At 44.9% G+C, this 72089-nt stretch overlaps 2 protein-coding genes across 2 annotated transcripts; both read left to right on the top strand.

Annotated features, from left to right (window-relative positions):
- The first annotated feature begins 30598 nt into the window (after positions 1–30598).
- LOC123451049 lies at positions 30599–31461 on the top strand. The gene is made up of 2 exons (XM_045128064.1): positions 30599–31025; positions 31139–31461. Exons 1-2 carry the CDS (start codon positions 30762–30764, stop codon positions 31226–31228), a joined length of 354 nt encoding a protein of 117 aa, XP_044983999.1. The 5' UTR covers positions 30599–30761; the 3' UTR covers positions 31229–31461.
- Positions 31277–38710, top strand: LOC123450194. Its single transcript, XM_045127568.1, has 5 exons — positions 31277–31292; positions 31364–31458; positions 33810–34139; positions 38050–38437; positions 38532–38710. Exons 1-5 carry the CDS (start codon positions 31277–31279, stop codon positions 38708–38710), a joined length of 1008 nt encoding a protein of 335 aa, XP_044983503.1.
- The last annotated feature ends 33379 nt before the right edge of the window (positions 38711–72089 follow it).

Raw genomic sequence — 72089 nt, forward strand, 5'->3', positions numbered from 1 at the left:
AGGGGTCCTAGCCCCAAAAACCAACGACCATTTTCTAGGTGATAATGACCAATATGAATGGTCGTTACTAAATAGTTTGAATGCACTAGGCTGGTTACGCAGCCACCTCAGCATCCCCGCTTACTTGTCACTAAGGTAGGACCCATTTGACAGGCAGGTGAGGGGCCGGCGACTGAGCGGGGACATTCGCGAGCCTCGCTTAATTCCCGAAAAAAACATGCGTGAGCCTCGCTTAATTCCCGTGGGACTCGAACCCACGACCGAGCGCTTCCGCTAAGTGTTTGCTACCGCTGGGCTAGAGAGGGACTGTTGCTCAGGTATCGGTATTTTGGGGTATATTATATTAAATCGCGGGTCTCTCGTATCATTGACAAGTGGGACAGACGGGGACGGCCAACAATTGGCCAATTTTCGATAGGGGCCAACACTTAGCCAATTTCCGACGAGCAAATCTAGATCTCGGAGGGGCGGCGACCGACGGGGACGGGGCGGCGGCGACCGATGGGGGCGGTGACCAGCGGTGGTGGTGCTGACGCCACGGTCACCTCACCCATCGGCAGTGGTGGTGGTGCCGACGCCACGGCCACCTCGGCCACGCCTCGGCCACGACGACATCGCCCGACCAGTGGTGGTGCCGCTCGCCTCAGCCACCTCGCCCACTGGTAGTTGTGGTGGTGCCGCTCGCCTCGGACAGCGACCTCGCCCACACACGGGGGACTCGCCGCCGCCGAGCATGAGGGACTCACCGCCGAGCATGGGGGACTCGCTGCTGCCGCCGGACAGAAGCTGGATTAGAAAAGGAGTTAGAAGGTTTTTGAAAGAACATATGAAAGGAGTTGATGAATTCATGCAATTTGTTCGGGCAAATTTTCCAAGGATGCTGTCATTGTTTGCCCATGCTGTAATTGCCTCAACCGTTCGAGAAAATCTCAAGGAGTAGTGGAAGATCATCTTCTTCTTAATGGGATGGCCAGCACATATGATAGATGGATATATCATGGAGAACCTTTAGCCGGACAACCTCAACATATTGAAGCTGATACACACGCCCCTCATATGATGGGTGGTGGTGATGCTGGCACTAATTTTATGGAAAATATTTTGCGAGAGAATGCTGGTTTGGATGAAGAGGATGGGCATGAAGATGATAGGATTCCTGACCTATTGAAGGATCTGTACGATGCTGAAGATCGTGCTGATGGGCAGAAGTCGATGTTTGCTGAGGTGTTGGAGGAGGCTGAGCGCGCAGCTCATGAAGGGGGTAAATTTTCAAGATTTACCTTCACCGTGAAGTTACTCCACATCAAGTCTTTCTACCGGATTAGCAATGCTGCATTCAACGCAATACTCCGCCTTTTGACCTTGCAATTCCCTGATAGCTGTGTTCCCAGGTTTTATGATGAAGCATTGAGCATAATCTGCAGGTTGGGGCTAGGTTATGTTTCAATACACGTGTGCCCAAATAACCGTGTCTTGTTTTGGAAGGATTTTGCAAAGCATGACAACTGTCCAAAATGCAATGCCTCAAGGTGGAAAGATGCTGATGGGAAGAAGTCAATACCAGAGAAGGTACTGAGGCACTTTCCGTTGATACCAAGGTTGCAGCAGATGTTTATCTCGAAGAAATCATCGTTGGAGGTACAATGGCACAAGCTTCAACAGCAACATGTGGACAATGAGCTGAGCCATCTAGCGGACGGAGAGGCATGGAAAGAATTTGACAGTGAACATGGAGATTTTTCTGCAGATCCAAGGAATATAAAACTCGGCATTGCCACAGATGGCTTTAATCCGTTTGGGAACATGAACACGTCTTATAGCATGTAGCCCGTTTTTGTGGTGCCGTACAACCTGCCACCATGGGCATGCATGGATCGGTCCAACTTCATGATGTCACTGCTTATCCCGGGTCCAGAGTCTCCAGGAAAGGATTTTGATGTCTTTATGGAGCCCCTCGTACAAGAACTGCTCTAGCTCTGGACTGTGTACGTACATACGATGCCTCTAGTCCGGAAGAAAAGTTCAATCTACGTGTTGCAGTCATATGGTCCATCCATGATTTCCCGGCACTGCACACTCTGTCTGGGAGGATCACAGCGGGTTATCACGCACGTGTCCATTGTGACAAAGACCCTTGCTCAAAGAGAATAAGGAGCAAGATCTGTTATATTGGGCATCGCCGCTTTCTTCCCCGAAACCATCGCTGGAGAAAAAGCAAAGATTTTAATGGTGAGAATGAAACCCGTGACAAGCTAGCTAAATTCACTAAGGAAGAGATGGAGCAGCAACTTGAGAAGGTGAAGGATGTGAGACCAGGAAAGCTTGCAAAGAAAAGAAAGCGCGCGGAAGGTCAATGTTGGGACTGGAGGTCTTGTTTGTGGGACCTGCCATACTGGGTTGGTCTGAAATTAAGGCATAATCTCGATGTAGTGCACATTGAGAAAAACATATGTGAGAATCTGCTAGGGACGTTTTTGAACATTGAAGGGAAGACAAAGCACACGGTTAGTTCTAGGCTTGATTTGGAGGACATGGGCATAAGAGAAGATTTGCATCTACAACATGATGAAGCTGAAGATACATTTGAAATGCCACGAGCATGGTATACAATGAGTAAAGAACAAAAGCTAGCATTCTGTGAATTCATAAGAGCGGTGAGATTTCCAGATGGTTATGCTTCTAACCTAGCAAAGTTTGTTACTTCTGATGGATTCAAGCTTTCAGTACTAAAAACCCATGATTGTCACATCCTCCTCCAAAGGATTTTACCGGCTGGCCTCCGTGGAATCATGGACAATGATATATATGAAGCGGTTGTTGAGCTGGGAAATTTCTTTAGAGAACTGTGCTGCAAAACAGTCAAGTTAACTGTTCTGGAAAGACTTGAAAAAGAAATCCCAATTATTCTTTGCAAGTTTGAGAAGATTTTCCCTCCAACTTTCTTCACCGTGATGGTCCATTTGGTGGTGCACTTACCAAAAGAGGCAATGCTTAGAGGCCATGTGCAATACGGTTGGATGTACTCAATCAAAAGAAGGCTGCTTACTTGTAAGCGTTATGTGCGAAACACGGCAAGACCTGAAGGTTCGATTGCTGAAGCATATGTCGTTGACGAGTGCTTGACTTTTTGCTCCACATACTTTGGCGATGTGGAAACAAGATGGAACCGGCCGGGCAGAAATAGAGAGCAGTTTGATTCGCATATTGGTGATGTCTCAGTTTTCAACCATAGTGTGAACTTTCTTGGAGCCTCGCGATACTTGGATGCTGGTGATGAGTATGACAAGATGGTTTGGTATGTGCTCAGCAATTGCACCGAGGTTATACCATATATCGAGTACATTATATCTTGTGCACTCATTATTTATTTACTTTTGCTTGGGTTGTTGGCACCAGCCTAATATTTTAATTCACATGTTTTGTTGGCATTGCAGGAAATGCAAGGAAGAGTTAAATCAGGAAGAAAGCCAGATCAATGTTGATACAAGGGTTGCCAAGGGATTTTCTAAATGGTTTAAGAATCATGTTGGAAAGTTGCATGAGGAGAAGAAAGTCAGTGATGATCTATTTGCTTTGGCATGCTTACCGGATAAGCGAGTGCGAGTGTATTCAGCATGCATTGCTGATGGTGTCCTGTCACATCCCTAACCCTTAAGCAAGTTAGTCTTGTGCTCATGTCTTCTTTGCATTTGCATCTAAGTTTTTCCAACAAGAACAAGAAAGTGGCAAAGAAAAAACTCAAAACCCTAGCCATTACTTTAAATGATGGAAATCTCAAACTAGTCAAAATCAATGAATCCAAAATGGCCTCAGGAAAAGTTCAAACTTTCTGATATATCATGAAAGTAAATGAGAAATGAAGAAAACATTTTTATTGACACTTTAAGCATTTTAAATAAGTGCTAAAAGCTACTGGTTTCAAATTTTAAAATTGAAATCAGAAACTTTAAACTTTCAAAAATGTTGAAAACTTTAGGAATGGTTGGAAATATTCCAACAAATATTCTAGGGTGCTTAACATAGTTTTTACAATTTGTTTGGGAACTGAAATAAATAGCAAATCAATGTCAGAAATTAAAACAGAAATAAAACAGAAGGAAATGGAAAAGAGGTTACCTGTCGCCTATAGCCTGGCCCAGCCCATCTAAGCCCTGTCGTCTTCCTCCCGCTAGTAGGCAGCAGGAGGTGGCCGCCGCGTTCTCCGGCGCGGCCACGCACCTGTGCCCCTGCCTGGTTGCCGCCTCGCGCTGGCAAGGCCGGGGATAAGCTCCCCGAGGCCGCCCCTATCCATTGCCAGCGTCAGTTCCTCCCCTCCTCTCGGATCTCTCCTCCCCCTTCTGTCGCCATTGGAACCGAGCAAAGCTCGAGCTGCTCGTGCCTCTAGCCATAGGATCCTCCTGCTGAGCACGCCGTTAGCTCCGCCTCGTCGGTCTGGTCCTCCCTGCAGAAGCCGAAGCCACCCCGAACCCTGCAACGCCCATGACACCGTCGTCTTCAACCTTCGGCCGCCGGCGAGATCTGCTCGATTCCCAGGCCTTCCTGAGCCGTCTAATCCCTGCTCTGCACTCCCACTGAGCATGCGGTCATTTCCCCTAAGTTTTCCCCGTCGATCCCCCCCTCTAGCCCTAGTTTCACCAGAGCCCGACGAGGACCGCCGCTACAGCTCGTCGCCGGTAACCCTCCGGTGAAGTGTTAGTCCGTTTGAGGCTACCAACAGCCTCAGGACGTTGTGTAGATGCGATAGGTGCCCAACCCCGAGCGTTTTGACCCCGTATCCGATGGCTTCGGCGATGGCCGAACTTGGTCGCCGCCAAGCTCGTCGCCGGCGTTGATTCCGGCCACCCCAGCCCCTCGGGCTTGTCCCATCGTGCGTGCCATCGAGTGGTCGTTCCTCCCATGGTCTCAGCCGTGCGTTTGGCCCTTTGTGCGCCATTTCCGAGCCCCCCCCCCCCCCCCACGAGGTTCTGGTGCTCGCCGGAGGCTCCCCGCCGGCGAGGACGACCTCGCCGCCGGTGGATCTCGACTGGCCTGAGCCACTGACTGGTGGGGCCAGCCTCTGGCAAGTTTAAAGGTAATAAAAATAAATCAAATAAGTTAATCAGTCACTGACATGTGGGTCCAGTAAGGTTAATCAGTTAATTAAGTTTAAACTTAATCTAAAATTGACCAGAGAGACTGACCAGTGGGTCCCACTGGTCAGGTTTGACTTTCAACGGCCACATGGACCTGCTGATGTCATGCTGATGCAATAAAAGTGTTTTCCAGTATAAAAATAAATCCAGGAAATGTTTAAAACTTCAAAAATTCATAGAAATTAATCTGTAACTCCAATGAAAATAATTTTATATGAAAAAGTATCAGAAAAATTCAAGGAATCTGAATATGCTATTTTCATTCATCTTTGAAAGAGTTACAGAACCCAAACATGTAGATTAATGAATAAGCCAATTCTTATAAATACTTTATAAAAGGAATTTGGAAACTATTAAAATTTCATCATGATGTCATGATCACACACTGACCTAACTACAAATCGGTACCCTAACATGACATATCATGCATATTAACATCAAGTTGATCTGAGCATCAGGTCGAATCAATTAAATCAGTATTCGAGAATACCTCGTTTGAATTGATATTTGAAGGTGATTCAAATCAATTTCAAACCTAACACATGCTGATTATAATAGTTTGTCACCTTGCATTCTCATGCCATGCTCATGCATCATCTTGTTTGCATATGATTGTTATTGATTGTTACCATTCATTTCGGTAGGCTCCGCACCCTCGGATTCCACCGAATATCCATCTGACGGATATTGTCCCTCCTCTGAGCAACAAGGAAAGCAACCCTTTTGATCATCCCGATAATTTCCATGTTCTTGCTCCTGCACTTATTTATTGCATTAGGATCAAATGATTCAACTGCTTTTGCCACGTTAGTTGAACCCACTTCCTTTGCATGACCTAACCTTGTCACAGTAAATAGCCGAACCTTGCAACCTAGCATACCTGATAGTTGCTTGAGCTATGTTGTGCCTTATCCTGCTATGCATGCTATGCTTAGAGTTGTGTATGGTCTGTCATCTGGGAGATGAACAGAATTGTGAGAATGTGTTCGGTAAGCAAAGGTTGTGTGTTGAACCTGATTTGGTAAAGGTACCAGTGAAAGGCTGTGTAGGAGTACATGGCGGGTTGTTTCATTGGAACCGTCCTTAGGAACTAAGTTCCGTGTATGTAATCCAAGACTAGATACTACCACACGTTGGGATACTTAATTGACCCTCTCGACTTATTAATCGCTTAGTACTCGGTCCAGGAGTTGCAAGTAGTTTCTGGTGTTTATAGTAATGCTGGAGGCCGTGCATGGTGCTGACCTAAGAGGTGGGCCGTGATGCGGTAGGCAGTGGCACCCGGATGGTGGGCTTGGGAACCCTGCGCACATCGTTTGAGGCCGTGGCGGAAACCTCGGCCGGACTTCCGTACGGGTTACTCTCAGATAGGCGATAAACCTGGACTAGGTACTAGTGTGGTTAACGGTCGTGGCCGACTCCCTCGCTGGGCTTCCGCTTGAAGGTTGCCGAGGTGCATGACGTGCACATGGCGATAAGTGGCGAGAGCGTGTGTGACGAAGTACACCCCTGCAGGGTTATGATCTATTCGAATAGCCGCGTCGGCGGATATGGACTACTTGGAGACATATGTTGTTCATAGATAACTTCAATGGCTACTCATAAAATTATGAAGATAAGCGTGAGTGTCGTGGACGGCATTTCCGTATGGAGACGGAATGATTCCACGATAGTGTATTGTTGTGGTGTTAGTGGACTCGTGTGTGAGAAATCAAGTTGTCAAAATTATTTAAAAATGCAAGTTGTCTAGCCACGAGTCAGACGCTGGCTTTCCGCATGAAACCCCACAATACCCTTTTGATACCTTGCATGAGTAGTTAGTTATCCTAAAGTCTTGTTGAGTACCTTCGTACTCATGTTTGCTTAATAAATGTTGCAGAGGTTGCTAATGACCCTAATGGAGGGTTCTTCGTAGACATCGACGACGACGAGTAACTGGTGTCCCAGCTACGATCTGGCCCTACGTTGGATCTGTAATATAGTCAGGCCATGTGCCGTCTAGTTGCCCTGTCTGTACTCAGACAGTTTTAAACTCTTCCGCTGGCTTGTAACTGAATGACTGCTATTATGGGTCGTGAGACCCTTAATGTGTAATATTATGTGTGTGGCTCTTCCGAGCCTCTTAAATAAAGGTTGTATGTTATGGTTATGTTGTGATGCCATCGATGTATCTATACATATCGGTATGCCATGCGTACGTGTGTCGTACTTGATATGTATGGGGTTCGATTACTTAGTCGTGAACTTTAGTAGCACTCCTTACAAGGAAATGCCCCTTTGTGATCCAATGAGCCTTGGTAGTTCGCTACTGCTCCGGACACATTGGTTGACCGGCATGTGTCCTTCTTAGCTGATGTGTCTGTCCCCTTTGGGGAAATGTCACGCGATGTAATGGAGTCCTTGTAGCTTGCTACGACTCGTCTACATTCGCTGATGACCGACACCTGCTTTGTTGGGTCATGTATGCCTGTCCTTGTGCGGTACTGCCACTTTGGTTTATGACTAGACATGTCGATCCGGGTTCTTTGACATTGGAATGCTAGCGACACTATTGCATACGTGAGTCAAAAGACGCAAACGGTCCCGGCTAAGGTAAGGCTGCAGCTGTGGAGTTAACCGTGCGTGAGACCGCAAAGGGATGCGATGTGTTACAGGCTGGATTCCTATGGCTTAGGATCGGGGTCCCGACAGCGTTGGTATCAGAGCCTGACTGACTGTAGGATTACTAAGCCAAATTGGTCGAAGTTGAGTCTAGAATTGCTTTAGTTATATATAAGGGAATTGTTTGTGGAAGGGAACGTAAGACTCTTGTTCTCTTCTCAAGTTATTCTATTCTGGTCATCCTCGTCTTTTCTGCGGGAATTAAGGACTAGGTTACTCATCTTCTTCTAGGCTCGTGTTTCTGATCGGTAGATTATAGGACTACGGGTCGAGAGATATTGGGTTTCTGTCATTCCTAGGAAAAGTAAGTAGGTTTGATGATCAGAGAGTTGAACTTGACAGTTGAGTGGTTACGCTATTCCATTTTGGGTTGTCTCAAAATTTGTTTTTGAGCATTTACAGCCGTTATGCTGCCCAATTTTTCATTCAGAGCTCTAATGCTTTTGCATTACTCTCTATTTACAGATGCCTGGCCGTCCTTCTCGTTAGGTGGTACGTCTGACCAGGTGCATTGATGTGCCGGGTCATACGGCCATGCTGGTCAGGGTGATGTCGGTGTGCGGTTACCGCTGGTACCCCGAGTACACAGTGGAGGAACAGTACCGAGACTTCAACCAGAGCCAGTACATCTGCACTGTTAGGGTATTTCCATACTACCCTAGAGCTGAGAAGCCAATCCATTGGTCCTATGGGTTGGGGGTCACCGTTGACATGGCAGTACAGGATGCTACCTATTCAATGCTGACCATAATGAGAGCGAGACATGCACTGCTGCAGAATTCAGAGTTCTGCTATGTTCCGGCCTCTCAGCCTGGTGAAGAGGGATACCTCAGTGGAGTCTATTTTGATTCTTCTATGGAGGATCCACTACTGCAGTCCACTGTTGAGATGCTAGAGAACAGAGACAGGGATGCTCGTGCTCTCCGCATGGAGCTTTATGCTACCCATGCCCGTCTGTGGACGGCTTTGACGCAGCTGGCACCGGTAGTCCAGACAGGGTATGGAGAGATGGAGATGTTGAACCCTGTTAGGACCCATCTTCCGGCTCACGTTGACTGGCCAGCTATAGGAGGAGTCACACCTCTTCGGGGACCCCTCTTACCACCAGTCCGGGGACCAAGGCCACATCCGTGTCCTTATGGATCCCAGGGATCTCAGGCTAGAGTGTTTCCTGATCCGCAGGTTGAGCTTCCAGGTCATGGAGGTAATCTCTATGAGATGTTCTATGCGGATGCCTGAGCTGTGAGCGGAAGGATAGTATGGTAGTAGTCGTACGTTCACAGTCCTGCGTGACTTGTGAAGTATGCCTATGATGTGAAATGAATTCCGGAGGCCTAGATAAATAATGTATAGGAAGCTTGTAAGCCTCTGATGAGTAGTTTCACAATTTCAGTACTTTGCTCTTTGAGTAAGTTTGTACTGAACTATGTAAGGGTGTGTATGAACCATGGTGTATATATAGCAGTTGCTTGTTACCATGTTGTTCGGATATTCATTTCCGCATTCCGTGTGTTCAGTACATTCTTAATCCATAGCTAGTATTGATATGATGTTGGTCTAAGCTGTGAGTTTGTTTGTCAGGATGGTGTTCACCAGGTTAAACCGTGCCCCTGCTCATGAGCAAGGCGAGGGTAGTCAAGCGTCGCAGGAAGACCTGCCTCACCCGCCTTCTCTGGTGGAAGTGATGCTTGAGGCAGAAAGAAACAAAAGGGAGACCAACCGACTGCTAGAGCGTATTGAGCAGAATACGGCTCGTCAGCCTAGGAATGCTGCAGTGTCCCTCAACGACTTTGTGAAGTTGAATCCTCCAAAGTTTCATCATTCCGTCGATCCCCTCGACGCTGATGACTGGCTGTGCAGCATCTCACGCAAGATTCGCTCTGCGAATGTGTCTGAGGCCGACAAGGTGACCTTTGTGGCGTATTTCCTGGAAGGACCCGCCAATCTGTGGTGGGAGAATTTTGAAGCTATGCGTCCCGCTGAACCAGTAGCCACATGGGCAGACTTCAGTGCAGCTTTTCGTCTGCACCATATTCTAGAGGGCCTGATGGACAGAAAGAGAGAGGAGTTTTGTGCCTTTACTCAGGGCAAGTTGTCTGTGGATGCCTATAGCCGCGAGTTCGGTAATCTCACCCGCTATGCAACAGAGGAGGTGTCTACCGACGCCAAGAAGCAAGCAAGATTCCGTAAGGGCCTGAGCCCTGAGCTCCGTCGTGATCTGCGCCTCCATGAGTGTGCAAGATTTCAAGCCCTAGTCAACAAGGCGATCAGTGCCGAGACTGGTCATACTGACTTCGAAGCCACAAGGAAGCACTCCCGTGACTTTGGCTCGTCTTCTGGTTCCGCGTTTCCCAAACGCAGGCTGTGGGTTCCGAACAGTTCTTTGCCGCCAAGATATACTCCGAGTCCATCCGACGTGGCACCTCAGACGAATCAGGCCAACCCTCCAGCAAAAGCTTATGGTGGTCCAGCTAGTAATGCTGCACCACGTGCCAACCAAGTGATGTGCTACAAGTGTGGAGAACCAGGGCACTATTCCCGTGAGTGTCCTCAGAATGTGGGTGCCAAGCAACCCGGAAAGTCCGTCGGGCAAGCCAAGTCGGGCAAAGCTTACTATGTGAAGCCAACTCCTGCACGTGGCCGTGTGAACTATGTGTCAGCAGAAGAAGCCGCAGAGGATCCCGACGTCATGCTGGGTACGCTTCTTGTTAATCATCACCCAGCGTCCGTTCTCTTTGACACTGGGTCTTCTCATTCCTTCATTTCAGAAAGTTATGCACAGTTGCATAACATGTCTTTTTGTGATATGCCAATCCCATTGGTTGTCCAAACCCCTGGTAGTAAATGGCAAACCTCTAGGATAACCTATGACAATGAAATTCTAGTAGATAGGCTAGTTTTTCTAGCCTCATTGATAGCATTGAAATCTTCGGATATTAATATCATCTTGGGCATGGACTGGATGTCAGCTCACTATGCCAAGATTGATACTCATTCTAGAAATGTCCAGCTTACCCATCCCTCAGGTGAGATAGTAAATGTCTCTACTCGAGTTTCCAAATGCCAACTCTATTCCTTGAATGCCAACCCTCTTCCGGAACTTGAAGACATTCCGGTAGTCCGTGACTTCCCGGATGTTTTTCCAGAGGAACTGCCAGGAATTCCACCTGATAGAGATGTAGAGTTCGTGATAGATCTTGTTCCGGGAACTGTCCCAATAGCTAGAAGACCATATAAGATGGCACCCTTGGAGCTAGCCGAAGTTAAGAAGCAACTAGATGAGGCCTTGAACAAAGGTTTCATTCGTCCTAGCTCTTCTCCTTGGGCTTGTCCCGTCCTCTTCGTCAAGAAGAAAGACGGAACGGACCGGATGGTTGTAGATTATCGACCAGTTAATCTGGTCACCATAAAGAACAAGTATCCGCTCCCGAGGATCAACGATCTGTACGATCAGCTCGCTGGATCCTCAGTCTTCTCCAAAATGGATTTGAGGTTGGGATACCATCAAATGAAGATCAAGAACGGGGACATTCCAAAAACGGCTTTTGTTACTCGTTATGGCCAATACGAGTACACCGTCATGTCCTTCGGTTTAACCAATGCCCCAGCCACCTTTTCTCGACTGATGAACTCAATCTTCATGGAGTATTTGGATAAATTCGTCATGGTATACCTCGATGATATCCTCATCTACTCGAAGAATGAACAAGAACATGCCGAGCATCTAAGGCTGGTATTGACGAAACTTCGAGAGCATCGCCTTTATGCCAGGTTTTCAAAATGTGAATTCTGGTTACCACAAGTGACCTATCTAGGACATGTAATCTCTGGTAAGGGTATTGATGTCAATCCCGAGAGAGTTCAAGCTGTCCTTGATTGGACTCAACCTGAATCGGTTAAGCAAGTTAGGAGTTTTCTTGGTCTAGCGAGCTATTGTCGCCGCTTTGTCGAGAATTTCTCCAAGGTTGCAAAGCCTCTGACTGAACTCCTCAAGAAGGATAAAAGGTTCGAGTGGACACCACAGTGTGAGCATAGTTTTCAGGAACTGAAAAGACGCCTGACTTCCGCACCTGTGTTGCTACCACCAGATTTTTCTAAGGACTTTGTTATCTATTGCGACGCCTCGCGACAAGGATTAGGTTGCATTCTCATGCAAGATCGTCATGTGATCGCATACGCATCTCGTCAGTTGCGTCCACATGAGGATAATTATCCCACACATGACCTTGAGCTTGCAGTTGTGGTCCATGCACTAAAAACCTGGCGACATTACCTTCTGGGTAATCGTTGCGAAATATTCACTGATCACCAAAGTCTGAAATATATCTTCACCCAACCGGATTTGAATCTCAGGCAAAGACGGTGGGTTGAGTTGATCTCGGATTACGACTTAGGGATAACTTACACCCCGGGGAAGGCCAATGTTATGGCCGATGCACTAAGTCGTAAATCTTATTGTAACAATTTGATGCTACAACAAGGTCAACCACATCTCTATGAGGACTTTCGGAAGCTGAATCTTCATATTGTTCCTCAAGGATTCCTTTCTACCCTGGTGGCGAAGCCTACTCTTAGGGATCAAATCATAGCCGTGCAGGCCTATGATAAGGGTATATCCCGGATCAAGGAGAATATTGCTAGCGGTAACGCTAGGGATTTCTCCATCAATGAGAAAGGTGTTGTGTTCTTTCAGAACCGTTTAGTGGTTCCCAAGAGCAAACGTCTGCGGCAATTGATCCTTAAGGAGGCTCATGATTCTCCTCTCACCATTCATCCCGGTAGTACTAAGATGTATCAGGACCTCCGCCAGAGGTTCTGGTGGACTAGGATGAAGAGAGAAATTGCTGAGTTCGTTGCTAACTGCGACGTTTGTCATCGAAGTAAGGCAGAACATCAAAGGCCTGCTGGCACCCTTCAACCTCTAGCTATTCCTGAATGGAAATGGGATAAAGTTAGCATGGATTTCATTACCGGATTTCCCAAGACCAAGAAAGGAAATAATGCTATCTTTGTGGTCATTGACCGTCTTTCCAAAGTGGCTCATTTTCTTCCCGTTCGTGAGAGTATAACAGCTAGCCAGCTAGCAGAGTTATATATCTCCCGAATAGTGACTCTTCATGGTGTTCCCCTGGAGATTAACTCGGACCGTGGAAGTATGTTTACTTCTCGCTTCTGGGAAAGCTTTCAAAATGCCATGGGGACTCACTTATCTTTTAACACTGCTTTCCATCCCCAATCAAGTGGTCAAGTAGAAAGAGTGAATCAAATCCTAGAAGATATGCTCCAAGCTTGTGTTATTTCGTTCGGTATGAATTGGGAGAAGTGCCTTCCATTCGCCGAATTCGCTTATAACAATAGTTACCAATCAAGCTTGGGCAAAGCCCCTTTTGAAGTTCTCTATGGACGAAGATGTCGAACACCTCTTAATTGGTCAGAAACCGGAGAGAGGCAACTCTTTGGCCCGGATATGATCCAGGATGCAGAAGAGCAGGTTCGCATCATTCGTGAAAAGTTGAAAACAGCCCAGTCTCGTCAATAGAGCCAATATGATCGTCATCATAAGGCTGTGGCCTTTGAAGTTGACGAGAAGGCTTACCTTCGGGTTACACCTTTGAAGGGTACCCATCGTTTCGGTATCAAGGGCAAATTGGCTCCTCGTTACATTGGTCCTTTTCGCATTCTTGCCAAAAGAGGAGAAGTTGCCTACCAGTTGGAACTTCCTCCGCATCTTTCCAAGGTTCATGATGTTTTCCACGTCTCGCAACTCAGGCGTTGCTTTTCGGATCCTATCCGTGAAGTGGACCACGAAACGCTTGATCTCCAAGATAACCTTTCATACCGAGAATACCTCGTGCGTATTCTTGATCAAGCTGAGCGTACCACTCGACGTCGAAACCTCAAGCTTCTTAAAGTTCAATGGTCAAATCATTCTGAAAAGGAGGCAACTTGGGAAAGAGAGGATCGTCTCCGACTTGAGTATCCTGCGTTATTCCCGACGACTTCTAAATCTCAGGACGAGATTCTTTTGAGTGGGGGTGAGTTGTCACATCCCTAACCCTTAAGCAAGTTAGTCTTGTGCTCATGTCTTCTTTGCATTTGCATCTAAGTTTTTCCAACAAGAACAAGAAAGTGGCAAAGGAAAAACTCAAAACCCTAGCCATTACTTTAAATGATGGAAATCTCAAACTAGTCAAAATCAATGAATCCAAAATGGCCTCAGGAAAAGTTCAAACTTTCTGATATATCATGAAAGTAAATGAGCAATGAAGAAAACATTTTTCTTGACATTTAAGCATTTTAAATAAGTGCTAAAAGCTACTGGTTTCAAATTTTAAAATTGAAATCAGAAACTTTAAACTTTCAAAAATGTTGAAAACTTTAGGAATGGTTGGAAATATTCCAACAAATATTCTAGGGTGCTTAACATAGTTTTTAAAAAAAAATTGGGAACTGAAATAAATAGCAAATCAATGTTAGAAATTAAAACAGAAATAAAACAGAAGGAAATGGAAAAGAGGTTACATGTCGCCTATAGCCTGGCCCAGCCCATCTAAGCCCTGTCGTCTTCCTCCCGCCAGTAGGCAGCAGGAGGTGGCCGCCGCGTTCTCCGGCGCGGCCACGCACCTGTGCGCCTGCCTGGTCGCCGCCTCGCACTGGCAAGGCCGGGGATAAGCTCCCCGAGGCCGCCCCTATCCATTGCCAGCGTCAGTTCCTCCCCTCCTCTCGGATCTCTCCTCCCCCTTCTGTCGCCATTGGAACCGAGCAAAGCTCGAGCTGCCCGTGCCCCTAGCCATAGGATCCTCCTGCTGAGCATGCCGTTAGCTCCGCCTCGTCGGTCTGGTCCTCCCTGCAGAAGCCGAAGCCACCCCGAGCCCTGCAACGCCCACGGCACCGTCGTCTTCAACCTTCGGCCGCCGGCGAGCTCTACTCGATTCGTCGCCCCCAGGCCTTCCCTGAGCCGTCTAAGCCCTGCTCTGCACTCCCCGTGAGCATGCGGTCATTTCCCCTAAGTTTTCCCCGTCGATCCCCCCCTCTAGCCCTAGTTTCACCGGAGCCCGACGAGGACCGCCGCTGCAGCTCGTCGCCGGTAACCCTCCGGTGAAGTGTTGGTCCGTCTGAGGCTACCAACAGCCTCAGGACGTTGTGTAGATGCGATAGGTGCCCAACCCCGAGCGTTTTGACCCCGTATCCGATGTCTTCGGCGATGGCCGAACTTGGTCGCCGCCAAGCTCGTCGCCGGCGTTGATTCCGGCCACCCCAGCCCCTCGGGCTTGTCCCATCGTGCGTGCCATCGAGTGGTCGTTCCTCCCATGGTCTCAGTCGTGCGTTTGGCCCTTTGTGCGCCATTTCCGAGCCCCCCCCCACGAGGTTCTGGTGCTCGCCGGAGGCTCCCCGCCGGCGAGGACGACCTCGCCGCCGGTGGATCTCGGCTGGCCTGAGCCACTGACTGGTGGGGCCAGCCTCTGGCAAGTTTAAAGTTAATAAAAATAAATCAAATAAGTTAATCAGTCACTGACATGTGGGTCCAGTAAGGTTAATCAGTTAATTAAGTTTAAACTTAATCTAAAATTGACCAGAGAGACTGACCAGTGGGTCCCACTGGTCAGGTTTGACTTTCAACGGCCACATGGACCTGCTGATGTCATGCTGATGCAATAAAAGTGTGTTCCAGTATAAAAATAAATCCAGGAAATGTTTAAAACTTCAAAAATTCATAGAAATTAATCTGTAACTCCAATGAAAATAATTTTATATGAAAAAGTATCAGAAAAATTCAAGGAATCTGAATATGCTATTTTCATTCATGTTTGAAAGAGTTACAGAACCCAAACATGTAGATTAATGAATAAGACAATTCTTATAAATACTTTATAAAAGGAATTTGGAAAATATTAAAATTTCATCATGATGTCATGATCACACACTGACCTAACTACAAATCGGTACCCTAACATGACATCTCATGCATATTAACATCAAGTTGATCTGAGCATCAGGTCGAATCAATTAAATCGGTATTCGAGAATACCTCGTTTGAATTGATATTTGAAGGTGATTCAAATCAATTTCAAACCTAACACATGCTGATTATAATAGTTTGTCACCTTGCATTCTCATGCCATGCTCATGCATCATCTTGTTTGCATATGATTGTTATTGATTGTTGCCATTCATTTCGGTAGGCTCCGCACCCTCGGATTCCACCGAATATCCATCTGACGGATATTGTCCCTCCTCTGAGCAACAAGGAAAGCAACCCTTTTGATCATCCCGATAATTTCCATGTTCTTGCTCCTGCACTTATTTATTGCATTAGGATCAAATGATTCAACTGCTTTTGCCACGTTAGTTGAACCCACTTCCTTTGCATGACCTAACCTTGTCACAGTAAATAGCCGAACCTTGCAACCTAGCATACCTGATAGTTGCTTGAGCTATGTTGTGCCTTATCCTGCTATGCATGCTATGCTTAGAGTTGTGTATGGTCTGTCATCTGGGAGATGAACAGAATTGTGAGAATGTGTTCGGTAAGCAAAGGTTGTGTGTTGAACCTGATTTGGTAAAGGTACCAGTGAAAGGCTGTGTAGGAGTACATGGCGGGTTGTTTCATTGGAACCGTCCTTAGGAACTAAGTTCCGTGTATGTAATCCAAGACTAGATACTACCACACGTTGGGATACTTAATTGACCCTCTCGACTTATTAATCGCTTAGTACTCGGTCCAGGAGTTGCAAGTAGTTTCTGGTGTTTATAGTAATGCTGGAGGCCGTGCATGGTGCTGACCTAAGAGGTGGGCCGTGATGCGGTAGGCAGTGGCACCCGGATGGTGGGCTTGGGAACCCTGCGCACATCGTTTGAGGCCGTGGCGGAAACCTCGGCCGGACTTCCGTACGGGTTACTCTCAGATAGGCGATAAACCTGGACTAGGTACTAGTGTGGTTAACGGTCGTGGCCGACTCCCTCGCTGGGCTTCCGCTTGAAGGTTGCCGAGGTGCATGACGTGCACATGGCGATAAGTGGCGAGAGCGTGTGTGACGAAGTACACCCCTGCAGGGTTATGATCTATTCGAATAGCCGCGTCGGCGGATATGGACTACTTGGAGACATATGTTGTTCATAGATAACTTCAATGGCTACTCATAAAATTATGAAGATAAGCGTGAGTGTCGTGGACGGCATTTCCGTATGGAGACGGAATGATTCCACGATAGTGTATTGTTGTGGTGTTAGTGGACTCGTGTGTGAGAAATCAAGTTGTCAAAATTATTTAAAAATGCAAGTTGTCTAGCCACGAGTCAGACGCTGGCTTTCCGCATGAAACCCCACAATACCCTTTTGATACCTTGCATGAGTAGTTAGTTATCCTAAAGTCTTGCTGAGTACCTTCGTACTCATGTTTGCTTAATAAATGTTGCAGAGGTTGCTAATGACCCTAATGGAGGGTTCTTCGTAGACATCGACGACGACGAGTAACTGGTGTCCCAGCTACGATCTGGCCCTACGTTGGATCTGTAATATAGTCAGGCCATGTGCCGTCTAGTTGCCCTGTCTGTACTCAGACAGTTTTAAACTCTTCCGCTGGCTTGTAACTGAATGACTGCTATTATGGGTCGTGAGACCCTTAATGTGTAATATTATGTGTGTGGCTCTTCCGAGCTTCTTAAATAAAGGTTGTATGTTATGGTTATGTTGTGATGCCATCGATGTATCTATACATATCGGTATGCCATGCGTACGTGTGTCGTACTTGATATGTATGGGGTTCGATTACTTAGTCGTGAACTTTAGTAGCACTCCTTACAAGGAAATGCCCCTTTTTGATCCAATGAGCCTTGGTAGTTCGCTACTGCTCCGGACACATTGGTTGACCGGCATGTGTCCTTCTTAGCTGCTGTGTCTGTCCCCTTTGGGGAAATGTCACGCGATGTAATGGAGTACTTGTAGCTTGCTACGACTCGTCTACATTCGCTGATGACCGACACCTGCTTTGTTGGGTCATGTATGCCTGTCCTTGTGCTGTACTGCCACTTTGGTTTATGACTAGACATGTCGATCCGGGTTCTTTGACATTGGAATGCTAGCGACACTATTGCATACGTGAGTCAAAAGACGCAAACGGTCCCGGCTAAGGTAAGGCTGCAGCCGTGGAGTTAACCGTGCGTGAGACCGCAAAGGGATGCGATGTGTTACAGGCTGGATTCCTATGGCTTAGGATCGGGGTCCCGACATGTCCGGTACCACACCGTTGATCGCGAGGAAAAAATGAAGACACAAAATAGTGGGATCGTCACTGAGGGGTCACATGATCGTGAGAACATTGACTTCTATGGTCAGCTGAGAAGCATCATAGAGTTGCAGTACAACTCTAGTGGAGGCATCCATCGCTCGGTTGTCTTATTTCGCTGTGACTGGTTTGATCTTGGTAACAAGAAGAAGAGACGCCCTTGTGTCAAGTATGATGGCCACTTCAAAAGCATCAACACTTCAAGGTGCTGGTATAAGAGTGATCCCTTTATTCTAACAGCACAAGCAACAATGGTGTTTTACCTGCCAGACACTCTTTTGCACGGAAAATGGCGAGTTGTGCAAAACTTTGAGCACAGACACTTGTGGAGTGTGACTGAAACTGAAACTTAAGTGGAAAAGGGCCTCGGTGGTAGTGGCCTAACATATCAGGATGATGACTGTACGGAAGTCCCGGTGCAAGCTGGTGATGACTCTATGGAAGTTCCGGTGCAAAGCAAAGTGCGTAGGGACCGGGAACGTGTGCTCATTGATGCTGCAACAGTTGAAGGCATCAAGAAAAGAAGAAAGGTGGTAGCGGATGGACATGAGAGCGAGGATGAGGAAAACATGACTGATCATACTATGCTGCAATATTGTAGTGACGATGAGGAAAACAGAAGTGGGCATAGAGTTCCTGGTTTTGGTATCGACGACGATGAGTAGCGAATAGACATGAAGGTAAACATTGTCTCCTTGGTGATCTGAAACTATTATTGCATGTTCCTTGTTTTGATTGGTGATGAACCTTCTCTATAGTTTTTGTTGTTGTGATCCTGATGTAGTTTTTGTCCTACAATTCTCTCCAGGTAGCAAAATGCATGAGACTGATGGTTGTAGTGATGGAGAGGCAGGTGGTGATGATCATGATGGCTAGAGAGGCAAAATGATGTAGTTTTGGTGATCATGATGGCTGGAGAGGCAAAATGTTGTATTCAGAAATGGCTGGAGAGGCAAAATGATGTAGTTTTGGTGCCATTTTCTTAGTTTTGGTGAGAACTGTTGGTTGTGATGTGATCCTGATTCAAACTGTTGTGTTGTAATGCAAAATATTGCAAACTGTTGGTTGTGATGTTCCTGAAGTTTTTTTGAACTGAATTGAGATGTTGTTTTCACAGCTATTTTCAGAACTACATCAGAGAGTTGTTGCTATCTACATCACAGAACTGAATTGAGATGTTGCATGTTGTTGTTGTTTTTAGAACTTTTGTTGTTCCTGAAGTTTTCAGAACTGAATTGAGATGTTGTTTACAGAGCTATTTTCAGAACTACATCACAGAGTTGTTGCTATCTACATCAGAGAACTGAATTGAGATGTTGCATGTTGCTGTTGTTTTCAGAACTGGGAAACCTTTGCATTATGTCATCATATGTGATAAAGTTACCATGTAAAATAATAAACTTGTAATACGACAATTGTTTTTAAAAAGTGTTCACACAAATGAGCTATCATGTGTGAAGATTCATGGCTTTCAAGCCACATGATCAATCTCATGGACATATTCATGGCATAGTTTGTTGAAATGGTCTCCTATTTTTCATAATGGTGCATGTTGGAATGACAAACAATGTTGATTAAGGAAGTTTTCATCTTCCTTGTATGAAAAAATCATTTTTCATTTTTCAAGTGCCCGAAATGAGTTTTTTTGTGAAGGACCTACCATATATTTGTTTCAAAATTGGTCCAAATCATTTTTCTAACATACTAGGACATATTTAATGTACAATTGACAAAATGGTTGGGTGTCAAAAGCTTTTATCCATCTCTCGTGAAAAAGACAAATCTATGTCGAATCAGCTCGAAGCGGGTCAAATTTGAACTGCGGCTGCCTTATAGTTTGCTCTTTATTTTTTCCCAAAATCATTTCTAGGTACACAAGTATCTATTTAATCATATAAACTCAAAAAATTTCCAAGATTCAACCACTAGGTAGGAACGGTCATGCCCGCCGTTTCAACCGCATTTTGAAACGGCCATGAAAAATTCAAAAAAAAAATCAAAAAATGGGAAACCTGCGCATGATGTCATCATATGTGATAAAGTTACCATGTAAAACAATAAACTTGTAATACGACAATTGTTTTTAAAAAGTGTTCACACAAATAATCTATCATGTGTGAAGATTCATGGCTTTCAAGCCACATGATCAATCTCATGGCCATATTCATGGCATAGTTTGTTGAAATGGTGTCATATTTGCATAATGGTGCATGTTGGAATGACAAACAATGTTGATTAAGGAAGTTTTCATCTTCCTTGTATGAAAAATTCATTTTTCATTTTTCAAGTGCCCGAAATGAGTTTTTTTGTGAAGGACCTACCATATATTTGTTTCAAAATTGGTCCAAATCATTTTTCTAACATACTAGGCCATATTTAATGTACAATTGACAAAATGGTTGGGTGTCAAAAGCTTTTATCCATCTCTCGTGAAAAAGACAAATCTATGTCGAATCAGGTGGAAGCGGGTCAAATTTGAACTGTGGTTGCCTTATAGTTTGCTCTTTATTTTTTCCAAAAATCATTTCTAGGTACACAAGTATCTATTTAATCATAGAAACACCAAAAGGTTTCCAAGATTCAACCACTAGGTAGGAACGGTCATGCCCGCCGTTTCAACCGCATTTTTAAATGGCCATCAAAAATTAAAAAAAAATCAAAAAAATGGGAAACCTTCGTGTCGCATCATCACATGTGACCTGCCAACTAGAAAAGATATATAAATTTGAGTACCGATGTCTTCTTGAACTATTCGGTATGATTTTAACCATTATTTCTACAATGTTTATAAAAAAGAAAAAGAAAAAGTCTGCCTCCAAACCCAAAAAAACTAGTGAAAATTTTCCCTCCCACCCCACCAAATTTTCCCTCTCACCCCACCAAAATTTCCCTCCACTCCCTCTCCCACTACCACGCGGGACCCACCAATCCCTCTCCCACTCCCCTCTCCATTCCACTCCCCACTACCCACTCCCCACTCCCCACTCCGCCGCCCCGCCGCCCCTCCCGTGCTCCGCGCCGCCCCTCCGCCCCTCTCCCCTCTCCCCGACGACGACTACATCGACGACGTCGACGGCTATATCTACATCGACGACGTCGACGGCTACATCTACATCGACGACGATGGCTACATCTACATCGACGTCGACGGCTATGACTACATCGACGACGACAGTACCTCTCCCCTCAACCCATCTCTTGTTCATAGATCCCCTCATGTGTTCTTCTAGTAGATCTTTTAGGGTTTGATAGATCCCCCTCATGTGTTCTTCTAGGTTTCATGGGGCTGGATCAATGGGGATGGTTCGGTACATTCATGGGGTTAGGGTTAGGGTTCATGGGGTAAATATGTCCGCTGACGTGGTTCATAGGGTTAGGGTTCATGTTGCTTGACTACTATGGCTTGCTTGCTTGCTAGCATACATGGTTAATTAGAGTTTCCATGCATTGCTACACTTGTATGTGCATGCTAGTCCAAGTGCTTCAATTTAGTTGCTTGCTTCAATTGTCAGTTTAGTACTGATGCATCAACTGTATGTGCATTGCTACACATGTATGTGCATGCTGGTCCAAGTGTTTTACATGTATTTGATGGGGAACATCGCATGGGAAACAAAAAATTTCCTACGCGCACGCAAACCTATCATGGTGATGTTCATCTACGAGGGGGATTTCAGATCTACGTACCCTTGTAGATCGCACAACAGAATCATTAATAAACGCGGTTGATGTAGTGGAACGTCCTCACGTCCCTCGATCCGCCCCGCGAACCGTCCCACGAACCGTCCCGCGATCCGTCCCACGATCCGCTCCGATCTAGTGCCGAACGGACGGCAGCTCCGTGTTCAGCACACGTACAGCTCGACGATGATCTCGGCCTTCTTGATCCAGCAAGAGAGACGGAGAGGTAGATGAGTTCTCCGGCAGCGTGACGGCGCTCCGGAGGTCGGTGGTGATCTAATCTCAGCAGGGCTCCGCCCGAGCTCCAAAAAAACGCGATCTAGAGGAAAAACCGTGGAGGTATGTGGTCGGGCTGCCGTGAAAAAGTTGTCTCAAATCAGCCCTAAAACCTCCGTATATATAGGTGTTAGGGGAGGGGCCTTGCCTTGGGGCACAAGAGGCCCCAAGGGGTTCGGGCGAAGGGGGGAGGAGGATTCCTCCTCCAATCCTAGTCCAACTAGGATTGGAAGGTGGAGTCCTTCCCTTCCTTCCCACTTCCCCTTTTTATCTCTTTGATTTTCTTATCTCCTGTGCAAGGGCCTCTCTGGGCTTGCCCACCAGCCCACTAAGGGCTGGTGCGGCACCCCTAAGGCCTATGGGCTTCCCCGGGGTGGGCTGCCCCCCCGGTGAACATCTGAAACCCATTCGTCATTCCCGGTACATTCCCGGTAATTCCGAAAACCTTCCGGTAATCAAATGAGGTCATCCTATATATCAATCTTCATCTCCGGACCATTCTGAAAACCCTCGTGACATCTGTGATCTCATCCGGGACTCCGAACAACATTCGGTAACCAACCATACAACTCAAATACGCATAAAACAACGTCGAACCTTAAGTGTGCAGACCCTGCGGGTTCGAGAACTATGTAGACATGACCCGAGGGAATCCTCGGTCAATATCCAATAGCGGGACCTGGATGCCCATATTGGATCCTACATATTCTACGAAGATCTTATCGTTTGAACCTCAGTGCCAAGGATTCATATAATCCCGTATGTCATTCCCTTTGTCCTTCGGTTTGTTACTTGGCCGGGATTCGATCGTCAGTATCCGCATACCTATTTCAATCTCGTTTACCGGCAAGTCTCTTTACTCGTTCTGTAATACAAGATCCCGCAACTTCCACTAAGTCACATTGCTTGCAAGGCTTGTGTGTGATGTTGTATTACCGAGTAGGCCCCGAGATACCTCTCCGTCACACGGAGTGACAAATCCCAGTCTTGATCCATACTAAATCAACGGACACCTTCGGAGATACCTGTAGAGCATCTTTATAACCACCCAGTTATGTTGTGATGTTTGATACACACAAAGCATTCCTCCGGTGTTAGTGAGTTATATGATCTCATGGTCATAGGAATAAATACTTGACACGCAGAAAACAGTAGCAACAAAATGACACGATCAACATGCTACGTCTATTAGTTTGGGTCTGGTCCATCACATGATTCTCCCAATGATGTGATCCAGTTATCAAGCAACAACACCTTGTACATAGTCAGAAGACCTTGACTATCCTTGATCAACTGGCTAGCCAACTAGAGGCTTGCTAGGGATTTTGTTTTGTCTATATATCCACACATGTATCTAAGTCTTCATTCAATACAATTATAGCATGGATAATAAACGATTATCTTGATACAGGAATTATAATAATAACTTATTTATCATTGCCTCTAGGGCATAATTCCAACAGTCTCCCACTTGCACTAGAGTCAATAATCTAGCCGTCACATCACCATACGAATTACATTGTAATAAATCTAACACCCATACAGTTCTAGTGTTGATCATGCTTAGCCCGTGGAAGAGGTTTAGTCACTGGGTCTGCTACATTCAGATCCGTGTGCACTTTGCATATATTTACGTCCTCCCCTTCGACGTAGTCGCGGATGAGGTTGAAGCATCGTTTGATGTGTCTCGTCTTCTTGTGAAACCGTGGTTCCTTTGCTAAGGCAATGGCACCCGTGTTGTAACAGAACAAGGTTATTGGATTCAGTGCGCTTGGCACCATTCCAAGATCCGTCATGAACTGCTTCATCCAGACACCCTCCTTAGCCGCCTCCGAGGCAGCCATGTACTCCACTTCACATGTAGAATCAGCTACGACGCTTTGCTTGGAACTGCACCAGCTTACCGCACCCCCATTAAGAATAAATACGTATCCGGTCTGCGACATAGAGTCGTCCGGATCTGTGTCAAAGCTTGCATCAACGTAACCTTTTACGGCGAGCTCTTCGTCACCTCCATACACGAGAAACATCTCATTAGTACTTTTCAGGTACTTCAGGATATTCTTGACCGCCGTCCAGTGATCCACTCCTGGATTACTCTGGAACCTGCCTGCCATACTTATGGCCAGGCTAACGTCTGGTCTAGTGCACAACATTGCATACATGATAGAACATATGGCTGAAGCATAGGGGACGGTGCTCATATGCTCTCTATCTTTCTCAGTTGTTGGGCACTGAGTCTTACTCAATCTCGTACCTTGTAAAACTGGCAAGAATCCCTTCTTGGACTGTTCCATTTTGAACCTCTTCAAAACTTTATCAAGGTGTGTGCTTTGTGAGAGTCTTATCAGGCGTTTTGATCTATCCCTATAGATCTTAATGCCTAGAATGTAAGCAGCTTCTCCTAGGTCCTTCATAGAGAAACTTTTATTCAAGTAATCCTTTATGCTCTCCAAAAACTCCACGTTGTTTCCAATCAGCAATATGTCGTCCACATGTAATATTAGAAACGACACAGAGCTCCCACTCACTTTCTTGTAAGTACAAGATTCTCCAACCACTTGTATAAACCCAAATGCTTTGATCACCTCATCAAAGCGTTTATTCCAACTCTGAGATGCTTGCACCAGTCCATAAATGGATCGCTGGAGCTTGCATACTTTGTTAGCATTTTTAGGATCGACAAAACCTTCGAGTTGTATCATATACAACTCTTCCTTAAGAAAACCGTTAAGGAACGCCGTTTTGACATCCATCTGCCAGATTTCATAATCGAAAAATGCAGCTATTGCTAACATGATTCTGACTGACTTAAGCATCGCTACGGGTGAGAACGTCTCATCGTAGTCAACTCCTTGAACTTGTGAAAAAACCTTTGCCACAAGTCGAGCTTTATAAACGGTCACATTACCGTCAGCGTCAGTCTTCTTCTTAAAGATGCATTTGTTCTGAATAGCCTTGCGGCCCTCAGGTAGTACTTCCAAAGTCCACACTTTGTTTTCATACATGGATCCTATCTCGGACTTCATGGCCTCCAGCCATTTGTTGGAATCCGGGCCCACCATTGCTTCTTCATAATTCGCAGGCTCATTGTTGTCTAACAACATAATTGATAAGACGGGATAATCGTACCACTCTGGAGTAGTACGCGGTCTCCTCGACCTGCGAGGTTCGATAGGAACTTGATTCGGAGTTTCATGATCATCATCATTAACTTCCTCCTCAACCGGCGTCGCAACGACAGGGGTTTCCCCTTGCCTTGCGCCACCATCCAGAGGGATGAGAGGTTCGATAACCTCATCAAGTTCTATCTTCCTCCCACTCAATTCTCTCGAGAGAAACTCCTTCTCGAGAAAAGCTCCGTTCTTAGCAACAAACACTTTGCCCTCGGATTTGAGATAGAAGGTGTACCCAACTGTCTCTTTCGGGTAACCTATGAATATGCACTTTTCCGCTTTGGGTTCCAGCTTTTCAGGCTGAAGCGTTTTGACATAAGCATCACATCCCCAAACTTTAAGAAATGACAACTTTGGTCTTTTGCCATACCACAGCTCGTATGGTGTCGTCTCAACGGATTTTGATGGCACCCTATTTAAAGTGAATGCAGCTGTTTCTAATGCATAACTCCAAAACGATAACGGCAGATCGGTAAGAGACATCATAGATCGCACCATCTCTAATAAAGTACGATTACGACGTTCGGACACACCATTACGCTGTGGTGTTCCAGGCGGTGTCAACTGTGAAACAATTCCACATTGTCTTAAGTGAGCACCAAACTCGAAACTCAGATATTCACCCCCCACGATCAGACCGTAGGAATTTGATCTTCTTGTTACGATGATTTTCAACTTCACTCTGAAATTGCTTGAACTTTTTAAATGTTTCAGACTTGTGCTTCATTAAGTATACATAACCATATCTACTCAAATCATTAGTGAAGGTGAGAAAATAACGATATCCGCCGCGTGCCTCCACACTCATCGGACCACACACATCGGTATGTATGATTTTCAACAAGTCACTTGCACGCTCCATTGTTCCGGAGAACGGAGTTTTAGTCATCTTGCCCATGAGGCATGGTTCGCACGTGTCAAGTAAATCAAAGTCAAGTGACTCCAAAAGTCCATTGGTATGGAGTTTCTTCATGCGCTTTACACCAATATGACCTAAGCGGCAGTGCCACAATATCATTGTTAACTCTAACTCTTTTGGTCTCAATGTTATGTATATGTGTATTATCACTATCAAGATTCAATATGAACAATCATCTCACATTGGGTGCATGACAATAAAAGATATTACTCATAGAAATAGAATAACCATTATTCTCTGACTTAAACGAGTAACCGTCTCGCAATAAACAAGATCCAGATATAATGTTCATGCTCAACGCAGGCACTAAATAACAATTATTCAAGTTCATAACTAATCCTGATGGTAACTGAAGTGAAACTTTGCCGACGGAAATTGCATCAACCTTGGAACCATTTCCCACGCGCATCGTCACTTCATCTTTCACCAGCCTTCGCCTATTCCGCAGTTCCTGTTTCGAGTTGCAAATATGAGCAACAGAACCGGTATCGAATACCCATGCACTACTACGAGAGCTGGTTAAGTACACATTAATAACATGTATATCAAATATACCTGATATATCTTTGGCCGCCTTTCTTATCAGTCAGATACTTGGGGCAGTTGCGCTTCAAGTGACCCATACCCTTGCAATAATAGCACTCCGTTTCAGGCTTAGGTCCAGCTTTGGGTTTCTTCGTCGGATTGGCAACATGTTTGCCGCTCTTATTTGAATTACCCTTCTTCCCTTTGCCGTTTCTCTTGAAACTAGTGGTCTTATTCACCATCAACACTTGATGTTCTTTACGAAGTTCTGACTCTCCGACTTTCAGCATCGCGAACAACTCGCCAGGTGACTTGTTCATCCCTTGCATTCTGTAGTTCAACACAAAGCCCTTATAGCTTGGCGGCAGTGATTGAAGAATTTTGTCAGTGATAGCCTCTTGCGGGAGTTCAATCCACAACTCAGCTAGACGGTTTGAGTACCCAGACATTTTGAGCACGTGTTCACTGACAGACGAATTCTCCTCCATCTTGCAAGCATAGAATTTATCGGAGGTCTCATACCTCTCGATCCGGGCGTTCTTCTGAAAGATAAACTTCAACTCCTGGAACATCTCATATGCTCCATGACGCTCAAAGCGACGTTGAAGTCCCGGTTCTAAGCCATACGAGACTTCACATTGAACTACTGAGTAGTCCTCCTTACGTGATAACCAAGCGTTCTTAACATCTTGGTCAGCCGTAGCGGGTGGTTCATCTCCTAACGCAGCATCAAGGACATAATCCTTCTTCCCAGCTTGTAGGATCAACTTAAGATTATGAGCCCAGTCTAAAAAGTTGCTTCCATCATCTTTCAACTTAGCTTTCTCTAGGAACGTATTAAAATTCAGGGTGACTGTCGCGTGAGCCATGATCTACAACACAAATATATTCAAAGTGGACTTAGACTATGTTCAAGATAATTAGAGTTTAACTTAATCAAGTTACTTGCTAAACTTCCACTCAAAAAGTACATCTCTCTAGTCATTTGAGTGGTTCATGATCCAATTCCACTAGCTCAAGTCTGATCATCACGTGAGTTGAGGATAGTTTCAGTGGTAAGCATCCCTATGCTAATCATATCAACTATATGATTCATGATCGACCTTTCGGTCTCATGTGTTCCGAGGCCATGTCTGCACATGCTAGGCTCGTCAAGCTTAACCCGAGTGTTCCGCGTGTGCAACTGTTTTGCACCCGTTGTATGTGAACGTTGAGTCTATCACACTCGATCATCACATGATGTCTCGAAACGACGAACTGTAGCAACGGTGCACAGTCGGGAAGAACACAATTTCGTCTTGAAATTTTAGTGAGACATCACCTCATAATGCTACCGTCGTTCTAAGCAAAATAACTCCCTGCTGCTCTCCGGGTTCGCCATCCTTCCTGACGGCAATGGCGACGCAGAGATTGCTCGGATTGGTTCTTCCAACCCATCTGCTGTCGACGCCATAGGCCACCAGTGGAAACGCGGATGTATGGTCTCCGTCCTGTGGAGTGGAGCAATGCCGCACAACCTCACCGCACAGACTATCGACAATGTTGAGAATCTGGTCTCCCGCTCCATCGAGATGATCAAGAATGCCGTCCATGCCGAACATGTCGTCACCGTCTGATGCGCCTCTCCTACCTTTTCAGATTAATAATTACTCACTTGGTAAGGAAATATAAAAGCATTTAGATCATATAGTAATCTAAATTCTTTTATATTTGTTTACAAAGGAAGTAGAATAATCACTCAGAAGAGATACTGAGAATAATTTTGTAGACTTCACTACAATTTTTATTTCAATAATTACTACAGTACATTGTAGACATTGAACTGCACCAATGGGTTGTTTCATTTCCGAATGAATTCATTAATCACTTTGTCTTTATTTGGATATGGTCTTTTTTGTTGCCGAAATGCCAGCAACATCGCTTTTCATTGCAACATTGAACCTCGCCAATAGTTGTTTCTTTTTTCATATAGGTCGCTTTTATTAACTTAAAATGTACAAGCAAAAGGATACAAAACATAATGAGCAACACCTGACCTCTGCATAGATAGGACTAGCAAAAGGGTCCGTGCGTTGCGATCGAAGAAAAAAATTATAATCTTCAATGGTGAGTACCACATTATGTTCACATCACATCGTATGATGTTCAAATTTTATGCACAAATGCAAGAAAATATTTCTTCTTTTAAATTTATTCACAAGTTAAAACAATGTTCACATTTTTGAAAAAATATCATGGTTCTAAAAAAACTTGGTCATTCAAAGCATTATTCTGAATTTCAAGAAACTTTTTAAAAAAACATACTATAATATTCCTATCCACCCCAGCAGTTAATTCTCCAAAATTCACACGGATATATTGTCACAAAGACTCGAAGCATTACTGCTTAACTTGTTACGCAATCCCGGATCCGCAACACCAGCGTTTCCGATCCAGATGCGTCAACAGGCACAATCGGAGAGCAACACCGACTTATGACAGGCCTTGGACCCTCTCTCCCAAAAGACTAGCCTGTTAGGAGGGGACACCCTCACCCTTATAAGTCGTGTTATATCTCCTCCCACAACCGATGTGGGACTAAACCCAACAAACTTCTCCTCACACATCGGTCACCCATGGGCCCGCTAACACCAGCGTTCCAGCCCACCTACCATGACCGACCACCCGTGAGTCCACCAAAATTTATTCCGGGCACCTGGGCTTTGATACCAATTGTTAGAATTAATCCGAGGCACTTCGTCGATCTATCGAGGATCAAGCAATCACACAAGCACGACATCGAGATTTGTTAAGTTCATTCGTGAACATTTATAGAAATATGGAAACAAATATAAAATCAAGAACAATTTTTATAATTTACAAACATTTTTAAAAAATCATGCACATATTTTATATTGCGAACGGTTTTTCAGTAACATACCTTCGATCATTCGTGAACATTTATAAAAATATGGGAACAAATTTAAAATCAAGAACAATTTTTATAATTTACAAACATTTTTAAAAAATCATGCACATTTTTTATATTGCGAACGGTTTTTCAGTATTTTGTTTTGAATTGGCAAATAATTCTAGAATAGACGAACATATTTTTCGAAATGCATGCACATTTTCTGAAACAGTAAACTATTTTTGAAATTCACCAACATTGTTTTGAATATGGAAACATTTTTGCAAAAATCAAAAGCATTTTTTGAATTCACAAGCATTTTATGTTTTCTTCAGCATTCCCTCGAGCTTAGGTTTTTGCCTATTCTCTAGCCCATGTCTTCCTCACCGTGATTAACTTCACGCGCGCTTAGTTTACTTAGTTGGTAGCTTCCGACACGCCGGAGCATGTGCCGCCACCTCAATGTCCATGCATGCATGCATGCATGTGTGAGGAAGTGAACCAAGCAGCACATGGAACGGTGGAGCAGATACTTCTCGATCGATCGACACCTTCGTCTTCGTGGGAACACAGTTCGATCGCCACATGGATTAGGTTGCTAGAGGAATCACTTTGTTTCCGCCCCGCACATGCATGGCATGCCTGACCAGTAGCAAATCCACGCGACACGATTAGCATACATTCCTAGTTTCAGATTCAGATAGGAAGATCAGACACTCCTTCGTACACAGGTTCAGAGAAGTTACGGATTTGTACTGAAGGACCAAGGGCTTCGGTGTTAAACCTCACTGTGACATGCGAGTTTTCGAGACTGGAACTCAGAAATTAATGGTCCATCTCTCCTCTAATCTACTTTCAGCTGGCAGTAAATACATTGAGGCCAGCTAGGAGTAGCATACATCTGAAGTAAAATCCAGCGTTAGACGTTTACTGCCGAATATTCAAGTACAGACAGAGTTGAATGCATAGACACGGAAAGAAAGGGGTAAAAGTACCACGGGCATCTCCAATAATCGATGACGAGTCACTCTCGAGGTACTGTATCAATAAATACATGGAGCTGCCATTGCTAGTATCTCCAGCTGCAGCGCCCAACACTAGGATCCAAAGCTAGCTAGCTAGCTAGCTAGAGAAACACTACTCTACAGTCCTTTGTCTCTGCCTTCGTCTCTCAACTCCAGCCTCTGCTTGACCGTTGTAGTACGTACACAAAGCAATGGAGCACAAGGGGCAGCTTCAGCCGGAGAAGAAGAGTGCCCAAGAAGAAGAAGAAGAAGCCATGGCGATGGCGGCCTCGTCTCCTTCCTTCTTCTTCGCGCACCCCTTGTCTCTACTGCACCACGTCACCCGCGGCTTCGCCGGGTACATGGGCCTCTCTCGTCTCTGCCACGCGCTCAAGGATCTCAAGCCTCGGGCCGCCACTTCTTCCCGGCTGCATGAGCAAGGGCCCGGAGCAGGAGGCGCTGGACATGCTGCAGATGTAAGTAGAAAATGATCTAGTATCTTGTTAGCTTTGTTTGAGTTCATCTAGGGACTGACTTCTGATTTAACCTCCTTGCGATCTATGGGCGGGCCATGGCTATGATCGGACAGGATGGTTGCGCGGCCGTCCAAGTGCGGTCGAGAGGGGTGCCTCAGAGGCCTCGTGGTCCAAGAGAAGGACGAGGAGGAACACACCACTAGGCTTAGGCTTAGCATAGTCTGCAATTGTAGGCTATAGCGTTAACGCCCATGGGGAATTGGCTGCGTGTGTTCTTTCTGGAAATCTGAATTCAGAGCCTTAGAGTGAGTGCTTCCATCTCTTCCTGTTCTTTTCAGAATACAAGTTTCAATTCCAGGCCGGGCATGTTGTTTACGTTCCTCACTTCAGCTTACAAAATGCTAATTTAGTAAGCAAGGAGCTGTTCCTGTTTGTATATCTGTACTGTATTATAGTATTATACACGAGGCTTTCATAGAGTAAAGAGTATGCTAATCTTTTTTTTCATGATAACACGTGTTCCATTTATATCATAGTACAAGTCATGTACGTACGGAGCTGAATCCTCTCAACTTGACACCAGCGGCCGTCATCTCCTCTCGCGCAATCATAGCAGTCAGCACAACAAATACGACGGATCATCTTCTCACCCAAACTCGACACGGCTTCATCGTTGATATACAGCTTTGCGGACCTTTAAGCAGGGCCGGTCCTGAGATTTCGGGGGCCCCGGACGAAACTATAATCTGGGCCCCTTAGTATAATCTCTAAAATAGTAAAATATATATAGACAATGTGTTACTAGTAAACATTTAAGTGCATCCAAAATGAATATTCATCATAATGACTCATATATCAGTTTTAATTATTTTTCTTCTTATATTCATATCATTGCCGACAATATTAGTATAGATCTCATCTACTAATTTCATGTGAAATATCCGTCAAAAAACAATTGCGTAGCAAAACGTAAACTTTTGCTAGAGACCTCTCTAAATTAAATCTTTCAATCCGGTCGAGTGGTAGAATTATGTCTAAAATATAAATAAGCAATTGCTAGATGTGGTACGTATCTAGTCAATGTTTAAGAGGAAAAATGTTACACACCTCGGTAGATCAGCTGTCGATCTAAGTGAAATCTCAGCGAACTGGTAGGAGCCTAAAACGCATCAGGGTAGATCGCATGCCTTCAGGGTCATTACAGGTCGAAATTGCTGATGAGCCTTCCACCATGGCCTTGGATTAGGGGATTTGAAAACTGAATTAGGGGAAGCCAACAAGATTGAAAAGGAGAACTAGGATCGAATGATGCGAGGACCCGGAGATTGGAAAGAGGAGTTTGTTGGCCTACTGTCGTAGTTCTTCTAGCGTCGGCAACTACTGATCGGGGATCGAGGGATAGAATAAGGATCATTCTTCTGCGTGACTTGCGTCCCTGCCTCTCTCTGGGCCTCCATGCCCATGAGCATACCTGTCGGGGGCCCCCTGGAGTTGGGCCCCGGGGCGGCCGCACCTTCCGCCCCCCCCCCCCCCTCAGGGCCGGGCCTGCCTTTAAGTTGGCTCATCAAAGATGAAATCATTACTGTTGAACGAATTAGACCCGGGCAACACCCCAGACAAGCTATCGAACTTCAGATATGGCACCCCCCGTATAACTAAGACGTCTAAGAAGGAAACCATATCTCCCGTCCACGAATTCAGCAAACCATCCATATCTTTCAGATGTCGTTGATGCAGACCACAATATGCATCTGCTTCTGTACTACCCCCCAAACTTTGCGCACACGCTGGAGCAAACGTCATCGCAACGGCGGAGCCCGAGAACATAGGTCCACCACGAGGATGTCGCTGTCGCCACGCCGTCCTTGCATGAGCAGACTGGTTTCCAAATCCATCCCCAATCATAAGACCGATAACCTCGTCAGGAAAAGATCCAAAGAAATTTATTCATCGCCGTCATCGCCACTGTCGAGGCCAATACGATGAACATGCTAAACCTAGACTACGAGGGCCTAAAAACAATCCACACGCGCGAATCCGACGAATCCCCTCTCCATCGATGACCAAAGAGTATGCTAATCTATGTGGAGGAAATATGTATACCAAATCGTCGTTTTACCGGTCAACCATATGCCAACTAAATCGTATGACTAACCGTTAGTGAGTCACTTAATTAGAACATCTCTATCCGATTCCTAAAAGGCTACGGAGAAGTTTAATTTTCATTTTACGCCTCCAAACGTTGAAACGTCTCCAATGTGTCTATAATTTATTATTATTTTTTATTAGTATATTATCGTTTTAGGATATTTTTTGGGTCATAATTCACTAATTTATATTATTTTTAAGCATTAACTTATTAATCCAGTGCACAAGGTCAGGAGGAGGAAGAAGGGGCCACCAGGGGCTATCCACGGGCTCTTCGGTCTCTTGGAGGCCGACGGCCCTCTTCGGTCACCCCCAAGCCGACAGGTGGAACTTCGGCCACCTGCAGGTCACCCCATCGGCCACCCATCGGCCACCCAGACGCCACCCAGAGGCCGACAGGTCCCCCATCGGCCACCCCCAGACTGACGGGGTGCTATTTTTGTCATTTTTTAAAACGCATACATTATTTTTAGATTTATTACAAATTTTGTATTAGTTTTGAAAAAAAATCGTCCGGACTGGGTTGCCCATGACCAGGTATAGCCGTAGTGCATTTTTACCGAGCGGGAAAACCCAGCTTCACGAATTAACAGAAGTTGGAGTTTCCAGTATTTACGACATTTTGCCACGGCCCAGGAAAACGATTGGGGCACAAAAGAACGCAGCCAGCCCTGTCTCTCCCGAATCGTTCTCCCTCCTCTGCTCCCTCCTTCACATCGAACCCTCACCCCGCTGCCCCTTGCGCCGCCACACCCGCCGCACCCCGTCGCCGGCCGGATCCCCTCCTCCGCGTACGGATCCGGCCACCCCGACCTCTTTCCCTCCGGTTGCCTTGCTCAGCGGCGCTCGTCCCGCCACCTGCTTGGAGCAGCGACCCCATGGCAATGGCAAGCTCACAAGGACGCCATTCACGCCGGAGCCAGGAGTAGCAGCCCGAAGGCCGAGCCTCCTCGCCCAAACCACAAGGTGAGCTCCAACAAAGATGGTCTACGTATGTCACACATGGTGTTCGTGTACTGTTTAGTGGAAACTGGACTTTTGTGCATGAAAACTGAATTTTTGTGCATGAAAACTGTATTTTTGTGCAGTACTGGTAAGATATTAATAGTTTGAACTGGTATGTGTAGTGCTAAGATGCTAGCAGTACTGATATTAGTTTATTTGTGAAGTGTAGTTCAGATATGACATTGAACTCTGCTGCCGAATGGGCTGCTTCCGCAATGACACTTGAGTGAGCATATTTCGGGTAATGCAATGGACAGTGACCAATGTCAATTTCACGACAAGTTTTGTGACTATGTGTGATTTTTTTCTCTTCCCTTAATTTATTCAATGGAGTTTACAAGCAACCGGCTACGTACCCATGTCGACGAATGTCCAAACATAGGAATTAGCACTGCTGCCGGTTGGTTCATCAAGTTCAATCCACACCGGCGGTGTCCTGAGAGCACGGCTCGGACGCAAAGGACAGTTTGGCGTCTTTGAGGTCGTACACGAACCTCGTGTCCACCTGCTGCAGCGCGCCGATGACCGTTCGCTCGCCCGGACGCATGGCAAGGCACAGGGCGGCCCCATGGAGCCTGCTCTCCACGGCCAAGAACAGCTGCTCCGGCTTCACGACCAACCTCGCCGTCTCCTCCGCGAAATGCAAGGACAGCGACTGCAGATGCCGCTTGATCTCTGCGGTCTTGCGCACGCACAGCCCATAGCCTTCCCGCTGCACGCGCTCGGCCTTGTTCCGTCGCAGGTCACTCCACACGGCCTCCTCCACGACGCGGTACGCCTCCCGGACCAGCACCGTCAGCGGCGTGCCGGGGTCGACCACGCACCCGCCCTCCCCACCGCGCTGTCGGGCGAACATCTCCGGCCTGACCCCCGTCAGCCTCTTGGCGTCCAGGCTGATGCCCACGAGGCTCACGTAGTACTGCGACTCGTGCGCGTCCAGCGCCGGGAGGATCTTGGTCGTCCGGAGGCCCGACCGGCTCGGCACGTCGGCGCCGAACCGGAGGAACCCATGCCGGCTCGCCCCGCCGGAGAAGAGGCAGTACGAGAACCGCGTCTGCCCGCGCGCCGCCACCTGCATGACGAGCGAGGTGGGCATCTTGCCCATGGCGGCGACGCCCGCGAAGGTGCCGTGGCTGTTGAAGTGCCCCGTCGAGTGCGAGCACCCGAAGACGAACTCCTTCATTGCCTCTGGCCCCATGGTGAGGTTCTCCATGGCCACGTAGCCATGCACCGACATGCCGCCCATGCCGGACAGGTGGAAGGCGCACTGCTGCCCCGCGGGCTCCATGGGGTACGGCGGGTGGCAAATCTGGCTCGTGCCGGCCACTTGCTGGAAGGTGGACGAGGCCTTGGGATCGAACAGGGGGCCGCGCTGTGGCTGCTTGGGATTGCAGGGCTTGCACTGCACCCATGTCAGGCTACCAGAGGCGTCGAGCTTGAGGTTGTAGTCATGCCGGCCTTTGCCCGAGCCCAAGCCAACGACCACGCCGAAGGCCATATCGAGCGGCGAGGCCACTCGTGGGCGGAGGGTGGTGACGTTCGCCTCCGATGGAAGAAGGTCGTCCAGCTGGCTCTGGACATGGAGGAAGCCGTCGTCGCTCAAGCTCAGCGCGTGGTCATGATGGGCCGCCAGCCGGAAGCTCGAACCGGCGCCCGAGCTAGCCATGGCGACTTTTGGGGTGTCCGCATCAGCAGTGGCACGCGGTATCTGGTGGGTCATGATGAGCGCCATCAGGAACAAAATGCATTGGAGAGTGTTCATGATCGCCATGGCCATTGATGTGCTAATTAAGTGTGGGATGTGGCCTTGGATGGAGGGATATACTCATCACGTTTATATAGCACATCTACCACCACTCTGATCTGACTTAATTTGCATATCTTTAGGCTACTGAAGCTCGAATTGGAGATATTCTTTGCATATCTTTAGGCTACTGAAGCTCGAATTGGAGATATTCTTTGCATATCTTTAGGCTACTGAAGCTCGAATTGGAGATATGGCAGTGATCACCATGGCACTATTTGACCTAGTACAGCAGCTTAAAGATGTGCTTAAGGATGTGTAGATCATATTTGACGTCACTATAACAGCTTAAGGATGTGTAGACAATATATAGTATTGCATTCCTTTTGCTAAGATACATCTACATGAGATTTAAGTATTACACATTTAAGTCATGTACTACGCGATTAATCGTTTGCAGTGTTTTTTTTGGTTGTCCCGCGTGTCCTCTACTTTTCAAAAATTTGCGAACTTTTTCGAATTCATGGACGTTTTTCAATTCTGTAAACTTTTCATTCAAGTTCATGATTTTTTTTCAAAGTCACGAACATTTTTCATATCTGTGATTTTTTTTCCAAATTCATGAGCATTTTTAAATGTGCAAACATTTTTCTATTCCATGAACTTTTCATTCATGTTCCTGATTTTTTTTTTTCGAATTCGAGAATGTTTTTCAAATGCATGAACGTTTTATTTAAATCATGAATATTTTTCAAATGCGCAAACTTTTTTCAAATCCTTGACCTTTTTATTCAAGTTCATGAACCTTTTTAAAATGTGTTAATGTTTTTCATATTCACGAATCTATGAACTTTTTATTCAGGATCATGAACTTTTTTTTATTTTGTGAACGTTTTTCAAATGCGTGAATTCTTTACAAATTCGTGATCATTTTTTAGGTACACTGACAATTTTTCCAAATGCGGATGGGACGGGCGCTAACCCACCGGTTGCTGTTGGGGACAGCTGGACGGGCCGGCCAGCAGCATGATGGCAAGACGGGCCGCCTGCCGCCAGCTGGCCCAGGGGGGTAGCCCACCCTCAAACGTCTTGGAGTGGGTTTTCTTCGTTTTGTCATTCCCACAGGCCGTAACCCCGTCATTATTTGTATCCTTTTGATCCTACGTTATGAGTTAATAAAAACGTCCTTTATAAAAAAAGACCGGTACATAGTGTATTCCTTTTCCAAAGCTACATCTAGATGAGATTTAAGTATTGCACATCTAAGTCATGTACCACACGATTAATCACTCCAAGATTCGTGTAAACTTTTATTTGGTCTCGCCGTGTTTTCTTCTGGTTATCCCGTGTGCCATGTAATTATTTAAAATTTACAAACTTTTCCAAATTAATGAACGAATTTTAATTATATCTACATAGAATGTGTCAAAGAATTTATGAACTTCATTCAAGAGAAAATCAACGAGGATGATTAAATGCTCTGATCATGTAAAAGAAAAACATCTTAATCATATGTACAAGCATCAGACCGTTGCGATCACGCACATATTGAGTATGGCATGGAAAGTACATATACTTGTTGGATATATCATGGAGAAGACTTTGATGTAGATGTTATTGAACATCATGTTGATGTGCATGACAGTGAGGATTGTGTCACTACGAGTCTTCTTTGTTTGCTACCAACATTTACGATACAAAAACTTGACTAGCCACAAACTTTGCGATGCCAACACTTGGTTTGGCTTCTAAATTTACCCATTTGGAAATTTTTGCTAGCATACTAAATTACTAAACGGGCTGTACAAATATTGGAACATTGTCTTTTCACAATGAGACTAAAAAGTGCTGATTTTCAAACTAATGTGTAATACTCCCCCCGTCTCAAAATAAGTGTCTCAACTATATACTAGCTCTAGTATAAAGTTGTACTAAGCTCAAGACACTTATTTTGGGACAGAATGAGTAGTAGTTTAAGATATTTTAGTGTTCATATTCTTGCTTGATAAATAAATTTATTGACTGAGGTCAATGCTTAAAATGTTAATGGTTGCACAATAGAGAAGTTGGTGGTATTACTTTTTTTTGGTGGTGAATTTCTTATATCCTTTTTTTTACTTGACACAGATTTTGGAAGCTAGAGAGAAGTTGTCACAAAATTTGCAACATCAGACAAAGCTAGAGAGCAATGAAGACACAGTAGCTCTGACTTTCAGTAATGCAGATGGTACTGTACTTATGCCTGTAGAGGTGGTCAGCGTATTGAAAGATCAAGATGCTCCTGGCAGGCCCACCGCTTTGCGCAACGTAGATTATGGTATACTTGAACCGATTCATCTACAAGCGCTATCAAAAGATACAGTCAGTGATGCTGGAGCTGTTGCTTCAGATAAAATCAGCAGCAGTGTGCCTCTAGTCCTCTACAGCTTGTGCCAGTATCAAAAGATGCCACTGATTTCTCACAATCAAGGATGGAAGAAAGCATTCACACTTCCTCTAAAAAACATGCCACTGAGTTCTCACAATCTAGCATCGAGGAAAGCACACCCGACTTCACTACATATGATGCTGTAGCAAATGAGCAGTGTGTACCATTTGTCCATTTCTAGACAGTGCTCCATCAGAAGAAGTTCAGCGGAAATGGCCATCAAGTGACCTCAGCGAGCAATCAAGAGTTGTCATTCAGAAGGCCCATAACGATGGCTGTGACGATGATGGGGATGAATGGTTGGAAGAGGACACGGCCGGTCCAGGAAGCACGCACATTCCAATAGTAGGAGACGAATGAGGACATATCTTTCAGTGACCTGGAGGAAAACTACTGATGTAGCATAATATCAGTGGCGAGCTTGGTCATCACCATCTTGGTGCATCTGGTTCGAATCGATATTGTATATAAGTGAGCTTGGGTTCTGTCCACCGTATGGTCTCGTGGATCTGCTATGATCAATGCCTACTGCAGCAGATTTGTTCACCTTCTGCTCTTATCTCTGTGCCGCCAAGATCAGTTTCACAACCTGGTGCTCCCTTTGCCATATTTGTTATTTTGAGATCTTGTGGTAACAGTGCCTGTTGTACAGCGTGTAGAGGTGACATACTCGTGCATTTGGTGATTGGGATCAACACTCTGATTCTTGGATCAAGTATTCAAGTGTGTGTCCTTGACAATGATGATGGGAGCTCGATTAATCTTGTGTCAGTGAAAAGAAAAAAACTAATGTCGTATCACACATATAGCATGATTAAAACATTGTCAAACATCCGTGCAGGCCAAGATTTGGTCAAGTATGCAAGAACATGATGAAGTTTGGTAAAATTTGGCAAAGCAGGAACCATATTTTCCTGCAGAAGTCAGCGTCTCTCTCTTGTTCTTTAGCTGACAAGTTTGTTTGGCTCTTGGCCGGTGTGTCTTGATCCATAGTTTAACGCTCAGTGTGCTCGGTCCAGCGATGAAGTTGAAATAAAGTAATTCTGGTGAGGCTGATGCGTCGTGGGGAATCTGCTGCGTGTGTTCTTCCTGGAACTCTGGATTCAGGGTCTTAGAGTGAGTGCTTACAATTCTTCATGTTCTGTTCAGGTTTACATTCCAGGGCATGTTGTTTGTGTTCAGCACTTCAGCTTACAATGCTAATTTCACACACCTGGGTGGAAGCAAGGAATGAAATACGACTGGGGTCTAGGTTTGGTTGGCCGGAGCCTTGTTGATTTGGTCGTGTTGGCTTGTACTCCCTCTGTCCAAAACTAAGTGACAAGAATCAAGGGTACAGAGTCAAAAAGGGATTCTGCCCACAACTTGTATTAACTTTAGTACAAAATTAATACAAAGTTGAGTCATTTATTTTGAAACGGAGGGAGTATGAAGTTTGTACTGAGTGGGGGCTTTGACCCCGCTCTTTATTCTCCCGTTAAGTGGGCAATTTTTATGATCAGGCAAGTTTTCTGAATGTGCTGAACCTTTTCAATCTTGCGGGCTCTAAGCAGTGAACATGTATCTCGATAAGTCCATTTGGAGCACGGTCAGGGCCGTTGATAAACATACTCCAGGCTCCTCCCAGGCAGGCACTTCTCGGGCCTGGCCTTTGTCTTCAGAATTGTCCATTGCATCGTACTCAGGCCTAATCCTACTAGCGCTACTTTGTCTTCAGAATATGCACATCATCCTGTTCCTTTGGACAGAAACGGCGGCGGCGATCGAGATCGCTTTGCAGATTGATGGGCGCAGCGACAGCGAGGGAACGAGCAGAACTGCAGAAGCGTACGCTGGACGCCGCCGGTAGGCCATCGCGCGCCCGCGCCAGTGGCCGACCGGCACTGCCGCGGAAGCGCCCAACAGGCAACAGGAATGGTGTATGCAGCAGGTCTTCCTTTTCCTTAATTTTGATTCAAGTTGATCTAAAGGAGATAATCTTCTGAAGGTGATCTGACCAGGAGATAATGTTCTGAAGACAGATTTTGATTCCAGGTTGCAACAATTCCGGCTTCAGATCATCTTCTGCCTGCTCCCAACACTCTTCCAGGTCTTCCTTTTCCTTAATTTTGTTCAGATTAAACAGACCTTGCCAGTGGTATCATTCACCTCACCTTTTCCTTAATTTTGATTCAGATTAGAGAGATAATCATGCATTCTAGTTCTAGAAGAAAGTATGATTCTGGTGCCTTCAAGCGCAAGAAGAAACATAAATGAGATGAAGATGCTCAATCTCAGTATGGCGCTCTTGATAAATATGTTGTGAAAGGACCCCAAACTAATTCTGAAAATCAAACACCAAATGCTAACGTTGATGATGGTCAAGATGTTAATGCAGTAGATGTCAAGATGTTAACATGATGTCTTGGAGAAGATTAACTATGAAGATATAATTGAAGATTTCATTTCAAGAAACACAAGACGGATGACACTTTTCAATAGAGCATGAGGTTAGTTTATTGGTTTAAGTATTTTACATTGACACTTGAGAATTTTCTACGTTTTGTATGAAATAACATAAATTTTAATTACATAATTAGGTGATCATGCTAGTGTTATTGTATGTTTTTTTTAAATGTTAGGGCCCCATTTTGCTTTTCGCACCGGGCCCCGAATTTCTGAAGACGGCCGTGAGCACGGTGACTATGAGCCTGTTCATTTAAGTTCCAAAAAATATTTTTACGGCTCGGAAAATTCCAACTTTTTTTGTGCATGCATATATAGACGTGCAAAATTACAACATCTTGTCTCGTGACGTTTGCCAATTTTACGGCTCGGAAAATTTCAACATTTTTTGTGCATGCATATATAAATGTGCAAAATTTCATCAACATCTGTGCTTATATGCCAGATAAAAAAAATACATGAAAAAGTTGGATTTTTTTGAGTTGGTTTTCTGCCCAAATTTTACCTTTTTTGTGCAGTGTATACATTTTTTTAAGGAGGAAGCGAGCCCCCCGGCCTCTGCAATGCACTGTATACATAAGATATTATTGAATACAAATTAATACTCTCTCTGCTTCTAAATATAAGTCTTTTTAAAGATTTTGTTAGAGGACTACATACATAGTAAAATGAATGAATCTGCACTTTAAAAATATGTCTATATACATTTATATGTAGTCCCGTAGTGAAATATCTAAAAAGATTTATATTTAAGAACGGAGGGAGTAGTTACTTAGAGTTTTAACCTATTCCGACCAGTTTTGTATGCTATTGCTCACTGATTTTGGTTCCCGTTGCGGTCCAAACGTTTCGAGAACCCCGGGGTCCGGTTACGTGAAACTCGTCAAAACTCGCAGTTTTTGTCTATTTTGGCTAGTTTTGTATGCTATTACTTACTGATTTTGGGTCCCCTGTGATCTGAACGTTTCGGTAACCCCGAAGTCCGATTCCGTGGAACTCATGAAAACTCGCAGTTTTGGCCTACTCCCGCCAGTTTTGTATGCCATTAGTCACTGATTTTGGTCCCGTTGTGATCCGAACGTTTTGGGAACCCCAAGGTCCGGTTACGGGGGACTCGTCAAAATTCGCAGTTTTGGCCTATTGTGGCCAGTTTTGTATCCTATTAGTCACTGATTTTGGGTCCCGTTGCCTTTCGAACGTTTCGGGAACGCCGGGGACCGGTTAAGGGGAAATCATGAAAACTCACAGTTTTGGCCTATTTCGGCCAGTTTCGTATGCTATTACTCACTGATTTTGGTTCCCGCTACGATCCAAACGTTTCGGGAACCCCGGGGACCGATTATGGGGAACTCCTCAAAACTCGCAGTTTTGGTCTATTTTGGCGAGTTTTGTATGCTATTACCCACTGATTTTGGGTCCCGCCGTGATCCGAAAGTTTCGGGAACCCCGGGGTCCGATTATGTGGAACTCATGAAAACTCGCACTTTTGGCCTATTCTTGCCAGTTTTGTATGCTATTAGTCATTGATTTTGGGTCCCGTTGTGATCCGAACGTTGGTGGAACCCCGAGGTCCAGTTACGGGGGACTCGTAAAAAATTGCAGTTTTGGCCTATTGTGGCCAGTTTTGTATGCTATTACTCACTGATTTTGGGTCCCGCTGTGATCCGAACGTTTTGGGAACCCCCGGGTCCGGTTATGGGGAACACCTCAAAACTCTCTGTTTGGGCCTATTCCGCCCAGTTTTGTATGCTATCAGTCACTGATTTTGGGTCCCGATGCCATCCGAATGTTTCAGGAACTCGGGGTCCGGTTAAGGAACTCGTCAAAACTCGCAGTTTTGGTCTATTTTGGCTAGTTTTGTATGCTATTACTCACTGATTTTGGGTCCCTTTATGATTCGAACGTTTTGGTAACCTCGGGGTCCGATTACGTGGAACTCATGAAAACTCGCAGTTTTTGCCTATTCCCGCCAGTTTTGCATGCTATTAGTCACTGATTTTCGGTCCCGTTGCGATCTGAACGTTTCGGGAACCCCAAGGTCCGGTTACAGGGAACTCATCAAAATTCGCAGTTTCGGCCTAGTGTGGCCAGTTTTGTATGCTATTACTCACTGATTTTGGATCCCGCTGCGATACGAATGTTTCGGGAACCCCGGGGTCTGGTTACGTGGAACTCGTTAAAACACGCAGTTTTGGCCAATTCTCGCGCGTTTTGTAAGCTATTACTCACTTATTTTGGTTCCCGATGCCATCTGAACGTTTTGGGAACCCCGGGGTCCGGTTAAGGGGAAATCATGAAAACTCGCACTTTTGGCCTATTCCGGTCAGTTTTGTATGCTATTGCTCACTGATTTTGGTTCCCGCTGCGATCCAAACGTTTCGGTAACCCCAGGGTCAGGTTACGAGGTACTCGTCAAAACTCGCAGTTTTCGTCTATTTTGGCCAGTTTTGTATGTTATTACTCACTGATTTTGGGTCCCGCTGTGATCCGAACGTTTCGGTAACCCGGGGTCCGATTACGTGGAACTCACGAAAACTCGCAGTTTTGGCCTATTCCCGCCAGTTTTGTATGATATTATTCACTGATTTTGGGTCCCGTTGTGATCCGAACGTTTCGGGAACCCCATGGTCCGTTTACGGGGAACTCATCAAATTCGCAGTTTCGGCCTATTGTGGCCAATTTTCTATGCTATTACTCACTAATTTCGGGTCCCGTTGCGATACGAATGTTTCGGGAACCTCGGGGTCCGGTTTCGTGGAACTCGTCAAAACACGCAGTTTTGGCCAATTCTGGGGCGTTTTGTAAGTTATTACTCACTGATTTTGGTTCCCGCTATGATCCGAATGGTTTGGGCATCCCGGGGTCCGGTTACGGGGAATTCGTCAAAATTCGCTGTTTTGGTCTATTGTGGCCAGTTTTGTCTGCTATTACTCACTGAATGTGGGTCGCGCTGTAATCCGAACCTTTCGGGAAACCCGGGGTTCGGTTACGGGGAACTTGTCAAAACTCACAGTTTTGGCCTATTCCTGCTAGTTTTGTATGCTATTACTCACTGATTTTGGTTCCCGCTGCGATCCAAACGTTTCGGGAATCCCGGGGAGCGATTACGGGGAACTCGTCAAAACTCGCAGTTTTGGTCTATTCTGGCCAGTTTTGTATGCTATTACTCACTGATTTTGGGTCCCGCTGTGATCTGAACGTTTTGCGAACCCCGGGGTCCGGTTACACGGAAATCATGAAAACTCGCAGTTTTAACTTATTCTGACCAGTTTTGTATGCTATTGCTCACTAATTTTGGTTCCCATTGCGATCCAAACGTTTCGAGAACCCCGGGGTCCGGTTACGGGAAACTCGTCAAAACTCGCTGTTTTGTCTATTTTGGCCAGTTTTGTATGCTATTACTCACTGATTTTAGGTCCCGCTGTGATTTGAATGTTTCGGTAACCCCGAGGTCCGATTCCGTGGAATTCATGAAAACTTGCAGTTTTGGCCTACTCCCGCTAGTTTTGTATGCCATTAGTCACTGATTTTGGGTCCCGCTGGGATCCGAACGTTTCGGAAACCCCAAGGTCCGGTTACGGGGAACTCGTCAAAATTCGCAGTTTTGGCCTATTGTGACCAGTTTTGTATGCTATTTAGTCACTGATTTTTGGTCCCCCTGCCTTTCGAACGTTTCGGGAACGCCGGGGTACGGTTAAGGGGAAATCATGAGAACTCGCAGTTTTGGCCTATTTCGGCCAGTTTCGTATGCTATTACTCACTCATTTTGGGCCCCGCTGTGATCCGACAGTTTCGGGAACCCCGGGGTCCGATTATGTGGAACTGATGGAAACTCGCACTTTTGGCCTATTCCCGCCAGTTTTGTATGCTATTAGTCATTGATTTTGGGTCCCGTTGTGCTCCGAACGTTGGTGGAACCCCGAGGTCCAGTTACGGGGGACTCATCACAAATCGCAGTTTTGGCCTATTGTGGCCAGTTTTGTATGCTATTACTGATTGATTTTGGGCCCCGCTGTGATCCGAACGTTTCGGGAACCCCGGGGTCCGATTACGGGGAACTCGTCAAAACTCACAGTTTGGGCCAATTCCTCCCAGTTTTGTATGCTATCAGTCACTGATTTTGGGTCCCGACGCCATCCGAATGTTTTAGGAACCCCGGGGTCCGGTTGGGGAACTCGTCAAAACTCACAGTTTTGGTCTATTTTGGCCAGTTTTGTATGCTATTACTCACTGATTTTGGGTCCCGTCGTGATTCGAACGTTTTGGTAACCCCAGGGTTCGATTACGTGGAACTCATGAAAACTCACAGTTTTTGCCTATTCCCGCCAGTTTTGTATGCTATTAGTCACTGATTTTTGGTCCCGTTGTGATCTGAACGTTTCGGGAACCCCATGGTCCGGTTACGGGGAACTCGTCAAAATTCACAGTTTCCGCCTAGTGTGGCCAGTTTTGTATGCTATTACTCACTGATTTTAGATCCCGCTGCGATACGAATGTTTCGGGAACACCGGGATCTGGTTACGTGGAACTCGTTAAAACACGCAGTTCTGGCCAATTCTCACGCGTTTTGTAAGCTATTACTCACTAATTTTGGTTCCCGATGCCACCCGAACGTTTCGGGAACCCCGGGGTCCGGTTAAGGGGAAATCATGAAAACTCGCAGTTTGGCCTATTCCGGTCAGTTTTGTGTGCTATTGATCACTGATTTTGGTTCCCGCTGCGATCCAAACGTTTCGGCAACCCCGGGGTCCGGTTACGAGGTACTCGTCAAAACTCGCAGTTTTCGTCTATTTTGGCCAGTTTTGTATGCTATTATTAATCACTCATTTTGGGTCCCGCTGTGATCCAAATGTTTCGGTAACCCCGGGGTCCGATTACGTGGAACTCACAAAAACTCGCAGTTTTGGCCTATTCCCGCCAGTTTTGTATGATATTAGTCACTGATTTTGGGTCCCGTTGTGATCCGAACGTTTCGGGAACCCTAAGGTCCGGTTACGGGGAACTCGTCAAAATTCCCAGTTTCGGCCTATTGTGGCCAATTTTGTATGCTATTACTCACTGATTTTGGGTCGCGCTGCGATACGAATGTTTTGGGAACCCCGGGGTCCGGTTACGTGGAACTCGTCAAAACACGTAGTTTTGGACAATTCTGGCGCGTTTTGTAAGTTATTACTCACTGATTTTGGTGCCCGCTGCGATCCGAATGATTTGGGATTCCCGGGGTCCGGTTACGGGGAATTCGTCAAAACTCGCTGATTTGGTCTATAGTGGCTAGTTTTGTCTGCTATTACTCACTAAATGTGGGTCGCGCCGTGATCCGAACGTTTTGCGAACCCCGGGTCCGGTTACGGGGAAATCATGAAAACTCGCAGTTTTAACCTATTCCGACCAGTTTTGTATACTATTGCTCACTGATTTTTGTTCCAGCTGCGATCCAAACGTTTCGACAACCCAGGGTCAGGTTACGGGGAACTTGTCAAAACTCGCAGTTTTTGTCTATTTTGGCCAGTTTTGTACTCACTGATTTTGGGTCCCGCTATGATCCGAACGTTTCGGTAACCCCGAGGTCTGATTCCGTGGAACTCATGAAAACTCGCAGCTTTGACCTATTCCCGCCAGTTTTGTATGCTATTAGTCACTGATTTTGGGTCCCGTTGTTATCCGAACGTTTCGGGAACCCCAAGGTCCGGTTACGGGGAACTCGTCAAAATTCGCAGTTTTGGCCTATTGTGGCCAGTTTTGTATGCTATTAGTCACTGATTTTGGGTCCCGCTGCCATCCGAACGTTTCGGGAACGCCGAAGTCCGGTTAAGGGGAAATCATGAAAACTCGCAGTTTTGGCCTTTTCCGGCCAGTTTCGCATGCTATTACTCACTGATTTTGGGTCCCGCTGCGATACAGATGTTTCGGGTACCCCGGGGTCCGGTTACGTGGAACTCGTCAAAACACGCAGGTTTGGCCAATTCTGGCGCGTTCTGTACGTTATTACTCACTGATTTTGGGTCCTGATGCCATCCGAATGTTTCGGGAACCCCGGGGTCCGGTTAAGGGGAAATCATGAAAACTCGCAGTTTTGGCCTATTCCGTCCAGTTTTGTATGCTGTTGCTCACTGATTTTGGTTCCCGCTGCGATCCAACGTTTCGGGAATCCCGGGTCCGGTTACGGGGAACTCGTGAAAACTCGCAGTTTTGGTCTATTTTGTCTAGTTTTGTATGCTTTTACTCACTGATTTTGGGTCCCGCTGCGATCCAAATGTTTCGGGAACCCCGGGGACCGATTACGGGGAACTCATCAAAACTCGGAGTTTTGGTCTATTCTGGCCAGTTTTGTATGCTATTACTCACTAATTTTGGGTCCCGCTGTGATCCGAACATTTTGGAAAGCCCGGGGTCCGGTTACGGGGAAATAATGAAAACTCGTAGTTTTAACCTATTCCGACCAGTTTTGTATGCTACTGCTCACTGATTTTGGTTCCCATTGCGATCCAAACGTTTCGGGAACCCCGGAGTCCGGTTACGGGGAACTCGTCAAAACTCGCAGTTTTAGTCTATTTTTGCCAGTTTTGTATGCTATTACTCACTGGTTTTGGGGCCCGCTGTGATCCGAACGTTTCGGTAACCCCGAGGTCCGATTACGTGGAACTCATGAGAACTCACAGTTTTGGCCTATTCCCGCGTGTTCTGTATGCTATTACTCACTAATTTTGGGTCCCATTGTGATCCGAATGTTTCGGGAACCCCAAGGTCCGGTTACGGGGAACTCGTCAAAATTCGTACTTTTGGCCTATTGTGGCCAGTTTTGTATGCTACTACTCACTGATTTTGGGTCCCGCTGCCATCCGAACGTTTCGGGAACGACGGGTGCCGATTACATGGAACTCATGAAAACTCGCAGTTTTGGCCTATTCCTGCCAGTTTTGTATGCTATTACTCGCTGATTTTGGATCCCGCTGCGATACGAATGTTTCGGGAACCCTGGGGTCTAGTTATGTGGAACTCATGAAAACACGCAGTTTTGGCCTATTCCCGCCAGTTTTGTATGCTATTAGTCATTGATTTTGGGGCCCGTTGTGATCCGAACATTGCTGGAACCCCGAGGTCCAGTTACGGGGGACTCGTAAAAATTACAGTTTTGGCCTATTGTGGCTAGTTTTGTATGCTATTACTCACTGATTTTGGGTCCCGCTGTGATCCGAACATTTTGGGAACCCCGATGACCGGTTACGGGGAACTCGTCAAAACTCACAGTTTGGGCCTATTCCGACCAATTTTGTATGCTATCAGTCACAGATTTTGGGTCCCGATGCCATCCGAATGTTTCGGGAACCCCGGGGTCCGGTTAAGGGGAAATCATGAAAACTCGCAGTTTTGGCCAATTTCGGCCAGTTTTATATGCTATTGGGCACTGATTTTGGTTCCCGCTGCGATCCAAACGTTTCAGAAACCGCGGGGTCCGGTTACGGGGAACTCGTCAAAACTCGCAGTTTTGGTCTATTTTGGCTAGTTTTGTATGCTTACTCACTGATTTTGGGTCCCGCTGCGATCCAAACGTTTCAGAACCCTGGGGACCGATTACGGGGAACTCATCGAAACACGCAGTTTTGGTCTATTTTGGCCAGTTTTGTATGCTATTAGTCATTGATTTTGGGTCCCGTTGTGATCCGAACGTTGCTGGAACCCCGAGGTCCAGTTACGGGGGACTCGTCAAAAATCACAGTTTTTGCATATTGTGGCCAGTTTTGTATGCTATTACTCACTGATTTTGGGTCCCGCTGTGATCCGAACGTTTCGAGAACCCCGGGGTCCGATTACGTGGAACTCGTCCAAACACACAGTTTTGGCCTATTCTTGCGAGTTTTGTAAGCTATTCTCACTGATTTTGGATCCCGGTGCGATCCGAACGATTTGGGAACCCCGTTGTCCTGTTACGGGGAACTCGTGAAACTTGTAGTTTTGGTCTATTCTGGCCAGTTTTGTATGATATTAGTTATTGATTGTGGGTCTCGATGCCATCCGAACGTTTCGGGAACCCCGGCGTCCGGTTAAGGGGAAATCATGAAAACTCGCAGTTTTGGCCTATTCCGGCCAGTTTGTATGCTATTGCTCACAGATTTTGGTTTCCGCTGCGATCCAAACGTTTCGGGAACCCCGGGGCCCGGTTACGGGGAACTCGTCAAAACTCGAAGTTTTGGTCTATTTTGGCTAGTTTTGTATGCTATTACTCTCTGATTTTGGGTCCCGTTGTGATCTGAACGTTTCGGGAACCCCGGGGTCCGATTATGTGTTACTCATGAAAACTCGCACTTTTGGCCTATTCTCGCGAGTTTTGTGTGCTATTAGTCATTGATTTTGGGTCCCGTTGTGATCCGAACGTTGCTCGAACCCCGAGGTCCGGTTACGGGGGACTCGTCAAAAATCGCAGTTTTGGCCTATTTTGGCCAGTTTTGTATGCTATTACTCATTGATTTTGGGTCCCGCTCTGATCCGAACGTTTCGGGAACCCCGGGGTCCGGTTACGGGGAACTCACTAAAACTCACAGTTTGGGCCTATTCCGACCAGTTTTGTATGCTACGAGTCACTGATTTTGGGTCCCGATGCGATCCAAATGTTTCGGGAACCCCGGGGACCGAATAAGGGGAAATCATGAAAACTCGCAGTTTTGGCCTATTCCGGCCAGTTTTGTATGCTATTGCTCACTCATTTTGGTTCCCACTGCGATCCAAATGTTTCGGGAACCCCAGGGTCCGGTTACCTCAAGGGTAAAGTTAACAACAATAAAGCATGAGTACTCAACTCCAAGTTGATATATGAATATAGATCTTTCCCAAACATGTGACGGTAGCCAAGACAAAGGCAAAAATAGGGAATTGGTGATGATCACCATGACTCTTACAAGGGTAAAAAGTAAAGGTACAAGATAGGCCCTTCGCAGAGGGAAGCAGAGGTTGTCATGCGCTTTTGAGGTTTGAATGCGTGTCCTCTTAGTGCGGAGGAACGTCCCTTTATATTGCCTCCTGTGATAAAGAACTTTATTATGCAGTCTGTCGCTTTTATGTCTTCCTCATCACAGGTTCGTACAAAGCTTATTTTCCACAGACTAATAGATCATACATATTAGAGATCAATTTTAATTGCTTGCATCGATGCCAACTTACTTGAAGGAACTTATTCAATCCATAGGTAGGTATGGTGGACTCTCAAGGCAAAACTGGGTTGGAGGTTTATGGATGCACAAGTAGTATCTCTACTTGGTGCGGGAGTTTTGGCTAATATGAGGTGGAAGCAATCGTCACATGCTAAGGGATCTTTAATCATATAACATTGTTTGGAACCGAGCAAACACAATTCATTATGTTGTCTTCCTTGTCCAACATCTACTCCTAAGCATGTAATAGTTTGGTGAGTTCTCACAATTGTAAAAAGTGTCTAAGATGATATATTTATATGTGAACCTCTCTTTCCTTATTACTTCTTATTAATTGCAACAATGACTAATGTCTATGTTGATTTATTCTCAACAAGTTTCAATCATCATACGTGTCATATGTGAAGTTATCACTTTCCATAAGATCGTCTCATGATCTTTCATGCTATCGTTCTTTTCATACTTCTTGATCATGGCACAAAGCAAAGCCCTTGACTAAGACACTCTTTATTATATAGCTCGTAAGCTCGAATACATCAGGGGAGAGACAAAAGCAAACGACTCAAACTAAAAACTAAAGACTTATTCCTCTAAGAGAAGAAATAAAAACTGAAAAGGAAAGAACTAAAACAAAGGTAAAAGCAAAAGATATAAAGGTGATACGATACCAGGGCAACTCCCCCAAGCTTGGCAGAAGCCAAGGGGATTGCCCATACCAATGCTTAGTCGTCTTCTTTTGGTGGTGATGGTGGTGGTGTTGTTGGAGTAGTCTGATCCTCCGTCTTCCAAGGCATAGGTGCTCCATCATGGCAGGATGAACGAGTCGTCGGAATCCTCAAATATGCAGCCAACCTTATTGATTTAAATCTGTACTCATACTCACAGTTTTGATTTTGCAGGTCATAGATCTGGCCCTGAAGTTGGTCAACCCTATCGTAGAGCCTGGAGAGGTGTTTCCCAATATCAATGGCATCCATCTTGTGATTGCTAGTGAACTCCGTGATCATCGTATGGTTGGCGTTGAGTCCACGCTCCACCATCCCTTGGCACTTGAAAACTTGTTGCTCCATTGCTTCGAGCCTCGTCTCCACGCTTTCGGTCTTCTTAGGCCCCTCAACATCACGGATGTGCAACATCCCCTCGCTCATCTTGATAGATTGAGGGTGTTTCAACACTTCCGTGAGATAGGGATTGATGACCTTCTCGAAGATCTTGTCCTTAGGAGCGTTTGGGGAAGTCATGATGATCTAGATCTGCCACAAAAACAGGCTTGAAACGAAAACAGAGAAAAACTACGCGATACGGAGATCAAAACCTTCGGGCGACTATATATTGATTTTTTCTGGGCCAGAAGGAGTCCTCCGCAAGAAAACGGAGTCCGGGAGGCACACGAGGTGCCCAAAAGCTTGCCCTCTGCCACCACGGGGGTAGGGGCGGTGGCAGGGCTTGTGGCTGCCTCGTTTGCTCTCCGGACTGCTTTTTATTTTTCTAATTTTCCAAAAATTCCAAAATGGAAGAAATTTCCTATTGGAAAAGTATCGGAGTCCAATTTCTTGCCGAAACAGATACATCTTCGTTTTCCAGGTGTGAAACAGGGTGATAAACATCCCTTATGTACTCCTCTGGAGTTATGACATTGATGATATTGGTCTCAACATTTATGGGAGTACCAGAGATGTAATGCTTGATTCTTTGCCCATTTACCAATCTAGGAAATTTTCCTTCCGTGTTATTGATTTTGATGGCGCCGGAACGATATACTTCCTCGACAACATAGGGACCTTCCCATTTAGAGAGAAGCTTGCCTACAAAGAATCTCAAACCAGAATTGTATAGCAAGACATAATCACCTACATTGAACTCTCGTTTCTGTATTCGTTTGTCGTGCCATCTCTTAACCTTTTCCCTGAACAACTTGGCATTCTCATATGCCTGGGCTCTCCATTCATCTAACGAGCTGATATCAAACAACCGCTTCTCACCGGCAAGTTTGAAATCAAAGTTGAGCTCTTTGATTGCCCAATAAGCTTTGTGTTCCACCTCAAGAGGTAAATGACAGGCTTTACCGTAAACCATTTTATACGGTAACATGCCCATGGGATTCTTATAAGCAGTCCTATAAGCCCATAGTGCATCGTCAAGTTTGCTAGACCAGTTCTTTCGAGATCTATTGACGGTCTTTTGTAGGATCAACATGATCTCCCTATTACTCAACTCAACTTGACCACTAGACTAAGGATGATAAGGAGATGCAACACTATGGTTGACATCATACTTAGCTAGCATCTTGCGGAAAACACCATGAATGAAGTGTGAACCGCCATCAGTCATCAAGTATCTAGGGACTCCAAATCTTGGGAATATGGCTTCCTTAAGCATCTTAATAGAGGTGTGGTGATCAGCATTTTTAGTGGGGATAGCCTCTACCCACTTAGTAACGTAATCCACAGCAACTAAGATGTGAGTGTACCCATTGGAACTCGGGAAGGGTCCCATATAATCAAAGCCCCAGACATCAAATGGTTCAATGACAAGTGAATAGTTCATAGGCATCTCTTGACGCTTACTGATGTTCCCTATCCTTTGGCATTTGTCGCAAGACAAGACAAACTTACGAGCATCCCTGAAGAGAGTGGGCCAATAGAAACCTCATTGCAATACCTTATGGGCAGTTCTATCTCCTGCATGGTGTCCTCTGTAGGCTTCAGAATGACACTTCTGCAGGATCTGTCCCTGTTCATGTTCAGGGACACAACGTTTAATAACACCATCTACTCCTTCCTTATAAAGGTGAGGATCATCCCAAAAGTAGTGTCTCAAATCAAACAAGAATTTCTTCTTTTGTTGATAGGTGAAACTGGGTGGTATGTATTTGGCTACGATATAGTTTGCATAATCGGCATACCACGGTGCACTAAGTGAAGTGCGGATGACATTTAATTGCTCATCAGGAAAGCTGTCATCAATAGGTTGTGGGTCATCAAGGACATTCTCTAGCCTAGACAAGTTATCTGCTACAGGGTTATCAGCACCCTTTCGGTCAACGACGTGCAAATAAATTCCTGTAGCAGGAGAACCCATCTGATCAGCCTAGGCTGAGCGTCCTTCTTCTCCATGAGGTACTTAATAGCAGCATGATCAGAGTGAATAGTGACTTTGGAGTCAACTATGTAAGATCTGAACTTTTCACATGCAAACACGACTCCTAAAAATTCCTTCTCCATAGTGGCATAGTTTCTTTGGGCACTGTCTAGAGTTTTACTAGCGTAGTGAATGACATTCAACTTCTTGTCAACTCTTTGTCCTAGAACAGCACCAACAGCATAATCACTAGTGTCACACATGATTTCAAAGGGCAAGTTACAGTCAGGTGGTTGAACAATAGGTGCGGTTATCAAAGCCTTCTTAAGTATTTCGAAAGCTTCCTCACAATTCTCATCATAAACAAAAGGAACATCCTTCTGCAAGAGGTTGGTAAGAGGCCTAGAAATCTTAGAGAATTCTTTAATGAACCTTCTATAGAAACCAGCATGACCTAGGAAACTTCGTATACCTCTGATATTTGTGGGGCAAGGCATTTTCTCAATTGCATCAACCTTAGCCTTATCAACTTCAATGCCTCTTTCAGAGATTTTGTGTCCTAAGACGATACCTTCATTAACCATAAAGTAGCACTTCTCCCAATTCAAGACGAGGTTGGTTTGTTCGCATCTCTGTAAGACTCGATCAAGGTTGCTGAGGCAATCATCAAAGTAAGACCCGTAAACGGAGAAGTCATCCATGAAAACCTCGACAATCTTTTCACAAAAGTGAGAGAATATAGCCATCATACATCTTTGGAAGGTGGCAGGTGCATTACATAAGCCAAAAGGCATACGTCTATAGGCAAAGGTACCGAAAGGGCAGGTGAAAGTGGTTTTCTCTTGATCAGATTGTGCAACAGGTATCTGCAAGAAACCTGAATAACCGTCTAGAAAGCAGAAGTGTGTGTGTTTTGATAGCCTTTCTAGCATTTGGTCGATGAACGACAAAGGATAATGATCTTTCCTGGTTGCCTTGTTCAGTTTCCGGAAGTCTATCACCATTCTATAGCCGGTAATAATCCTTTGTGGGATTAGTTCATCCTTATCATTAGGAACGACGGTGATACCTCCCTTCTTAGGTACACAATGTACTGGACTTACCCAATCACTATGAGCAATAGGATAAATGATTCCTGCTTCCAGAAGCTTTAATATTTCTTTTCTAACGACCTCTTTCATCTTAGGATTTAATCTCCTTTGATGATCAGCAACTGGTTTAAAGTCAGGATCGGTTTTAATCTTGTGCTGACATAGAGTAGGACTAATACCCTTAAGATCATCAAGAGTATATCCAATAGCAGCGCGGTGCTTCCTCAGAGTTTTTAGTAACTTCTTCTCTTCGCGCTCTGAGAGGAGAGCACTAATAATGACATGATATGTCTCCTTCTCATCAAGATAGGCATACTTAAAAGTATCAAGCAACTGTTTAAGCTCGAACACAGGATCACCCTTTGGTGGGGGAGGATCCCCAAGCAGTTCAAGAGGCAGATTATTCTTGAGAATAGGATATTGTTCTAAGACAATTTTATCTATCTCATCTCTCTCCTCCATATGCATATCTTTTTCATGCTCAAGAAGATATTGCTCTAAAGGATCCGTAGGAGGTACGGCAATAGAGGCAAGAGCAATGATTTCATCTCTACGAGACGAATCTCTTTCATGGGTTTGTCTTCCAAACATGGAGAAGTTAAATTCATGAGACACACCCTCGAAACTTACTGTGACAGTCTGCTTAATGCAATCAATGTGAGCATTGACAGTGTTGAGAAAGGGTCTACCAAATATGATGGGACAAAAGCTATCTTGTGCAGTACAAAGGACGAGGAAATCAGTAGGATACTTCGTTTTACCACACAAGACTTCTACATCTCTCACAATTCCCGGAGGGCAGATAGTGTCTCTATTAGCTTGCGTAATAGTGACATCAATGGGTTCTAACTCAGCAGGTGCAATCTCATCTTTGATTTAATCATATAGAGAACGGGGTATTGCACTAACACTAGCTCCCATATCACATAAACCATGGTAACAGTGATCTCCTATCTTAACAGAAACAACGGGCAGGCCAACTACAGGTCCGTGTTTGTCTTTCACGTGAGGTTTAGCAATTCTAGCGGAGTCCTCATAGAATTTGATAACATGCCCGTCTACGTCTTCGACAAAGAGATCTTTGATAATAGAAACACTAGGTTAACCTCTAATCTCCTCAGGGGGTGCAAGTGGTCTAATGTAACCCCTATGTATCACAGTTGGAGCTTTAGAATAATCCTTTGTCCTAGCAAGGTATGGTGGTTTCTCAGTGTAAGCACAAGGAACAACAGGATCACTAAAAGCAATGACTTTCTCCTCAACTAGATTGGTTTTGGCTATGTTGCTTTCTACAGGAGGATGATATTCAAACCACTTCTCTTAGGGAAGATCAACATAAGCAGCAAAAGATTCACATAGAGAAGCTACTATATCAGAGTCAAGTCCATACTTAGCGCCAAAATCTCTAGAAGTGTTTGTATCAACAAAAGATTTAACGCAATCAAACTGGAAATTCATACCTGACTCCTTACCTTCCTCCAGCGCCCAATCTTCAGAGTTGCGTTTGATTCTCTCCAATAAATTCCACTTGTGATCAATATCCTTCTTCATAAAAGAACTGGCACAAGAAGTTTCAAGCATGGTACGATCTTCATGAGAAAGCCGAGCATAAAAGTTTTGAGTGATGATTTCTCTCGAGAGCTCATGATTGGGGCATGAATATAGCATTGATTTAAGCCTCCCCAAGCTTGAGCTATGATTTCCCTGTCACGAGGCCAAAAGTTATAAATAAAGTTCCGATCACGATGTACTAAATGCATAGGATAAAACTTTTGATGAAATTCCAATTTCAACCGATTGTAGCTCCATGATCCAGCATCATCACATAGCCTATACCATGTCAACCCCTTATCCTTCAAAGATAAAGGAAATACTTTCTTCTTTACCTCACCCTCGGGCAAACCTGCAAGCTTCAATAAACCACAAACTTCATCTACATAGATTAGATGCAAGTCTGGATGTGAAGATCCATCTCCTGTGAAAGGATTAGCCAGCAGTTTCTCAAGCATACCCGAAGGAATTTCATAAAAGATATTTTCAGTAGGTACCTCAGGTTGAGGATCAACTCCTCGTGCTTCCGTTCGTGGTGAAGATACCCCGAACAAACTCCTCAAAGTAACAGTTTCCATAGTGACAAGTGACAATAAATTTCAGCACAGTATAAAAATGTTTCCTTACCAATTTCCACTTACCAAAGGCACTTCACTCCCCGGCAACGGCGCAAGAAAAGAGTCTTGATGACCCACAAGTATAGGGGATCAATCGTAGTCCTTTCGATAAGTAAGAGTGTCGAACCCAAGGAGGAGCAGAAGGCTCTCATAAGCAGATTTCAGCAAGGTAATAACTGCAAACACTGAAAGTAGCGGTAACAAGTGCTTGTGTAGCGAGGTGAAATGTAGCAAGCAAATAGTAACAAGTAATAAGTAGTAGCAACGGTGCAGCAAGTGGCCCAATCCCTTTTGTAGCAAGGGACAAGCCTGAACAAAGTCTTATAGGAGGAAAATCGCTCCCGAGGACACACGGGAATTTCTGTCATGCTAGTTTCATCATGTTCATATGATTCACGTTTGTTACTTTGATAGTTTGATATGTGGGTGGACCGGCCCTTGGGTACTGACCTTACTTGGACAAGCATCCCACTTATGCTTAACCTCTCTCGCAAGCATCCGCAACTACAAAAGAAGAATTAAGACAAAGTATAACCATAGCATTAAACTAGTGGATCCAAATCAGCCACTCACGAAGCAACGCATAGACTGGGGTTTAAGCTTCTGTCACTCCAGCAACCCATCATCTACTTACCACTCCCCAATGCCTTCCTCTAGGCCCAAATATGGTGAAGTGTTATGTAGTCGACGTTCACATAACACCACTAGAGGAAAAACAACATACATCATATCAAAATACCGAACGAATATCAAATTCAGATGACTATTATTAACATGACTTATCCCATGTCCTGAGGAACAAAAGTAACTACTCACAAGACATAATAATAATCATGGTCAGAGGTGTAATGAATAGCATCAAGGATCTGAACATAAACTCTTCCACCAAATAATCCAACTAGCATCAACTACAAAGAGTAATCAACACTACTAGCAACCTTACAAGTACCAATCGGAGTTGCGAGACGAAGATTGGTTACAAGAGATGAACTAGGGATTGGAGAGGAGATGGTGCTGATGAATATGTTGATGAAGATGCCTCCCCTCCGACGAGACGAGTGTTGGTGATGACGATGGCGACAATTCCCCCCTCCGGGAGGGAAGTTTCCCTGGCAGGATCGTCCTCTCGGAGCTCTAGATTTGATCTACTCAAGTTCCGCCTCGTGGCGGCGGCGAAACCACGAAAAAGCTCCCTATTGATTTTTTCCAGACCAAAACCCTTCATATAGCAAAAGAGGGGGGCTAGTGGGCCGTCAGGCAGCCCACAAGCTTGCCCTGCGGCACCAGGGTGGTGGTGGCGGTGGGCAAGCCTGTGGAGCCCTCGTGCCCCCCCGGTAGTTCTTTCGCCCAGTATTTTTTATATAATCCAGAAAAATTTCACGTAACTTTTCAGGGCATTTGGAGATGTGCAAAATAGTGGACTAGGATTTGCTCCTTTTCCAGTCCAGAATTCCAGCTGCCTGAATTCTCCCTCTTCAAATAAACCTTGCAAAATAAGAGAGAAAAGGCATAAATAAGGTACCACAAGTAATTAACTGCCCAAAAAGCAATAAATATCAACATGAAAGCATGATGCAAAATGGACGTATCAAACCCCGGGGTTCGGTTACGTGGAACTCGTCAAAACACGCGGTTTTGGCCAAATAGCGCGTTTGTATGCTATTACTCTCTGATTTTGGGTCCCGCTGTGATCCGAACATTTCGAGAACCCCGGGGTCCGATTATGTGGAACTCATGAAAACTCGCACTTTGGGCCTATTCCCACCAGTTTTGTATGCTATTAGTCATTGATTTTGGGTCCCGTTGTGATCCGAACGTTGCTGGAACCCCGAGGTCCAGTTACGGGGGACTCGTAAAAAATCGCAGTTTTGGCCTATTGTGGCCAGTTTTGTATGCTATTACACACTGATTTTGGGTCCCGCTGTGATCCGAACGTTTTGGGAACCCCGGGGTCCGGTTACGCGGAACTCGTCAAAACTCACAGTTTGGGCCTATTCCGACAAATTTTGTATGCTATCAGTCACTGATTTTGGGTCCCGATGCCATCCGAATGTTTCGGGAACCCACGGATCCGGTTAAGGGGAAATCATGAAAACTCGCAGTTCTGGCCTATTCCGGCTAGTTTTATATGCTATTGCTCACTGATTTTGGTTCCCGCTGCGATCCAAACGTTTCGGGAACCCCGGGGTCCGGTTATGGGGAACTCGTCAAAACTCGCAGTTTTGGTCTATTTTGGCTAGTTTTGTATGCTATTACTCACTGATTTTGGGTCCCGCTGCTATCCAAACGTTTCGGGAACCCCAGGGACCAATTACGGGGAATTTGTCAAAACACGCAGTTTTTGTCTATTTTGGCCAGTTTTGTATGCTATTAGTCATTGATTTTGGGTCCCGTTGTGATCCGAACGTTGCTGGAACCCCAAGGTCCAATTACGGGGGACTCGTCAAAAACGCAGTTTTTGCCTATTGTGGCCGATTTTGTATGCTATTACTCACTAATTTTGGGTCCCGCTGTGATCCGAATGTTTTGAGAACCCCGGGGTCCGATTACGTGGAACTCGTCCAAACACACAGTTTTGGCCTATTCTTGCGAGTTTTGTAAGCTATTCTCACTGATTTTGGATCCCGGTGCGATCCGAACGATTTGGGAACCCCGGGGTCCTGTTACGGTGAACTCGTGAAAACTTGTAGTTTTCGTTTGATCTACTAAATAGTGTGATATATGTTTGTAATAGGTATTATGAATTATCACATGTGTGGTAGTTTAGCGGTGAATTTTGGTGTAATATGTTATAATTCATATGTTCGTGATATGGATCTCATAACTTTTGATGTGGCAAGTGACTTGGTAGATTTATTTATTTTTACGGTTATAGTTTTTGAAATTTTTTGAATATATTATTTCATGTGTTATTTTTCTTTGATGCCGCAAATAGTCGGAGGATATAAACACGTACATGTGTTGTGAATTATTACCATGTTTGTAAGGATATTATTTACTTATTTATTTTAGTTTTGTAGTCCTCTCTTGTGCATGCGCACACAACTTTGTTAATGTTCGCCATGCTTATAGTTGCATAGAATTTTCATTGTTTCCTTTGTTTAATCACTAGAATAATTTATCTTTTGATTTAATTTATTTTGTTTAACATGGCGAATATATTAGATTGTTCCATATATTCATTCTCAATCATGTTGCTTATGTGATTGTTTATGTGTGAAGTCATGGCATGTTGTAGGTTAGCGCTTATCTAATCATATGTGTTATATATTTAATTTTTTATTTACTAGTTATCATGAGCATGTTATGTTACATTAGATTTTTGAGTAAGTTGATATTGTTTTAGAGTTGCTATAGGCTAAAGGAAGCCAAGGTTAATCATTGGTTGTTGCATATAGTTAATTGACATTCAATCTTTATAAATATTTAGAGTTATCTAAATATTTATATTGGTCGGCTAACATTTAGTCGTGCATGTCTAGTATAGGTTAGTTGTATTATTTCATGTGTTTAAATTGCTAGTTTATACTATATTATGATGTTAGGCTTCACTTTGTAGATTTACATGATAATTGTTTATGATCTCATATATTTTAATTAAGCATAAATTCTCTTGCTTGAGTACAATCTTGCCATGATGTTGTTATTTCATGTATTAGATCAATCTTAAGTTGTTTATCTATGTATTCACAAGTTTAGGTTGTACTACATAGAAATGAATGTCATCTTGTTACTTATGTTATTATAGTATACTTCCTCATATTGTTGGTGGCATGATTCAATTGTTTAACCTCCCTACATGCATAGTATGCGATGTCGTAGTGTTATATGTCATAACTAGCATGCTATTGTCATGTGCTAATTGCATGCTTCCATGTTTGTACATGTCATAAGTAGTATGTAGGGTTGGTGATAGTGCCTTGCCTGATCATCATGTTAGGTGATATAAACTAAGGTATCTCATTGTTGAGAGTTGTATTCTACTAGTATCATACTTTAGCATCTCGTGTGATAATCATCCATGCTTAGAGTTATACATGTGTATCTATTATTGCATGTATAACCATCTTCCATGCAAGATATATTTCTTGTTTTATGATGATCTATGTGTTATAGTTGCCTAGTACTTGTTGCTTTCATATGTTAAATTTCATCTCATGCTAGTTTTATGAGTGTACATGTTGCTATGACTCATCGTACGCTTAGGACGAGTCATATGTCATGTTAGTAGAGTTGTGCTTTGATCATACAATTAGTGTGCACATCATGCTTTATTATTTTGATCATGTGGTGATAATATAATTGCTAGTGGTCGTTAGTATTGGTTTATCTTTTGTTCTAGAAAACATTGTTTGTTATGGTTGATGTTTTACTTTGCTTGTGGATACCATTGTAAATATTTAGATTATATCTAAATATTTATTTGTGGTTAACCTTTACATCTACTATGTTATGTTGAGATTGTGTAGTAAAAATACGTATGTTGATTCCATTCCATGTGTGCTGAACTTCATCGGCTTCATCATGTAGTAGTCCTATATAGTTAACTGAGTTGTGTAGTGGACAGTACTAATCGTCAGTATCGTAGTTTCCATTAGAATGCTAGTCTTGATCACCAAGCAGTCCTTAGTCATCGTCAACCTAAACCATGTCACCTCATTGAATCATCTCTCTTACATCCCTATCGTGCTATCCCATTTCGGAATATCCATCTTGATCAATATCTTGCTACCCATCCACTCTTATTGTTGTTTTGGATGCTATTTGGAATTTGTTGCTTTGGTATTTATTGTTTGTCTTTTGCTATCGTTACGACGAGTAGGGAGTGACGATGTTGGACATGGACGCAAACAGATTATTGAAGAGGACTCAACAACGAAGGCATGCCTCCTTCTTTGATCATACTTATCCGATGTTTTATAAATTGCATTGAGTTTTTGGTTACAATATGCATGTTTTTTAATCTTGTAGCTAGCGTGTCGATTGACACATTACCTTGATCCGCTTGTCGCCTATCCATTTGACACCTGAGTAGAAGTATACAGTATCCGGTAGAGTAGAAATGCTTAGCCATGCTTATTACCCTATAGGTGCTTGTTGATTGACCTTTGAGTCATTGACACCTGAAACTTACAGCTGAGCTGGCCAGTTGGCCTTGTTGACCTTCTCTATCCTCTTCTACTCTGGGTGAAACTTACCATCTAAATACTGGCGCGGGCGACAGCTGAATCAAGGATTGAAGGAGCGATTGGCTGCCCAAGGTGAAGGAAGCAATCAGTCGTCCGTGCCGCATGAGGCCTAATAAGTCTTGGATTGGAAGATTGTGTAAACAGTACAACCACATGCTATATGGGCACTGGCTTGGTCAAGTAAGCTAGTCACCATTAGGTGTCGATGTCGCCGTACCGCAGATGGGATAGCTGCCTTGTGAGGAGTATCCTCGGCACAGATGGGGGGACCGGTTTGAGGACGTACTCTCAGTTCCGTGCGCCAGACCCGGTGGGCATGTCACATCTTTGGGGGATCTAGTCTAAAGACCTCGTCACAATCTCCCTGCCGGTATACCAAATGGTGTACTATACCAGCGGCCACTGGTGGCATCAAGACGAGATTGTGTTTTGTGGGTAAAGTGTATAACCGGTGCAGAGTGTAAAACTATTCGAATAGCCGTGTCCACGGTCATGGACGACACATGAATCTTTCTTGACATACAGGACATGTCTTGCTTATTTTCCTCTTTGCCCCAATTGTTGGAACCTATGATGAGTGTGAGTTGATCGAGGATCCTCACTTTGATGAAAGTTACTCTGGATATAAACATGTTCTCATCAAAAACTGCTTTTATCCAAATGCTATTGTTTTCCAATAAAATTAGCTTTTATGCAAATGAGCCATACGACCTTCCTTTGAAGCCACATGTGGTTGTTAGGACCTTCTCCGAAGGAGGTATGTTGAGTACGTAACGTACTCATGGCAATACTTTTGTTGACAACAGAGTTACATGAAGATGAAGGTGATGAGTACGACTACTATGGCGATCCGTAGGAGTGAGGTCACGTGGACTACATCGACTGCCTGTGGCTGAGATGGAGTCTCTACACATTTGTTTCCGTTGTTTTGTGATTGTAATAAATGTCATGAGACATTTGTCAATGTATGCCTTGTGGCAATTTGTATTAAAAATAATTTTACGTATCGTGCAATGATACCATTTTTCTGTGTTGTCAACAATGATCCTGGGGTTCACAAATATACACAGGAGGGTCTGGAAGTAAATTCCAGGTTCTCACAGAAGTGGTATCAGAGCCAATGTCGACCTAGTCGCGTGGCCTTAGATAGAAATAGAAAGCCTTAGAAAATATTTTCATAAGAAACTATTTTCAAAAGAAATATTTTCATACTCTTCTTCTTCACTATTTCTCTTCTCATCTCATCTTACTTATTTGAATTTTAAACTCTACTTCTCTACCATCTTCTTTATAGTATGTGAAACCTTTTCCCTGTCCATGGTGTTGAAATGTCAGAAGCTCCAGAAGACGTGCCAAGAATTTTAACACAACTTCAACCCCTAAAGCTTCGAGTAGCAACATATTTCCAAGAGAAGGCACATCGAGAACTCAAGAAGTCAACAACGGTCCAAGATGCTTCAATCGTCAACGTTGACGATCTACCCCAAGTTATGATGTGACCTGCCATATAGGATTAGGTTGGTTAACACCGTTGTAGTGAGAAACTCGTAGCTTGTAGACGCAAAACCTTTTTGTGTGAGTATTGTCTGCATATTTTCTTTTGATGTTTTCGTATGCAGACTTACTAAAACCGTATTTGCAAAAATCCTTTGCTTTTGAATTTTATTTGGACATCTTCATGGTTATCTTGGTGTTTTGTTTTTCTTCTGGGGTATCTCCACTTTGCTAGGATTCTATTACTCATCTTATGCTCTTTCCCTCTTCTCTACAAACCTTGGAGGTAACCCTGAGATGAGTAAAGTTGCATCAACCAGCTTGGAGGTTGGTTAGCAAAATAAACCAATGTGAGCAAAGTTGCATCAACCAGTTTGGAGGTTGGTTAGCGAAATGAACCAATGGAAAACCTATTTTAAGGGGGGTAGTAGAGGGTGATTGTGTCATGGTCAAAGATTGAAAACCTTCATTTGGAAAGAAGATGAAGATTTGAAGACCTTCAGTACACCTACCATCAAGTTTAATCTGAAGGAAGACGCAATGAGTTTATCCGCACCAAATCTTGACTTACAGAAGAATAACATGATCGAAGAGTGATCAACCAATCAGAAAAGCTATAGGATCACCGGCTCCAAGATGGAAGGACTATTTGCAAACCTTGATCATGCTATAATGGATTTCGACGAGAGACGAAGTATCCCAATCAAGATCCTGAAGTTGCTCTAACCAAGATCTATGCTTTGAAAGTCTCAAAAGGGGTAGTTATCCAAAGGGATATGAAAACTTCCACCTTCATATGCATTGAATAGTTAGAGACGTTTGATTCATCTCAATTAGTTTTGAGTTGTGGTTGTGGTAATATTGAAGTTATATTAGTATGGTGTTGTGGATCTAGAAATACTTGTGTTGAAGTTAGTGATTCCCGTAGCATGCACGTATGGTGAACTGCTATGTGATGAAGTCTGAGCATGATTAGTCTATTGATTGTCATCCTTTGTGTGGCGGTCGGGATCGCGTGATGGTTTATACCTACCAACCCTTCCCCTAGGAGTATGCGTTGAATGCTTTGTTTCGATTACTACTAAAATTTTTGCAACAAGTATATGAGTTCTTCATGACTAATGTTGAGTCCATGGTTTAGATGCACTTTCACCTTCCATCATCACTATCTTCTTTAGTGCCGTGCAACTTTCGCCGGTGCACAAAACCACCCATATAGCCTCCCTCAAAACAGCCACCATGCCTACCTATTATGGCTTTTTCAAAGCTATTCCAAGATATATTGCCATACGACTACCACCATGACATGTGCCACCACTTCTACATTGCGATTGCATGATCATAAGATAGCTAGCGTGATGTTCCCATAGATGTCTATGCCATGCTAGATCATTGTCACGGTACACTACCGAAGGCATTTCATATAGAGTCATCATTGTTCTAAGTTTTGAGTTGTAAGTGTGATGATCATCATTGATGGAGCATTGTCCCATGTGAGGAAATAAAAGAGGCCAAAGATGCCCACAAAAAAAAATATGCCAAAGAGCCCACAAAAACAAAAACAAAAATGAGAGAAAAGAGAGAAGGGACAATGCTACCACCCTTCCACACTTGTGCTTATTAAGCACCATTATCTTCATGATTGAGAGTCTCTCGTTTTGTCACCACCATATATCTAGTGGGAAATTTTCATTATATAACTTGGCTTGTATATTCCAATGATAGGCTTCCTCAAAATTGCCTTAGGTCTTCGTGAGCAAGCAAGTTGGATGCACACCCACTAGTTTTCTTTAAGAGCTTTCACATACTCTTAGCTCTAGTGCATCATTTGTATGGCAATCCCTACTCATTCACATTGATATCTATTGATGAGCATCTCCATAGCTCATTGATATGCCTAGTCAATGTGACCATCTTCTCCTTGTTTGCCTCGCAACCTCCACCACACTCCACACCACTTTTAGTGCTAAAACCATGGCTCACGCTCATGTATTGCGTGAGAGTCAAAAAAGTTTGAGAAAGTAAAGGTGTGAAAACAATTACTTGGCCAATACCGGGGTTGTGCATGATTTAATTTTGTTGTGCAAGGATGATAGAGCATAGCCAGACTATATGATTTTGTAGGGATAACTTTCTTTTGGCCTTGTTATTTTGAAAGCTCATGATTACCTTGCTAGTTTGCTTGAAGTATTATTGTCTCCACATCAATAGCAAACTATTGTTTTGAATCTAACGGATCTGAACATTCATGTCACATAAGAGGAGTTACAAAGGACATCTATGCTAGGTAGCATGAAAGAATCAAAAATTCATTCTTTATCACTTCCCTACTCGAGGACGAGCAGGATTAAGCTTGGAGGTGCTTGATATGTCTCCAACGTATCTATAATTTTTGATGGTTTAATGTTGTTATCTTGTCAAACTTTATATGTTTTATATGCCTTTTATATCTTTTTTGGGACTAACCTATTAATTCAGTGCCAAGTGCCAGTTCCTGTTCTTTCCGTGTTTTTGACCCTTTTTCAGGCGGAGTCCAAACGGAATAATTCCTTCTTGATGATTTTTTATGGAAAATATCAAAAATACCGGAAGAAAAAGATACCGGAGAGGGGTCCCGAGGAAGCCACAAGCCCCGTCGGTGCCCCCCCAAGCCGCACCAACCAAGCTTGTGGGCCCCTCAAGGGCCCACTTGATGCAACTCCACCGCCATCTGGTCCTATAAATCCCGAAACCTCCACAAAGAAACCTAGATCGGGAGTTCCGCCGCCGCAAGGCTCTGTAGCCACCAAAAACGAATCTGGAGCCCGTTCCGGCACCCTGTCGGAGGGGGAATCCATCTCCGGTGGCCATCTTCATCATCCCGGCGATCTCCATGACGAGGAGGGAGTAGTTCTCCCTCGGGGCTGAGGGTATGTACGAGTAGCTATGTGTTTGTTCTCTCTCTCTCGTGTTCTTGAGATGTCTTGATCTCGATGTACCGTGGGCTTTGCTACTATAGTTGGATCTTATGATGTTCTTCCCCCTCTCCCTTCTTGTAATGAATTGAGTTTACCCTTTGGAGTTATCTTATCGGATTGAGTCTTTGAGAACACTTGATGTATGTTCTGCAAGTGTCTATCTGCTGTGATCAACTTGCGGGTTTGTGACAATTGGGAACCTATCCATATGGGTTGGCACATGTGGATTCATGTGAGTACTTGATGTATGTTTTGGTGATCAACTTGCGGGTTCGTGACATTGGGAACCTATGCACAGGGGTTGGCAACACGTTTTGACTCTCTGGTAGAAACTTTGGGGCACTCTTTGAAGTTCTATGTGTTGGTTGAATAGATGATTCTGAGATTGTGTGATGCATATCGTATAATCATACCCACAGATACTTGAGGTGACAATGGAGTATCTAGGTGACATTAGGGTCTTGGTTGATAAGTATCCGAAGGTGTTATTCTAGTACGAACTCTATGAAAGATTGAACGGAAAGAATAGCTTCGTGCTATTTTACTACGGACTCTTGAATAGATCGATCAGAAAGAATAACTTTGTGGTGGTTTCATACCCGACAATAATCTCTTCCTTTTTTCTCCGCTATTAGTGACTTTGGAGTGAATCTTTGTTGCATGTTGAGGGCTAGTTATATGATCCAATTATGTTATCATTGTTGAGAGAACTTCACTAGTGAAAGTATGAACCCTAGGCCTTGTTTCCACGCATTGCAATACCGTTCGTGCTCACTTTTACCATTTGTTACCTTGCTGTTTTTGTAATTTCAGATTACAAAGACCTATATCTACCATCCATATTGCACTGGTTTCACCATCTCTTCGCCGAACTAGTGCACCTATACAACTTACCATTGTATTGGGTGTGTTGGGGACACAAGAGACACTTTGTTATTTGGTTGCAGGGTTGCTTGAGAGAGACCATCTTCATCCTACGCCTCCTGCGGATTGATAAACCTTAGGTTACCCACTTGAGGGAAAATTGCTACTGTCCTACAAACCTCTGCACTTGGAGGCCCAACAACGTCTACAAGGAGAAGGTTGCGTAGTAGACATCAAACCCCGAGGTCCAGTTACGGGGGACTCGTAAAAAATCGCAGTTTTTGCCTATTGTGGCCAGTTTTGTATGCTATTACTCACTGATTTTGGGTCCCGTTGTGATCCAAACGTTTCGGGAATCCCGGGGCCCGGTTAAGGGGAAATCATGAAAACTCGCAGTTTTGGCCTATTTCGGCCAGTTTTGTATGCTATTGCTCACTGATTTTGGTTCCCGCTGTGATCCAAACGTTTCGGGGACCCCGGGGTACAGTTACGGGGAACTTGTCAAAACTCGCAGTTATGGTCTATTTTGGCCAGTTTTGTTTGCTATTACTCACTAATTTTGGGTCCCGCTGTGATCCGAACATTTCGGTAACCCCGGGGTCCGATTACGTGGAACTCATCCAAACACACAGTTTTGGCCTATATTCTGGCGAGGTTTGTAAGCTATTCTCACTCATTTTGGATACCGCTACGATCTGAACAATTTGGGAACCCCGGGGTCCGGTTACGGGGAACTCGTGAAAACATGCAGTTTCAGTCTATTCTGGCCAGTTTTGTATGCTATTAGTCACTGATTTTGGGTTCCGGTGCCATCCGAACATTTCGGAAGCCCGGGGTCCGGTTAAGGGGAAATCATGAAAACTCGTAGTTTTGGCCTATTCCGGCCAGTTTTGTATGCTATTGCTCACTGATTTTGGTTCCTGCTGCGATCCAAACGTTTCGGGAACCCCGGGGTCCGGTTATGGGGAATTCGTCACAACTCGCAGTTTTGGTCTATTTTGGCCAGTTTTGTATGCTATTAATTACTGATTTTGGGTCCCGCTGTGATCCGAACGTTTCGAGAACCCCGGGGTCCGATTACGTGGAACTCGTCCAAACATGTAGTTTTGGCCTATTCTTGTGAGTTTTGTAAGCTATTCTCACTGATTTTGGATCCCGCTCCGATCCGAACGATTTGGGAACCACGGGGTCCTGTTACGGGGAACTCGTGTAAACTTGTAGTTTTGGTCTATTCTGGCCAGTTTTGTATGCTATTAGTCACTGATTTTGGGTCCCGATGCCGTCCGAACGTTTCGGGAACCCCGGCGTCCGGTTAAGGGGAATTCATGAAAACTCGTAGTTTTGCCCTATTCCGGCCAGTTTTGTATGCTATTGCTCACTCATTTTGGTTCCCGCTACGATCCAAACGTTTTGCTAACCCCGGGGTCCGGATATGGGGAACTCGTCAAATCTCGCAGTTTTGGTTTATTTTGGCCAGTTTTGTATGCTATTACTCACTGATTTTGGGTCCCGCTGTGATCCGAACGTTTCGGTAACCCCGGGGTCCGATTACGTGGAACTCATGAAAACTCGCAGTTTTGGCCTATTCCCGCCAGTTTTGTATGCTATTAGTCACTGATTCTGGGTCCCGTTGTGATCCGAACGTTTCCGGAACCCCAATGTGTGGTTACGGGGAACTAGTCAAAATTCACAATTCTGGGCTATTGTGGCCAGTTTTGTATGCTATTAGTCACTGATTTTGGGTCCCGCTGCCATTTGAACGTTTCGGGAACGCCAGGGTTCGGCTAAGGGGAAATCATGAAAACTCACAGTTTTGGCCTATTCCAGCCAGTTTTGTATGCTATTACTCACTGATTTTGGTTCTCGCTACGATCCAAACGTTTCGGGAACCCTGGGGACCGATTACGGGGAACTCGTCAAAACTCGCAGTTTTGGTCTATTTTGGCCAGTTTTGTATGCTATTACTCTCTAATTTTGCGTCCCGTTGTGAACCGAACGTTTCGGGAACCCCGGGGTCCGATTATGTGGAACTCATGAAAACTCACACTTTTGGCCTATTCCCGCTAGTTTTGTATGCTATTACTCATTGATTTTGGGTCCCGTTGTGATCCGAACGTTGCTGGAACCCCGAGGTCCAGTTACGGGGGACTCGTCAAAAATCGCAGTTTTGGCCTATTGTGGCCTGTTTTGTATGCTAGAACTCACTGATTTTGGGTCCCGCTGTGATCCGAACGTTTCGGGAACCCCGGGGTCCGGTCATGGGGAACTCGTGAAAACTCACAGTTTTGGCCTATTCCGACCAGTTTTGTATGCTATCACTCATTGATTTTGGGTCCCGATGCCATCCGAACGTTTCGGGAAGCCCGGGGTCCGGTTAAGGGGAAATCATGAAAACTCACAGTTTTGGCCTATTCCGGCCAGTTTTGTACGCTATTGCTCACTGATTTTGGTTCCCACTGCAATCCAAACGTTTCGGCAACCCCGGGGTCCGGTTACGGGGAAGTCGTCAAAACTCACAGTTTTGGTCTATCTTGGCTAGTTTTGTAAGCTATTACTCACTGATTTTGGGTCCCGCTGTGATCCGAACATTTCGGTAACCGCGGGGTCCGATTACGTGCAACTCGTGAAAACTCGCAGTTTTAGCCTATTCCCGCCAGTTTCGTATGCTATTATTCACTGATTTTGGGTCCCGTTGTGATCCGAACGTTTCGGGAACCCCAAGGTCCGGTTACGGGAAGTCGTCAAAATGCACATTTTTTGCCTATTGTGGCCAGTTTTGTATGCTATTAGTCACTGATTTTGGGTCCCGCTGCCATCCGAACGTTTCGAGAATGCCGGGGTCCGGTTAAGGGGAAATCATGAAAACTCGGAGTTTTGGCCTATTCCGGCCAGTTTTGTATGCTATTACTCACTGATTTTGGTTCCCGCTGCGATCCAAATGTTTCGGGAACCCCGGGGACCGATTACGGGGAGCTCGTCAAAACTCACAGTTTTGGTCTATTTTGGCCAGTTTTGTATGCTATTACTCTCTGATTTTGGGTCCCGCTGTGATCCGAACGTTTCGGGAACCCCGGGGTCTGATTATGTGGAACTCATGAAAATTCGCACTTTTCGCCTATTGCCGCCAGTTTTGTATCCTATTAGTCGTTGATTTTGGGTCCCGTTGTGACCCGAACGTTGCTGGAACCCCGAGGTCCAGTTACGGGGGACTCGTCAAAAATCGCAGTTTTGGCCTATTGTGGCCAGTTTTGTATGCTATTACTCACTGATTTTGGGTCCCGCTGTGATCCGAACATTTCGGGAACCCCAGGGTCCGGTTACGCGGAACTCGTCAAAACTCACAGTTTTGGACTATTCCGAGTAGTTTTTTATGCTATCAGTCACTGATTTTGGGTCCCGATGCCATCTGGATTTTTCGGGAACCCCGGGGTCCGGTTAAGGGGAAATCATGAAAACTCACAGTTTTGGCCTATTCCGGCCAGTTTTGTATGCTATTGCTCATTGATTTTGGTTCCCCCTGGGATCCAAACGTTTCGGGAACCTCGGGGTCCGGTTACGGGGAACTCGTCACAACTCGCAGTTTTGGTCTATTTTGGCGAGTTTTGTATGCTATTAGTCACTGATTGTTGGTCCCGCTGTGATCCGAACGTTTCGAGAACCCCGAGGTCCGATTACGTGGAACTCGTCCAAACACGCAGTTTTGGCCTATTCTTTCGAGTTTGGTAAGCTATCTCACTGATTTTGGATCCCGCTGCGATCCGAACGATTTGGGAACCCCGGGGTCCTCTTACGGGGAACAAATGAAAACTTGCAGTTTTGGTCTATTCTCGCCAGTTTTGTATGCTATTAGTCACTGATTTTGGGTCCCGATGCCATCCGAACGTTTCGGGAAGCCCGTGGTCCGGTTAAGGGGAAATCATGAAAACTCGCAGTTTTGGCCTATTCCGGCCAGTTTTGTATGGTATTGCTCACTGATTTTGGTTCCCGCTGCGATCCAAATGTTTCGGGAACCCCGGGGTCCGGTTACGTGGAACTCATGAAAACTCGCAGTTTTGGCCTATTCCCGCCAGTTTCGTATGCTATTAGTCACTGATTTTAGGTCCCGTTGTGATCCGAACGTTTTGGGAACCCCAAGGTCCGGTTACGGGGAACTCGTCAAAATTCGTAGTTTTGGCCTATTCCGGCCAGTTTTGTATGCTATTACTCACTGATTTTGGTTTCCGCTGCCATCCGAACGTTTGGGGAACCCCGGGGTCCGGTTAAGGGGAAATCATGAAAACTCGCAGTTTTGGCCTATTCCGGCCAGTTTTGTATGCTATTACTCACTGATTTTGGTTCCCACTGCGATCCAAACGTTTGGGGAACCCCGGGAACAATTACGGGGAACTCGTCAAAACTCGCAGTTTTGGTCTATTTTGGCCAGTTTTGTATGCTATTACTCACTAATTTTGGGTCCCGCTGTGATCCAAACGTTTCGGGAACCACGGGGTCCGATTATGTGGACCTCATGAAAAATCGCAGTTTTGGCCTGTTCTCGCCAATTTTGTATGCTATTAGTCGTTGATTCCGGGTCCCGTTGTGATCCGAACGTTGCTGGAACCCCGAGGTCCAGTTACGGGGGACTCGTCAAAAATCACAGTTTTGGCCTATTGTGGCTAGTTTTGTATGCTATTACTCACTGATTTTGGGTCCCGCTGTGATCCGAACGTTTCGGGAACCCCGGGGTCCGGTTACGGGGAACTCGTCAAAACTCACAGTTTTGGCCTATTCCGGCCAGTTTTGTATGCTATCAGTCACTAATTTGGGGTCCCGATGCCATGTGAACGTTTCGGGAAGCCCGGGATCCGGTTAAGGGGAAATCTTGAAAACTCGCAGTTTTGGCCTATTCCGGCCAGTTTTGTATGCTACTGATCACCCATTTTGGTTCCCGCTGCGATCCAAACGTTTGGGGAACCCCGGGGACCAATTATGGGAACTTGTCAAAACTCGCAGTTTTGGTCTATTTTGGCCAGTTTTGTATGCTATTACTCACTGATTTTGGGTCCCGCTGTGATCCGAACGTTTCGGGAATCCCGGGGTCCGATTATGTGGAACTCATGAAAAATCACACTTTTGGCCTATTCCCGCCAGTTTTGTATGCTATTAGTCATTGATTTTGGGTCCCGTTGTGACCCGAACGTTGCTGAAACCCCGAGGTCCAGTTATGGGGGACTCGTAAAAAATCGCAGTTTTGGCCTATTGTGGCCAGTTTTGTATGCTACTACTCACTGATTTCGAGTCCCGCTGTGATCGGAACGTTTCGGT

This window comes from Hordeum vulgare, chromosome 4H (assembly GCF_904849725.1).
Source record: "Hordeum vulgare subsp. vulgare chromosome 4H, MorexV3_pseudomolecules_assembly, whole genome shotgun sequence".
NCBI lineage: Eukaryota > Viridiplantae > Streptophyta > Magnoliopsida > Poales > Poaceae > Hordeum > Hordeum vulgare.

Coding starts and splice junctions, on each gene's coding strand:
- LOC123450194 (XM_045127568.1), top strand. Junction 31,459..33,809: donor GCAAGGAGCTGTTCCTGTTT/GTATATCTGTAC, acceptor GCCACGGCCCAG/GAAAACGATTGGGGCACAAA. Junction 38,438..38,531: donor TCTAAAAAACATGCCACTGA/GTTCTCACAATC, acceptor GTCCATTTCTAG/ACAGTGCTCCATCAGAAGAA.
- LOC123451049 (XM_045128064.1), top strand. CDS start 30,762: ATGGAGCACAAGGGGCAGCTTCAGCCGGAGAAGAAGAGTGCCCAAGAA. Junction 31,026..31,138: donor GCGCTGGACATGCTGCAGAT/GTAAGTAGAAAA, acceptor ATGATCGGACAG/GATGGTTGCGCGGCCGTCCA.